Source organism: Aegilops tauschii, chromosome 6, assembly GCF_002575655.3.
Source record: "Aegilops tauschii subsp. strangulata cultivar AL8/78 chromosome 6, Aet v6.0, whole genome shotgun sequence".
Taxonomy (NCBI): domain Eukaryota; kingdom Viridiplantae; phylum Streptophyta; class Magnoliopsida; order Poales; family Poaceae; genus Aegilops; species Aegilops tauschii.
This window is the reverse complement of record NC_053040.3, coordinates 418,084,494-418,156,582: the sequence shown is the minus strand read 5'-3', so window position 1 is coordinate 418,156,582 and position 72,089 is coordinate 418,084,494. Positions and strand designations below refer to the sequence as shown.

The 72,089-nt window shown below is 47.4% G+C and overlaps 1 long non-coding RNA gene across 1 annotated transcript; it reads left to right on the top strand.

Annotated features, from left to right (window-relative positions):
• Positions 1-20,268: 20,268 nt before the first annotated feature.
• Positions 20,269-21,931, top strand: LOC109737513 (uncharacterized). The gene is made up of 4 exons (XR_012188041.1): positions 20,269-20,983; positions 21,056-21,314; positions 21,414-21,581; positions 21,676-21,931. It is a non-coding gene; the product is annotated as an uncharacterized lncRNA (long non-coding RNA).
• Positions 21,932-72,089: the final 50,158 nt, after the last annotated feature.

Sequence of the window (72,089 nt, the reverse complement as noted above, 5' to 3'; positions counted from 1 at the left end):
TAATGGAGCATGGTATAGTTGGTACTCCGGGATCTCCTAGTTTCTTTGGTATTCCACCTTTAAAAGTATAATTGGCAAGCATGGTGGAAATTTCAGCTTCCGGTATCTTTCTTTTATTTGTAAGAGTATCTTTCATATACTTAGCATAAGGATTCATTTTAAGCATATCAGTCAAACGCATACGCAAAAAGATAGGTCTAATCATTTCAGCAAAGCGCTCAAAATCCTCATCATCCTTTTTCTTGGATGGTTTAGGAGGAAACGACATGGGTTTCTGAACCCATGGTTCTCTTTCTTTACCGTGCTTCCTAGCAACGAAGTCTCTCTTATCATAACGTTGATTCTTTGATTGTGGGTTACCAAGATCAATAGCAGGTTCAATTTCTACATCATTGTTATTGCTAGGTTGAGCATGCATGTTCATTACCAGATTGTGTTTCAGCATCAGAAATAGAAATATCATTGGGATTCTCAGGTGTGTCAACAACAGGTTCACTAGAAGCATGCAAAGTCCTATCATTTTTTTCTTCTTCTTAGAAGGACTAGGTGCATCAACATTAGTTCTCTGAGAATCTTTCTCAACTCTCTTAGTGTGTCCCTCAGGATACAAAGCTCCTGAGTCATTCTACCCCCTCTAGTCATAACTCTAACAGTATTACCATTTTTCTTATTATTTAATTCATTGAGCAAATCATCTTGTGCTTTAAGCACTTGTTCTACCTGAGTGGTAACCATAGAAGCATGTTTAATAATAAGTTTAAGGTCACCTTTAACTCTAGACATATAATCACTCAAGTGTTCAGTCATATAAGCATTATGTTTCAATTGTCTACCAACATAAGCATTGAAGTTTTCTTATTTAACAATAAAATTATCAAACTCATCCAAGCATTGGCTAGCAGACTTATTACAAGGAATATCACCTTCATCAAATCTATAGAGAGAATTTACCTTTACTACCTATGTCTGGTTATTAAGACCATGTATTTCTTCAATGGGTGGTAAATTCTTAACATCTTCAGCTTTAATACCCTTTTCTTTCATAGATTTCTTTGCCTCTTACATATCTTTAGGACTGAGAAATAGAATACCCCTTTTCTTCGGAGTTGGCTTAGGAGTTGGTTCAGGAAGTGTCCAATCATTATCATTACTCAATATATTATTCAATAGCAATTCAGCTTGCTCAACAATTCTTTCCCTGAAAATACAACCAGCACAACTATCCAGGTGGTCTCTGTAAGCATCGGTTAGTCCATTATAAAAGATATCAAGTATTTCATTTTTCTTGAGGGGATGACCAGGCAAAGCATTAAGTAATCGGAGAAGCCCCCCCCCCAAGCTTGTGGGAGACTCTCTTCTTCAATTTGCACAAAATTATATATTTCCCTTAAGGCAGCTTGTTTCTTATGAGCGGGAAAATATTTAGTAGAGAAGTAATAAATCATATCCTGGGGACTATGCACACAACCAGGACCAAAATAATTAAACCATGTTTTACCATCACCCTTTAATGAGAACGAAAATAACTTAAGGATATAGTAGTAACGAATTTTTTCCTCTTGAGTGAATAGGGTGGCTATATCATTCAATTTAGTAAGATGTGCCACAACAGTTTCAGATTCATAGCCATAAAAAGGATCAAATTCAACCAAAGTAATTAACTCGGGATCGACAAAGAAATCATAATCCTTATTAGAAATACAGATAGGTGAAGTAGCAAAAGCAGGGTCATATTTCATTCTAGCATTCAAAGACTTTTCTTTCAGCTTAGCTAACAGTTTCTTAAGATCATATCTACATTTGCAAGCAAAAAGGTCTCTAGCAGTTTCTTCATCCATAACATAACCCTCAGGAACATCAGGCAATTCATATCTAGGGGGAGAATCTTCATCATCACTTTCATCAATATTATCTGTTTCAATAATTTCATTCTCTCTTACCCTAGCAAGTTGTTCATCAAGAAATTCACCTAATGGCACAGTATTATCAGGCATAGAAGTAGTTTCATCATAAGCATCATGCATAGCAGAAGTGGCATCATCAATAACATGGGACATATCAGAATCAATAACAGGTGTAGGTATCGCAAATTTACTCATAACAGAAGGTGAATCAAGTGTAGAGCTAGATGGCAGTTCCTTACCTCCCCTCGTAGTTGAGGAAAAAATCTTGGTTTTTTCATCTTTCAAGTTCCTCATAGTGATCAACAGATATAAATCCCAAGTGACTCAAAGAATAGAGCTATGCTCCCGGGCAACAGCGCTAGAAAATAGTCTTGATAACCCACAAGTATAGGGGATCGCAATAGTTTTCGGGGGTAGAGTATTCAACCCAAATTTATTGATTCGACACAAGGGGAGCCAAAGAATATTCTCAAGTATTAGCAGTTGAGTTGACAATTCAACCACACCTGAAAGACTTAATATCTGCAGCAAAATATTTAGTGGCAAAGTAGTATGGAAGTAACGGTAACGGTGGCAAAAGTAACAGTAGTAGTTTTTGTAGCAATCGTAACAGTGGCAACGGAAAAGTAACTAAGCAAAGATCACTATGTGAAAAGCTCGTAGGCAATGGATCAATGATGGATAATTATGTCGGATGCGATTCCTCATGTAATAGTTATAACATAGGGTGACACAGAACTAGCTCCAGTTCATCAATGTAATGTAGGCATGTATTCCGAATATAGTCATACGTGCTTATGGAAAAGAACTTGCATGTCATCTTTTGTCCTACCCTCCCGTGGCAGCGGGGTCCTATTGGAAACTAAGGGATATTAAGGCCTCCTTTTAATAGAGTACCGGACCAAAGCATTAACACTTAGTGAATACATGAACTCCTCATACTACGGTCATCACCGGGAGTGGTCCCGATTTTTGTCACTTCGGGGTTGCCGGATCATAACACATAGTAGGTGACTATTGACTTGCAAGATAGGATCAAGAACTCGCATATATTCATGAAAAAATAATAGGTTCAGATATGAAATCATGGCACTTGGGCCCTAGTGACAAGCATTAAGCATAGCAAAGTCATAGCAAAAATCAATCTTAGAACATAATGGATACTAGGGATCAAACCCTAATAAAAGTAACTCGATTACATGGTAAATCTCATCCAACCCATCACCGTCCAGCAAGCCTACGATGGGATTACTCACGCATGGTGGTGAGCATCATGAAATTGGTGATGGAGGATGGTTGATGATGACGATGGCGATGGATTCCCCTCTCCGGAGCCCTGAACGGACTCCAGATCAGCCCTCCAGAGGATTAGGGCTTGACGACGGCTCTGTATCGTAAAACGCGATGAATCCTTCTCTCTGATTTTTTCTTCCTGAAAGTGAATATATGGAGTTGGGGTTGAGGTCGGTGGAGTCCCAGGGGGCCCACGAGGCAGGAGGGCGCCCTGCACCCTCGTGGACAGGGTGTGGGCCCCCTGATGCTGATTCTTTCGCCAGTATTTCTCATTAATTCCAAAACATGTCTCCGTGGATTTTCAGGTCATTCCGAGAACTTTTATTTCTGCACAAAAATAACACCATGGCAATTCTGCTGAAAACAGCGTCAGTCCGGGTTAGTTCCATTCAAATCATGCAAGTTAGAGTCCAAAACAAGGGCAAAAGTGTATGGAAAAGTAGATACGTTGGAGACGTATCAGCAAGCTATGCCCTTAATCAGCCTCAAACCAGAGCGAAGGCGAGATTGATTTTAGTTGGAGTCTCACACAAACTCGTGACGGAGAAGATCTTGGTCGGGAGGAATTTTCCAAACCCGCCACCATGGGTGTTACCCTCGGTGACCAGAGCTAGCTTTTTTTATGGTATCACCAAGCTTTATTACTCAAGAAGTTATACATGATGTTGCACCTACTGAGATAGAAGAAATCACTACAAAAAAACACATCCGTGATATTTTGGGCCGAACAAAAAAATTATGTCATGCTTATGACACTTCTATGACGATAATTTTGACAAAACCCGGTATCATCATAGATGTGGTGGGCTCCTACTTCTATGACAAAAATCATGACAGAAAATGGGCTTTCGTCCTGGGGGGCCGGAGACACAGCTGCATAACATTGTTTGGGCCGTCCATGACAGAAAAAACTATGGTAGAAGCGAGGGCGAGGAAAATATCGGGGAGTTCCCGGTTACGGTGGGTGGTCGGGGCCGAGCGATGCACGTTTCTCTCGTACACGTACGCGCATGGGTGCGAGGCGTTGGGCTCTAACTGAACCCGAGCGAGGCATTCGCCTACTGAACCCGAGCGATTGCACTGCAGGCTACGCGTTACTGAACCCGAGCGATTGATCGATGGCTGTTAACTGAAAGCGATCGAGCGATTCCTTCGCTACTGATGCTAACTGAAGCCGATCGAACCCTGCTGCCTCCTTCCCTTGATGAACAGTGAGCGTTGTTGGGGGGTTTGGATGAACAGTTCCTGATGGGGAGTTGGATGAACAGGACCCCATGGTAGTAGAGGCCGTTGCCGCTGGATGAACAAGACCCCGATCGAGCCGGTTGGGGGTGGATGAACAGGACCCCGTGGAGGGCTAGATGAAGAGGACCCCATGGAGGGTTGGTTTAACGGTAGCTGGTGGAGGGCTGGATGAACAGTAGCCTATGGAGGGGTGGTTGAACAGGACCCCGTGGAGAGGGCTGGTTGAACAGTAGCTGGTGGAGGCTGGATGAACAGGAGCCCGTGGATGAACAGTCATAGGTGGAGGCTGGAGGAGGTCGACGGTGGATGAACAGTAGCCCGTGGAGGCTGGAGGAGGTCGACGATGGAGATGAACAGTATCCCGTGGAGTCCTGTTTTGCCGTACGCCACACCCATCCCGATGAATAGGACCCCCGTTTCAACCGTAGTGCTCCAACACAAGTCCGTTTCCTCCGTTTTGCGGTACGCCGCACCCCTCCCGATCAACAAGACCCCATTTCGACCGTAGGAGGTCCAAGAGAAGTCCGTTTCCTCTGTTTTGCGGTACGCCAGACCCCTCCAGATGAACAGGATCCTGTTTCGACCGTGGCCGGTCGAACACAAGGCCGTTTCCTCCGTTCTGTGATACGCCAGGCCTCGTTTCAATCGGTTGTTCCGTCCAAGCCGGTTGGCTCCCGATGAACACGATGTATTCCGTTCCTTCCCGATGAACACGACGCATTCCGTTGCCTCCCCATGAACACGACATAGTTTCTCCGTTCTGACCCAGCCGGTTGGCTTCCGATGAACAGGATTAGTCATTGTACGCGTTAGAGACCCCGCACGTTTGTACGTACGTAGCCGTATTTACTACATTGCAGTGTGGTCATACGTACATGTACACGATATAGACGGGACTGCGTGACATGCTATGTCGGCGCCTCTACTTCAACATGTGCCGCTCCTTACTCGGCCACGGTACGTCGCTGCAGAGACACAGATCGACCGCTATGTACGTACACGTTCGCGGCCGGGCAGATAACGCTACCTTCGATTTAACCTGGTGGGTTCCAGCTGTCAGGCGGTAAGAAGGCAGTTCCTTCCGTGCGAAGATAAAGCCGGTGGGTCCCAGCTATCAGGGGGGAAACGTTTTTTTGTGAAATACAAAGGCCCTTCCGGTAGGTCCGAGGTGTCAGGAGGAGGAATCATTATTTTGCGCATAATAAGGAGGCACTTCCTTGCGTGCGGCCATGGACCCAGCTGTCAGCCTCTCCACTTACAGTCCTCTTCTGATGGCTGTCATTCGTTGACCGCGTTGACGATGTCGTTCCGCCCGAGAGCACCAAGGTGGTGGACGACGGCGCGACCTAGGAAGGGAACGACCCAGAGCCGGGGAATACGCAGCAGTGGATGCCCACGCAGAAGGGAGTACGAGGGTTGACTGCTTTGGCTGCGGTTTGAGGCTGCCGTCTCCGGAGAATAACAGGGGGTGTGGGTGAGTAGAGGGAAGGCCTGGCCAATAGTAGTATGGTCGGGCGGTGAGGCCTGCGCGGCAGCACAGCCGGCCACGGGAGGCTAGAGCAGGCAGTACGGCGGGTGCAGGTTTGGGCGGCTGGAGCAACAAGACGAGAGGTTGAAGACGCAGCTTGGCCGTTGGATTAACATCGAACGGTCAGTGCAGCTAGAATCGTTTATTGACTAAGTTGACAAAGCCCTACGTGCGCGTTAACTTAGTAGGCCCACAAGTCAGCCTACAATTCTGGTGGGTCCCAGCTAGCAGGGGAAATCAATTTTTTTCGTGTAATAAGGTGGCACTTCCTTGCGTGCGAAGATGTTTTCTCGTTTTTTTATTTCTTCTTTTTTGAGTTAGAATAAAAAGAAAACAATTTAGGATCTTTGGTACAATCTATATTTTCACGAAAAGGATCATAATAATGCTGGTGGGCCTCAGCTATCACAGAGAGGAAACTTTTTATTTCCACGTAATAAAGGAAGCACTTCCTTGCATTGGAAGATGTAGCTAGTGGGTCAACCTGTCAGGGTGAGAAATTATTTGTTTTCGCATAATAGGGGGGCACTTGCTGCTTGCGGCTATGGGCCATGTGCGTCCCTACTGTCAGCCAATCCACGTACATGCCTCATCTGAGCCCCCCTGATCCAATGGCTGGATGGCCGCCAGTTATGTCGTGTCTTGTTGTGGGCAAGGCACTGGATCTCTGTCCCTGATGGCTCTCGTTTGTTGACAAAGTTGACCACGCCGCGCCGAGAGAACCAACACAGTGAACGATGGTGAGTATTACGAAGGGAACGACCCGGAGCCAGCAAAGACACAGAAGTGGATGCCCATGCGAAGGGGAGTACGAGGGTTCACTGGTTCGGCTGCGGTGTGAGGCTGTCGTCGCCAGTGAAGAAAATGAGATGTTGGTGAGTAGAGGAATGGCCTGGACGGCGTTTGTGACTAAAGTGGGCCGGTGAAGCCTGCGCGGCAGCATAGCCAGCCACGGGAGGCGGTAGCAGGCGGTACCGCCGGTGTGGGTTTGGGCGGCTGAAGCAAGAATATCCAAGATTGAAGAAGCACTACAGCCGTTGGATGGACATCCAACGGCCATTGCTGCTAGAATCGTGTCTTGACTATAAGTTTACAAAGCCTTCCGTACGCCTTAGTAGGCCCACAAGCCTTCCGTACGCGTCACTGCCTATAATTCTCAAAAAAATAGTAGGCCCACAAGTGAGCATCACATTTGTGGCAGAGAACATATAGCCCATTTGCGATTTGTAACAGTGTACAACCCATTTACAGTCTGTTAAAATTACTGGCCATTTTCTAGCCAGGATAACGATTAATAATTTAAACCAACCTCTCAAAACAGAATTCAACCAAAAATCCCACATTTTGATGGGATTCGAAAAAAATTATCCCAAAATTTCGACTCAAATTAAATATAATTTCAAAATGATATTGTATTAGGTAAAAATCTAAAAAAATACTGCGCGCGCAATAAGTAATGAAATGAAAATTTCCAAATTCAAACAATAATATTTTTGAAACTAATTACCTGCTTGGTGTGTTTTTGTAATTTATAGCCCAATTTTTATAATTACATCCCATTTATTATTTTTAAAGCCCATTTTCTTGTTAGGGCTAATAGGAAAGATTTACAGCTCAGCGGGGCGGAGAATAACAAATCGACCTGGGTTGGGTATTCCGCAAAAAAGGTATAGTTGGGCTAGCCATTTTCACCTTGAAAAAAATAATATCTCGGCTGGATATTTGGCCGACATAAAATATTAGCCTGGGCTAGACGGGACACAGCCCGCCTAGTTGATACCCTGCTCCTCTGAACAACAACAAAAACATCGCTCAAGAAAAACTCTGCTTACACCTAAAAAACAAATACTGCTCGAGTTGTTGGGTCCCAACTGTCGGCCGCTCCTTGTGCAATTCTCTCCTTTATTGACTATATAGGTTGACGACGGTGTGGGGCCGTGATGTCAGGAAACCAGGAGGAAGCAAAAAAATATAGTTGTGTATAATAAGAAGGAACTTGCGTACGTACGGCTATGGCCCTAGTGGGTCCCTACTGTCATCCAGTCAAAAGAAAGTCATCTCATGAATCCTCATGTTCGTTGACCATGTTGACAATGCTCGGCGCCACGTGATAACCCACAAGTATAGGGGATCAATTGTAGCCTCTTTCGATAAGTAAGAGTGTCGAACCCAACAAGGAGCTAAAGGTAGAACAAATATTTCCTCAAGTTCTATCGACCACCGATACAACTCTACGCACACTTGACGTTCGCTTTACCGAAAACAAGTATGAAACTAGAAGTACTTTGTAGGTGCTTTTGAATAGGTTTGCAAGAAAGTAAAGAGCACGTAAATAAAGACTAGGGGCTGTTTAGATAAAGACACAACTAAATTAGTTTTAGTAGAGAGCTTTTTGTCATGAGAAAGTTATTTGTCCCTAGGCAATCGATAACTAGACCGGTAATCATTATTGCAATTTTATTTGAGGGAGAGGCATAAGCTAACATACTTTCTCTACTTGGATCATATGCACTTATGATTGGAACTCTAGAAAGCATCCGCAACTACTAAAGATCATTAAGGTAAAACCCAACCATAGCATTAAAGTATCAAGTCCCCTTTATCCCATACGCAAACAACCTACTTACTCGAGTCTGTGCTTCTGTCACTCACGCCACCCACCATAAGCAAATCATGAACATATTGCAAACCCTACAGCGGGAATCCCTCACGCTTGCGCGACACGGAGAGCACCATAGGACAACACCAATAATAGAACATGCAACTCAAACCAATCTTGATCATCAAATAGCCCATAGGACAAAACGGATCTACTCAAACATCATAGGATAGCCATACATCATTGGGAAATAATATATAGCGTTGAGCACCATGTTTAAGTAGAGATTACAGCGGGTAAGAGAGAGGTTACACCGCTGCATAGAGGGGGGGAGATTTGGTGATGATGGCGGTGAAGTTGTTGGTGAAGATTGCGGTGATGATGATGGCCACGACAGCGTTCTGGTGCCACCGGAAGAGAAGGGGAGAGGGGGGCCCTTCGTCTTCTTCTTCCTTGACCTCCTCCCTAGATGGGAGAAGGGTTTCCCCTCTGGTCCTTGGCCTCCATGGCGTGAGAGGGGCGAGAGCCCCTCCGAGATTGGATCTGTCTCTCTGTTTCTGCGTTCTGTTCTCCTGCCCTTTCACCGTTTTGTGTATATATGGAGATCCGTAACTCCGATTGGACTGAAACCTTCGCTGTGATTTTTTTACCAAAAAATAGCTTTCTTGCAGTCGAAGAAGGGCATCAACCGCCTTACGGATGGCCCTCGAGGGTCAGGGGCGCGCCCAGGGGGGTAGGCGCGCCCCCTGCCTCGTGGCCACCTCGGGCACCGTCTCGCGTTAATTATTCTTCCGGAATTTTCCAAATATTCCAAAAATAGGCTCCGTCCGTTTTTATCCCGTTTGGATTCCGTTTGATATGGATATTCTGCGAAACATAAAACATGCAACAAACATGAACTGGCACTGGGCACTGGATCAATATGTTAGTACCAAAAATAGTATAAAAAGTTGCCAAAAGTATATGAAAGTTGAATAATATTGCCATGGAACAATAAAAAATTATAGATACGACGGAGATGTATCAGCATCCCCAAGCTTAATTCCTGCTCGTCCTCGAGTAGGTAAATGATAAAAAAGATAATTTTTGATGTGGAATGCTACCTAGCATAATCTTGATCATGTATCTAATCATGGCATGAATATTAAGACACGAGTGATTCAAAGCAATAGTCTATCATTTGACATGAAAACAATAATACTTCAAGTCTACTAATAAAGCAATCATGTCTTTTCAAAATAACATGGCCAAAGAAAGTTATCCCTACAAAATCATACAGTCTGGCTATGCTCCATCTTCACCACACAAAATATTCACATCATGCACAACCCCGATGACAAGCCAAGCAATTGTTTCATACTTTTTACGTTCTCAAACTTTTTCAACTTTCACGCAATACATGAGCGTGAGCCATGGACATAGCACTATAGGTGAAATAGAATATGATGATGGGGGTTATGTGGAGAAGACAAAAAAGGAGAAACTCTCACATTGACGCGGCTAATCAACGGGCTATGGAGATGCCCATCAATTGATGTCAATGTGAGGAGTAGGGATTGCCATGCAATGGATGCACTAGAGCTATAAGTATATGAAAGTTCAAACTGAAACTAAATGGGTGTGCATCCAACTTGCTTGCTCATGAAGACCTAGGGCATTTGAGGAAGCCCTTCGTTGGAATATACAAGCCAAGTTCTATAATGAAAATTCCCACTAGTATATGAAAGTGATAACTCAAGAGACTCTCTATAAGAAGAACATGGTGCTACTTTGAAGCACAAGTGTGGTAAAAGGATAGTAACATTGCCCCTTCTCTCTTTTTCTCTCATTTTTTTGTTTTTTTTTGTTTTTTTGGGCTTCTTTGGCCTCTTTTTTTTGGGCTTCTTTGGCCTCTTTTATTTTTTTGTAAAGTCCGGAGTCTCATCCCGACTTGTGGGGGAATCATAGTCTCCATCATCCTTTCCTCACTGGGGCAATGCTCTAATAATGATGATCATCACACTTTTATTTACTTACAACTCAATATTACAACTCGATATCTAGAACAAAGATATGACTCTATATGAATGCCTCCGGCGGTGTACCGGGATGTGCAATGATCTAGCGTAGCAATGACATCAAAAAACGGAAAAGCCATGAAAACATCATGCTAGCTATCTTACGATCATGCAAAGCAATATGACAATAAATGCTCAAGTCATGTATATGATGATGATGGAAGTTGCATGGCAATATATCTCGGAATGGCTATGGAAATGCCATAATAGGTAGGTATGGTGGCTGTTTTGAGGAAGATATAAGGAGGTTTATGTGTGATAGAGCGTATCGTATCACGGGGTTTGGATGCACTGGCGAAGTTTGCACCAACTCTCGAGGTGAGAAAGGGCAATGCACGGTACCGAAGAGGCTAGCAATGATGGAAGGGTGAGAGTGCGTATAATCCATGGACTCAACATTAGTCATAAAGAACTCACATACTTATTGCAAAAATCTATTAGTCATCGAAACAAAGTACTACGCGCATGCTCCTAGGGGGATAGATTGGTAGGAAAAGACCATCGCTCATCCCCGACCGCCACTCATAAGGAAGACAATCAATAAATACCTCATGCTCCAACTTCGTTACATAACGGTTCACCATACGTGCATGCTACGGGAATCACAAACCTCAACACAAGTATTTCTACAATCCACAACCACCCATTAGCATGACTCTAATATCACCATCTTTATATCGCAAAACTATTGCAAGGAATCAAACATATCATATTCAGTGATCTACAAGTTTATGTAGGATTTTATGACTAACCATGTGAATGACCAGTTCCTGTCATCTCTCTAAATAGATATAAGTGAAGCAAGAGAGTTTAATTCTTTCTACAAATGATATTCCCACGCTCTAACAATTATAAGCGAAGCAAAAGAGCATTCTACAAATGGCGGTTGTCTATGTAAAGAGAAACAGACAATCCAAACTTCATATGATATAAGTGAAGCACATGAAGCATTCTATAACGCCATACTCTAAAGATATAAGTGAAGTGCAATGAGCATTCTATAAATCAACCAAGGACTACCTCATACCAGCATGGTGCATAAAATAAAAATGAAAACTAAATGCAAAAGACGCTCCAAGATTTGCACATATCACATGAACGAAACAAATCCGAAAACATACCGATACTTGTTGAAGAAAGAGGGGATGCCTTCCGGGGCATCCCCATGCTTAGACGCTTGAGTCTCCTTGAATATTTACTTGGGGTGCCTCGGGCATCCCCAAGATTGAGCTCTTGCCTCTCTTCCTTCTTCTCACATCGAGACCTTCTCGATTATCGAACACTTCATCCACACAAAACTTCAACAGAAAACTCGGTAAGATCCGTTAGTATAATAAAGCAAAGCACTACTCTAAGTACTGTTGCAAACCAATTCATATTTTGTTTTGGCATTGTGTCTACTGTAATATAGCTTTTTCATGGCTTAATCCACTGATATAAATTGTTAGTTTCATCAAAACAAGCAAACTATGCCTCAAAAACAGAACAGTCTGTAATAATCTGAACATTCACCATACTTCTGCTACTTTAAACATTCTGCCAAAATTAGGAAAAATAAAAAATTTGTATAGAAATACAGTGCAAAAAGAATCAGAACCATTTGACGTTCCAGTAAAAAATTAAAAATCACGCACTACTGCCAAAGTTTCTGTCCTACACCGTACAAACCAACAAGTATTGTAAACATCCTAAAGGCAAACCTTGGCACATTATTTTTATAATACAATGGAATTGTACAAGGGGATAATTATTTTTGTTGAAAAGTTTCTGTAATCAAGATTCACAAAGTTGTCGTGAGCATGAACAAAGTTCAAGGAGCTCTCCCACTTCAACAATGCTTGTCTTTCTCACTTTCACTTTCCTTTTTGAAAAGTTTTGGGTTCCCCTCTTTATTTTTGTTGTTTTAAAACTATATTAAAGCACTCAACAGAAATAAATGACTCTCTAAAACTTCCGGGTTGTCTCCCTGGCAGCGCTTTCTTTAAAGCCATTAAGCTAGGCATATAGTGCTCAAGTAGTGAATCCACCCAGATCCCAAGGTATATCAAAGCCAATTTTAATTAGCAATGATTTGTAATTTAGTAGTGAGCACAAAGCAACATATATCATGTAATGATGAAGTCTAACTCTCTTCCTATGCATCGGCATGTCATAAAAGAACAATTCATGCGCACCTAGTAAAGGCCAATGCATAGTATAAGCAGTTTCTTGCAATTTTATCATATTGGAAACATAGAGAGGTGGAGATATAGTTCCTCTCTCATAATAATTGCAAGTAGGAGCAGCAAGCACATGCATATTATATCTATTAAAATCATCATGTGTAGTAGTAAGAGGCAACCCATCAATATAATCCTTAATAAGCACAAACTTCTCCGATATAGTGTAGTCGGGAGAATTCAAAAAGATAATAGGACTATCATGCGTGTGTGCAATAGCAACAATTTCATGTTTAACATAAGGAACTATAGCAAGTTCATCTCCATAAGCACAATTCATATTGGCATCTTGGCCACAAGCATAGCAAGCATCATCAAAAAGGGACATTTCAAAAGAATCAAAGGGATCATAACAGTCATCATAACGATCATCCTTCGGTAAGCACGAAGGGGAATTAAACAATGTATGAGTTGAAGAGTTACTCTCATTAGAAGGTGGGCACGGGTGATCAATCCGCTCTTCCTTCTTTTGTTCTTCGCTCTCCTCCTCATCTTTTTCATCCAATGAGCTCACAGTTTCATATATTTCTTCTTCCATAGATTCCTGCAAAATATTAGTCTCTTCTTGGACAGCGGAGACTTTCTCAATAAGTGCATTAATATCGGAATTGTATTCATAATTCTCATAGCAATATTTGAGGATAGCTAAATTTTCAGATCTATAACCAGCATCATCAAAATCTTCAAACTCTTTAAACATAGATTCAATTTCATAAGCACCCATAAAAGCTACAAATTCTTCTATTTGTTCCACATCATAGTAATCATATATACCATTAGCGTAAGAAGCTAAGGTTTTATTATCATTAAATTTGCATGAAAAGGGAAGGTGTGGAGCCTTCATCCTAGAGCAACAAGTATAATCATAACTCAAGCATAGTTGCCTAGCATACCACTTCAATATATGAATTTGATCCCATAATAGTTTCCCTTCTTGTGTCAAGCGGTAACCCTAAAGTATTCACGTTGATCCAAAGTTACTCCCATTACATAATTGAATGGGGTTTTCTCAGGATTATTAAAGTAGTACGTAATATCTTTCACATAACCAACATCGAGGGTTTTAGGAGGTTCCCCATCTCCATGAGTAGAAAGTACACCTAATTTTTTTGGTATTTCGTGTTTCATATCCATTACTAAAGATAAAGAACAACTAAGAACAGCAAATAAAAATTACTTAGTGATAAAGCAAACAAGCACACACGAGAATATTCACCCCACGCTATTGCTCCCCGGCAACGGCGCCAGAAAAAGGTCTTGATAACCCACAAGTATAGGGGATCAATTGTAGCCTCTTTCGATAAGTAAGAGTGTCGAACCCAACGAGGAGCTAAAGGTGGAACAAATATTCCCTCAAGTTCTATCGACCACCGATACAACTCTACGCACACTTGACGTTCGCTTTACCGAAAACAAGTATGAAACTAGAAGTACTTTGTAGGTGCTTTTGAATAGGTTTGCAAGAAAGCAAAGAGAACGTAAATAAAGACTAGGGGCTGTTTAGATAAAGACACAACTAAATTAGTTTTAGTAGAGAGCTTTTTGTCACGAGAAAGTTATTTGTCCCTAGGCAATCGATAACTAGACCGGTAATTATCATTCCAATTTTATTTGAGGGAGAGGCATAAGCTAACATACTTTCTCTACTTGGATCATATGCACTTATGATTGGAACTCTAGCAAGCATCCGCTACTACTAAAGATCATTAAGGTAAAACCCAACCATAGCATTAAAGTATCAAGTCCCTTTATCCCATACGCAAACAACCTACTTACTCGAGTCTGTGCTTCTTTCACTCACGCCACCCACCATAAGCAAATCATGAACATATTGCAAACCCTACAGCGGGAATCCCTCACGCTTGCACGACACGGAGAGCACCATAGGACAGCACCAATAATAAAACATGCAACTCAAACCAATCTTGATCATCAAATAGCCCATAGGACAAAACGGATCTACTCAAACATCATAGGATAGCCATACATCATTGGGAAATAATATATAGCGTTGAGCACCATGTTTAAGTAGAGATTACAGCGGGTAAGAGAGAGGTTACACCGCTGCATAGAGGGGGGGAGATTTGGTGATGATGGCGGTGAAGTTGTTGGTGAAGATTGCGGTGATGATGATGGCCACGGCAGCATTCCGGTGCCATCGGAAGAGAAGGGGAGAGGGGGCCCCTTCGTCTTCTTCTTCCTTGACCTCCTCCCTAGATGGGAAAGGGTTTCCCCTCTGGTCCTTGGCCTCCATGGCGTGGGAGGGGTGAGAGCCCCTCCGAGATTGGACCTGTCTCTCTGTCTCTCTCTGTTTCTGCGTTCTGTTCTCCTGCCCTTTCACCATTTCGTGTATATATGGAGATCCGTAACTCCGATTGGACTGAAACCTTCGCCGTGATTTTTTTAACCAAAAATTAGCTTTCTTGCGGTCGAAGAAGGGCATCAACCGCCTTACGGGTGGCCCACGAGGGTCAGGGCGCGCCCCCTGCCTCGTGGCCACCTCGGGCACCGTCTCGCGTTAATTATTCTTCCGGAATTTTCCAAATATTCCAAAAATAAGCTCCGTCCGTTTTATCCCGTTTGGATTCCATTTGATATGTATATTATGCGAAACATAAAACATGCAACAAACATGAACTGGCACTGGGCACTGGATCAATATGTTAGTCCCAATAGTATAAAAAGTTGCCAAAAGTATATGAAAGTTGAATAATATTGGCATGGAACAATAAAAAATTATAGATACGACGGAGACGTATCACCACGGCAAGCACAACAACTCTAAGGATGACGGAGAGGGCCTCGCGGGCCCTACAGATGGTCTGATACAGTGCTCGCTCCTCATTCAGGAAACCAGGATCATCGGACACCCATGAGCACCTTCGAGAGACCGAGACGGCATGAAACGGTAAGGCCGCGCTTGGGAGCTCTGGTTTATTTCACAGCTGTATTAAGATACAAGTGTAATTTACTCGTCATCGGAAACAACGCGTAAAATACAGGCGTAATGAAACCGAGGGCCCGAGGTCTATAACAAAAACCAGCGTGTTACGCGTGTAATTTGAGAGACCAGTGTATATTTTACTAGTCGAAATCGACCAACCAAGCGCTTCGCCCGAGACCATCTGCTTTTATTTAGAAGCGTTAGTTTTACAAGCGGTTTTGGTTGGAAAACGACGATCCAATCACGGCCTAAGATGATGAGTTGGTCGGAAGATCATATGGTTTCACCTCTAACCTACCCGAGTTGTCGTATAGGCTATGAATGAAACATATGACAATGAACTTCTTAAGCACAGAAACAACATAAGAGGATGATCTTCTTAACATGCAAATCACAAGCATTAGATCAACATGCAAAACAATATGAAGCATTAGTCTCAGGAGGCATGGTGAACAGCTCGTGATGCCGCATGCCACAGCATTCCAAGCTCAACTTTGCAATCAAACTCACAAGGCCTGGCATTACATAGACAACATCCAGAACAAACTCTTAAAATACCTTACATAAGTCAACATTCATGTGACTATGCATCTCAGCAGAGTAAATATTTACTTCTGAACTGAAGACAGGAATAGGAAAAAACGATCGACGTTGCTCACATCAAAGGGCGTCCCACTCAAAAATATCAAATGCATGTCTTCTGGCTAACATCGATGAGCAAAATTTGACAAGGTTTTACGATTCCAATATATTAAACTAATGTCTTCTTGCTAACATCAATAATTAAACTTTGACAAGCCAAAATATGTAATGCCTATGATTGTGGAACAGGCAGGGTTTGTCATCAGTTTGTCATCTGATAGTCCGGTGGCTCAAGGTGATAACGAATGATTAGAGAACCATTCGATGTATTGTGCATGATGAACTATTATGGAGGACACGGACCATCTGAACATTTTATGCAGTTCCACTAAAATCAAGCTGAGCATCTCTGTGGATTTTGTATTTATATGCTGCAAGAAAACAAAGACACATCAGCACACACATGAATATTGGCCCAAGTGTCAACCCACCAATCGGTGGACTAACAAACTGAAAGTACGGTAAACAGATTACCATACCCAGATGCCCCATCATTGTTGCTTAGAATGACATTGACAGACTTGGAGTCATGTCCTGGCTTCTTGTACTTGTTTGGGCACTTTTTGCCTAGTGCACTCCACGTGTTGTAGAGTTGCCTATGCTCTCTGCAGACTAGTCATGTCACCAGCGTCTACTAATACTCTATAAAGCTTCTCGATCATTCCTTCTGTAATGTAGCGCAAACTGTGACTGCTTCTTTCTGCAAAGTGGTAAGACCAACTGGACCCACTAATGCAGCAGTTTGCCTTAGACACATTGGCTCCTTTTGTGCAGTTCAACTAAAATCAAAGTCGGAATAAAAACAAGCTTTAATTTTGATATCCCTGTAAGCAACAATAGGTATAAGGGAAGCAATTACTGAGAAATAACGGTTGATGACTTGTACTCCCAGAAGAAAAACATCTACTGATCTACCTTATCTTAATGGGAAACAAAGCAGGAGAGTAGCAATTCTCAATCAGTGTGATTCATTCATATTAACTGAGACATTATCTTAACAATGCCTTGTTTCAACGTGTATAAAGAACGACAAAGCAGAAAAGTACCATTCCTAAAATAATGCGACTGATTCATTTTAACAGAGACATTATCTTAACAATACCTTGGTTAAACATGTAGAAAGAACTACAACGCGGGATAGTACCATTTGTAAAACATTTTAACTGATATATAATAACAAAGACATTATCTGAACAATACATTTCTTAAACATGTACTCATGCCGATCCCTAATAGAAATGGTACTCCCGCCGATCCCTAACAAGTGTTGCAGTTTTGAACTAAAATTCAGTAGTTAATTCTGAGGAAAGTCGGTACTAACCTTTCGAGACCAAGATTCGAAACAACTCGTGAGGAAGACCTGAAAGAGATCTCAACACTATATGGAAATCCGGTCTCCTTTTGTGCAGTTCCACCAAAATTAAGCGAAGAAAAATCTCGCAATAGCAACAAGTTGAATAGATATCCCTATTTTAACACAGGCAAAAAAGGAATCAATTACTGGCCAATAAAGGAGGATGAAACATGCGGCAACAAAAATGGCAATTCCGCCAATCCCTAACAAGTGTTGCAGTTTTGAACTATGATTCAGTAGTTAATTATGAGAGTGGTATTGCTTAATTTTACCAGCGGCATTAGAGTGGGCGCAACAACAGCATGTGCTTCCATCTACTTATAAAGGGGGTGATGCAGAGTTTTGTTGTAACAAAGAAACAAGCATCATGTATGGGTTGGAACAATTTTTGCTCACTTAATGGTAAAAGACAGCAGATCAATTGCTTCAATTCAACATTTATCCAAAACAGTACCAATACAAGTAACACAACATCTCAAAGCACCTGCAGCATCATGTGGATGAAAGTCGGTACTGACCTTTCTTGACCAAGATTTGAAACAACTCGCAAGGAGGACTTGAAACATATCCCAACACATATATGAAAATCCGATCTCCTTTTGTGGAGTTCCACCAAAATTAAGCAAAGTCGCCGGTGTGACATTCAAGTTGAACTGCACAAAACACTCTTAAAACATAAGTGTTTCATGTAGCGAAGCAAAATGTCGCAATAGCAACAAGTTGAATAGATATCCCTGTTTTAACAGAGGCAAAAAAGGAATCAATTACTGGCCAATAAAGGAGGATGAAACATGTGGCCACAAAAATGGTAATCCCGCCAATCCCTAACAAGTGTTGCAGTTTTGAACTAAGATTCAGTAGTTAATTCTGAGAGTGGCATTGCTTAATTTTACCAGCGGCATTAGATTAACAAAAAACATAAATAGTTCCAGGGAGAGTGGGCGCAACAAGAACATGTGCTTTCATCTACTTATAAAGGGGGTGATGCAGAGTTTGTTGTAACAAAGCAACAAGCATCATGTCTGGATTGGTCCCATTTTTGTTCACTACTTAATGGGAAAAGACAGTAATACAATAGCTTCAATTCAACATTTATTTAAACCAGTACCAATACAAGTAGCACAACATCTCAAAGCACAGTGCACAATCATGTGGATGAAGGCCTGTACTGACCTTTCATGAGCCGACCAAGATAAAATACGAATCTACCAACACGAATAGGAAATCCAATCTCGTTTTGTGCAGTTGCACTGAAATCAAGCAAAGTCGCTGGTGTGACATTTAAGTTCGCTATAGCAACAAGTTGAATAGATATCCCTGTTTTAACAGAGGAAAAAAGGAAACAATTACTGGCCAATAAAGGAGGATGAAACAAACGGTGACAAAAAAAGCATCTAACTTATCTTGATGGAAAACAAAGTAGGACAGTAGCATTCCTAAAACGATTGTATTGATTCATATAACAGAGACATTCTCTTAAAACTACATTCGTTAAAAATGTAATTTACTTTTAATAGTGGTATTGCTTCAATTTTCCAGCAGCATTCTTAGATTAACAACAGCAAAATAGTTGTATGGGACATGGGACATGCTAGCACCATGTGCATCCACACGTATAAATGGGTGATGCAGAGTATGTAGCCAAGCAGCATATCTGCGTTGGTCCCATATTTGTTCTCTTTGAACCTTTTTCCTATGTGAGGGCAGCAAATCTAGTCCTACACAAACTACCTGACCCCCCAGTTTCTTTCCTTTTTCAACAAAGAGATCGGTTCCTTACAGATGTGTGTACTGGGTTACCCCTTTTTCCCTTTTCGACCAACAAAGCGGCCGGATAGCCAGTCTATACTACTTTCCCTCCCTCCTTTCCTCATTGAACCACGTCCTAGATTCATGCTCCACCCAACCGCACCCTTCTTTCCTCTTTGAACCAAGACCTAGATTCGACTACAGAAACGAAAAAGATCCGCATGCAGCTAGAGCACTGACGGTTTCAAAGAAACTTATACCTTAGGGTCGTCGGGATATGGCAAGGCGTGCGGCGGGAGGCCGGATCTGCCCACACTACGTACGACAGCGAGGAAGAAGGGGTCGGTGGCCCTCCCGCACAGGCGCTGGGTGAAAGAGAACAGCGCAGCCGGCAGTGGATTACCTCCCTCGCCGAAGACGATAGAGTGAACACTGCACCTCCTCCCCTTCCCGGTGCGACGGGATCCGGACGCCTCCTTCACCAGCTGTGAGGGGGGAGAGAGAGACAGAGGCCAACGCAGTTTTGTTTAGATCTAGTGAAGAGGGTGAGAGACTATGAATATAGCAAACCCTAGCAAAGGAACTGAGCCTCCAGCGTGTATATATATTATGATAACACCCTTAAGAGTCTTATTCTACAAACAAATCTCTTATTCTGCTAACACTTCATCACTGTCCGGCGTACAGAAAAACAAAAACGAACTTCCCCCACCCCTATCCAACCTTCTTCTCTCTCCTCCCAACTCCCGCACCACCCCGATCCCCAGTTCCCTCACCTTCTTCTCTCTCCCACTCACGCCTCGCACCGCATCGCACCGACCCCCTAATCCTCCTCACCCTCTTTCACCGTCGATGCCAGCCGCCAGCTCTGTGCAGACCGGCCACCCGCCACCGACCGGCCTCCCCCTCGCGCACCTACCCCCCCTAACATCCCGCAGCGCCCCGCCCCACCGCGCCCCGACTCCCTCCCTGACCCGCCGTCGCCCTCGACGCCAGCCAGCATGGCCGCCTCCTTCCCCCACCGCCCCAGCCCCGGATCCGGCGAGGATCCACCAGGTGGTGCCTCACCTTCACCGTCGGGATGTCTCTGGATCTTACGGGAGGGGATCCGCGCGCGCCCATCCTCTTACCCCCCCATTCTCCCGCTTTGATTCCGGCGTGGATCCGTGACTTCTCCGCCCCCCAGGTGGACTCAAGGTCGAGCCCCGTCCTGCGACGCCCCGCTGCCGTGGCGAGACCCATCCGGCCGCCGCAACGCTGCCCCACCTCCTCCCCTTCTTCGCCCAGATCCAAAAGGGCACATGGTGCAGCCCCCGTCTCCTCTGCCCTGGATCCATGGAGCCCGTTGTGTCACGAGAGGCCCCCTCTCCTCTGTCGCAAGCTCGGGCCAACCATTACTCAGCCACACGCCGGTGCCTTCCTCCTCCAAGGACCCGATGCCGGCGCCAGGTACATCCTTCCTTTCTCGATTTTACTTACTTCCCCTCGCCCCCTGACCTCTGATGCAAGTTCCGGCCACAGGAGGCACCGGCGCGCGAGGGGCAGTAGTGTGCCTGTGCTCAACCTCCACAAAAACGCAAGATACCAGCGATCCCAGGAGCGCGCGATGATGTTCAACGGCGGCTAGGACGCCCATGCAGTTCAGAAAGGGATAAGTTGTTTTTTTGTTGGATTTTGGATGGAGATCTGATGCCTCGTGCGGTCCAACTGTAGTGCGCATCGCCGGTGAGGCTGCAGCTCGTGCAGTGCAGATCAGTGCGGCGTGCGGTTTCCGTGTGCAGTGCGTTTTGCTTTTTTGCTTTTCCTTTTGGATTTTGGATGTGCAGAACAGTTGCAGCTCATTTTGATTTTTTTGAAGCTCACTAATTTTGTTTTGCAGTTCACCCATCCTCCTACCCGCCTCTCCTAGCCGCCAGTGTGTGGGACGACGCTGGATGGGGGCCGGCGCATCCGTGCGGGCGTGCAGTTTGCCGGCGTGGCACGTGTGGTACACTGGTTCCGGTTATGCTGTTCACCGGCGTACTCCCCTATCCAACAGAGAGTGACAGTTCCGTTTCGCGATGATGTCTTTGTTTGCAGTTCTCTAGATGTGTGTTGCAGTGCACTGAATAAAAGGTTTTGTATGGACATGTTTGCTACAGTTTGTCACTCGGACGGGGATCTCACATGCAGTACACTTGGGTGGCGTTGGGATTCCAGGATTTGCAGAAAAATGTGGTTCGAGTGGGCGGGCGGGCGTGCAGCTCACTAGGCTCTACCTCGCAGCTCGTTTGGCTCTGGCTGGGTCAATGGAACTGGACCCAGAACCTAGGAATTTGATTCCATTTTTGTTTGAGGAGTTTTTATGTAAACTTGGACAATAAATTTGTGTAACTATAAAAAAGAACATTGCAGTTCTCTCGACTCCACCGTGCAGTACGGTTGACTTGTTTGAAAAGTTTGACGGTTTTCTTTAGATGCAGTCCATTGGTGCACTGCTTGCGGCTCGCGCGGTTCATGTGTGAAGTTTTGTATGTATTCTTTTATTTGTAGAAAAGGTGTCTGGTTCATTTTGTGGTGGTTGGTGCTTCACTTTATGAAAAAAGAGAAAAAAGTAATTCCCATCAGAAACAAAAACATCAGAGGCACCACTTGGTAAACAGAAAAGTCTCGTATGTAAATTTATTATTAAGCTCACTTTGTAATCTCATGCGGCTCACCTCTCGATAGTTTTGTGGTCCACTTACGCCCGATGTGAAGCTCACTTTATAATCTCATGCGGCTCACCTCTCGATAGTTTTGCGATCCACTTATGCCCGATGTGAAGCTTACTTTGTAATCTCATGCGGCTCACCTCTCGATAGTTTTGCGGTCCACTTACGCCAGACGTGAAGCTCACTTCGTAATCTCATGCGGCCCACCTCTTGATAGTTTTGCAGTCCACTTACGCCCGATGTGAAGCTCACTTCGTAATCTCATGCGGCTCACCTCTCGATAGTTTGCGGTCCACTTACGCCCGATGTGAAGTGCACTCCCACTTCCTCGTCCGTTAAACGTACGCTTGAGAAAAGGAATGATGCAGTTTGCTTGTCCGTCTAATGCAGTGCGGTTTCACTCTGAAGCAGTGCGGTTTTCTGTCGGATGAAGTTCACTCATCGATTTAAGTGTCGCGAAAAACAGAGTGTCCTCATTTCGGTAATTTAAAGAATGCTTTTAAACCGTAAGGAATTAGAGAGATTGTTATACATGAAAAAGTTGCGTCTCGACAATATCTTTCCAACGGCATATAATTTGAATCATTTCGACCAGCGGTTTGTAAAAATTTCTCGAAAAACGGCCACTGCCTCTCGTAGTCAGCCGCACGATTTTCAAAATTAACTAAAAACTATAAGGAATCTCAAAACCATTTCTAGATATGAAAGTTGCGCCTTGTCCATAGCTTTCCAATGACGTATTACACGCCTCGTTTCGACAAACGTTTCAAAAACTAGAGCCAAAACAGTACCGAAAATTGTAAAAAATTTGAAAAACATAATTCCGCGATTTAGTAAATTTGAAACTGCTCTTAAACCGTAACGAATTAGAGAAAATAATAAATATGAAAAAGATGCGCCTCGACGGTATCTTTCCAACGGCGTATCATTTGCTTTATTCCGATGAGCGGTTTAGAAAAAATCATGAAAATACGCTTGCTGCCACTCGTCATCCGCCGCACCGTTTTTGAAAATGCTATTAAACCGCGAGGAATCTCGGAAAGTGTTCAACATGGCGAAGTTGCGCCTAATCCATAGCTTTCCAACGGTATATTATATGCCTCGTTCCGATAAACGGTTAAAAAATTAAAGCGAAAACAGTATCGAAAAAACACTGCATGCAGTTTTTTCCGACACGAAGTTCACTAGTCTGTATTGCAGTGCATTTGCTATAGAAAGTGCAGTGCTCTCGTGTTGAGCGTGCAGTGCGGCAGTGTTATCAGAATAACTATTCTGCTAATATAAGCAGAATAGACCGGCTATATATATATATATAGGTAAATTATATATATATATATATATATATATATATATATATATATATATATATATATATATATATAGGTAAATTATCTGGGACACCTAGGTGCTCAGGCACCTTGCTTGTTTCAGGTAGGTATCGCTGCACAATGATTGTTTGATTTCTTTCCTAGCTATTCTTCATGCAAGGCTTTCCATTCTTACATTTTGTTTCCATTTTTAAATATTAGGCATGGAAGACTTGCCATACAATAAATCGTATTATTGTTTATTTTTTCTGACCTACTATGGGTATCTAATACACGTATTTTTGTCTCCTAACTATCTAATACGGGTATCAAATACTTACTAACGAAATTATGCACATAAGCGGGTATTATATACCCAATAAATTATTTTCTGAACTACTATGTTCTTTTTTTGTTTCCTAACAATTCAATATGAGTATCTAATACGCGGGTATGTATATAATAAATTATTCTATGTTCTAGCTAGTAACGAAATTATATACATACGCGGGTATGCATATACCTACTAACAAAATTATATACATACGTGGGTATGCATATACCTACTAAAAAAATTATTTACATACGTGGGTATGCATATACCAAGTAACGAAATTATGTATGTATGTGGTTACCATGCAAAAAAGTATATGTACGAGTATGTATATACCCAATTATGTGGTGTGTATGTCTATGCCTAATACTGAAATTACGTAAAATACACGAGTATTTACATACCTAGTGACTTATTCTACGAAACAATAAGTGCTAATTTTTATTCAATATGGTATTTTAATCTCCTTCCTTTTTTATGAGGTGACATGCATGCATGGGATGGTTAAAGAATTAAAGCCTGCCAAATTAACTAGTAATTAAGGCATTTACATTTGTTGCCAAATCAGTCGCTGAACACGATCCAACGACGGATAGGCAAGTTGCCTGGGCACCTAGGTGTCCCAAACTGTCGTCCTAGGCGAGAGTCTGGAGAGTGCAAACCCTAGCAAACAAGTGCTGAGGCTCGAGCTTATATAGTACTACATATATACTGTAGTACGGACTGAGCTCCAGTGACTTAACTGCACTGCCTTTGGTTGTATGACAGGTGGGCCAGCCACATTTTGGGCCCACCTGTCATACACCCAAAGGCAGGTGCACTAAGTCAATGAAGCTGCGTCCATATAGCGCTCGTGTATACTACCAATATATAGTGGAGTGGTTGTCTTATTCTCTCCATAACAATCATTTTAAATTGTGTAAGTACGAAACGAAACTCTTTATTTAACGTACCAGTGAATAAAACTACTACTTCGGATGAACTAACGATCCATGCATTCTGGTCGCACTTCCTGTCCTTCACGTGAGGTACACTACCATCCCTTAAGTGAACAACCACACATGCGCCAAATTATCATAAACATGTGAGAGTGTGTACAAATAAAGAATTTTAATTTCAATTATCGAAAAGGTTTGAGGGTATGTACAGTTTGCCCTCTCTCAATAATTATGGTTTGTTGTGTTCGGCCTAAACTTGGTCAAACTTTACAAAGTTTGACTTTAGTCAAATCTAATATCCAGAGTAAATATAAATGGAGGGCTACTACGTCCATCCGGGTTTTTAGTCCACACCATTTTTTAAAATCAAAGTTAATAGCTGGACAAATAAAATTACAGGAGAGCTGAAGACAAAGTTGTGAGAAGGCTTAGAAATCAATACAAAACTTATGCTCTTAGTACCAACGTCGATCCTTCTTCGAGGAAACATTTGGTTCATAGCCAATTGTGTGATAAAATTGCACCAACGTGAAAGACGACTGCATCTCCAATGCAACCAAGGTGAACTCATGAAGGATATCATCTTTGTGGGTAACAAGAAAATAGCTGTGACGCCCCCGTTTTGACCGTACACTAATCATGCACGCAAATGTGTACGATCAAGATCAGGGACTCACGGGAAGATATCACAACACAACTCTAAAACATAAATATGTCATACAAGCATCATAATACAAGCCAGGGGCCTCGAGGGCTCGAATACAAGTGCTCGATCACAGACGAGTCAGCGGAAGCAACAATATCTGAGTACATACATAAGTTAAACAAGTTTGCCTTAAGAAGGCTAGCACAAACTGGGATACAGATCGAACGAGGCGCAGGCCTCCTGCCTGGGATCCTCCTAACTACTCATGGTCATCGTCAGCGGGCTGCACGTAGTAGTAGGCACCTCCAGTGTTGTAGGTGTCGTCGTCGACGGTGGCGTCTGGCTCCTGGACTCCAACATCTGGTTGCAACAACCAGATAGAAAGGAAAGGGGGAAAAGAGGGAGAGAAGCAACCGTGAGTACTCATCCAAAGTACTCGCAAGCAAGGAGCTACACTACATATGCATGGGTATATGTGTAAAGGGGCATATCAGTGGACTGAACTGCAGAATGCCAGAATAAGAGGGGGATAGCTAGTCCTGTCGAAGACTACGCTTCTGGCCATATTCATCTTGCAGCATGTAGAAGAGAGTAGATTGAAGTCCTCCAAGTAGCATCGCATAGCATAATCCTACCCGGTGATCCCCTCCTCGTCGCCCTGTTAGAGAGCGATCACCGGGTTGTATCTGGCACTTGGAAGGGTGTATTTTATTCAGTATCCGGTTCTAGTTGTCATAAGGTCAAGGTACAACTCCGGGTCGTCCTTTTACCGAGGGACACGGCTATTCGAATAGATAAACTTCCCTGCAGGGGTGCACCACATAACCCAACACGCTCGATCCCATTTGGCCGGACACACTTTTCTGGGTCATGCCCGGCCTCGTAAGATCAACACGTCGCAGCCCCACCTAGGCTCAACAGAGAGGTCAGCACGCCGGTCTAAACCCTATGCGCGCAGGGGTCTGGGCCCATCGCCCTATGCACACCTGCACGTTGCGTACGCGGCCGGAAGCAGACCTAGCCCCCTTAATACAAGCGCGAGCTTACGGTCCAATGCGGCGCGCGCCACTCAGTCGCTGACGTCAAAAAGAGCTTCGGCTGATACCACGACGCCGGGATACCCATAACTACTCCCGCGTAGATGGTTAGTGCGTATAGACCAAATGGCCAGACTCAGATCAAATACCAAGAACTCGTTAAGCGTGTTATGTCGAAGTAACCGCGGACGCCGTCCAGGGCCAGGCCCACCTCTCACCTAGGCGGTCTCAACCTGCCCTGTCGCTCCGCCACAAAGATCCACTTGCGGGTACTCCTACGAGCCGACCCGACTTTAGTCATCACATGTGTCATGTATATAGTATATAAGTATATACCCGTGATCACCGCCCAAGTGATCACGGCCCGATAGTATAGCACAGCAGACGGACAAGAATGTAGGGCCACTGATGGAAAATTAGCATCCTATACTAAGCATGTAGGATTGCAGGTAAAGGTAACAATAGTAGAAGCAAGGACAGGCTATGCATCAGGATAGGATTAACGGAAAGCAGTAACAGGCTATACTACTCTAATGCAAGCAGTATAGATAAGAATAGGCGATATCTGGTGATCAAGGGGGGGGGCTTGCCTGGTTGCTCTGGCAAGTAGGAGGGGTCGTCAACTCTGTATTCGAACTGGTCAGCAGCAGCGTCGGTCTCGTAGTCTACCGGAGAGAAGAGGGGGTAAGAAACAGTAAATACAATGCAAACATAAGCATGACGATGCGTGACATGACAATGAGCGGTGCTAGGTGTGTCCTAACGCGACAGTAGGTGGTACCGGCGAAGGGGGGGAACATCCGGGAAAGTATTCCCGTTGTTTCGCGTTTTCGGACAGACGGACCGGAGAGGGAAAGTTGCGAGTTCGATAGGTTAGGGATGTGTGGTGGACGAACGGGCTGCGTATCCGGATTCGTCTCGTCGTTCTGAGCAACTTTCATGTACAAAGTATTTCCATCCGAGTTACGGATTAAAAGATATGGTTTTCAAAAGAAATTATTAATTTCTGGAATTTAATTAATTATTTAATTTAATTCGAAATTTGGATTTATGACATCTGTTATGGGCTGTTAGCTAATTAACTACTGTTTAGTTAAATTAGTTAACTAATTAGATTAATTTAAACAGAATTAATTTAGTTAATTAATTAATTAAATTTATTTTTATTATTTGTTTTATTTATTTATTAATTTTTATTAATTAATTTATTATTTTTATTATTTTTATTTTTATTTTTATTTTTTTAAATCATTTTTTTATTTTCGTTCTCTGGGCGCGGGGGCCCACCTGTCTGTGGCCCAAGGGGGTTCGGGCCCAGGGGCAGTGGCTCAGGGGGGTGAGGCCCCACCTGGCAGTGGCCCAGGGGGCCAAAGCGGGGGCGCGGGTGGCCGGTGCGGGCGAAGGGGTGCTCGCATGCCCGAGGCAACCAGGGGAGGAGGCGCGGCCGCGGTGGCTGCCGTAGCAGGGCGGCGCGACGAGGCCAGGCGAGACGGCGCGGGTAGAGCCGCAGCAGGGCCACGACGACGCGTGGTGTGTGCGGCGGGGCGGCGAGGTAGTTGCATAGGGGCGGTGTCCGGCGCGGGGGTCTGCGGAGGTGAGGTAAACGACGGCGATGAGCACGGCCGTGGCGCGACGGTGCGGTGGTGCGGGCGGACCCGGCGACGAGCAGCGACGGCGCGCGCGTGGCAAGAGCAGAGGGGCGCGGTCACGCGCGGGCGCGGCCATGGCAGAGAGAGGGGGGAGCTCACAGAGGAGGAGTAGGGCACGGGCAGCGGGCTCGGGGAAGCTCGGGGTGGCCGGCGATGGAGAGGCGAGGAGGCGACGCCGACGAGGTGGCGAAGGCGCTGGGGTCCGGCGACCGCGAGCGGCGAATCCGGGGCAGCGCCAGGGGGAAGCAGAGGGGCGGCCCCGCACGAGGCGCGAACGGCGCGGCGTCGGGGGCGAGCGGGGCGACGGGGGGCGAGCGGGGCGACGGGGGGGGGGGGGGGGGCGAGCGGGGCGACGTCGGGGGCGAGCCCGATCCGATCTGGATCGGGGGAGGGAGGGGGAGAGTGGGGGGGGTGTCGGTGGAGTGGGTGGGGGTGAGGGGATAAGGTGGGGTGGGTGGCCGGCTGGGCCTGGGGGTTGGCCCAGTTGGGCCACGGCCCAGGGGTGGTTTCTCCTTTTTTTTGCTGTCTCTTTTGCATTTTCTTTCTTTTATTTATTTTCTTTTCTGTTTTATTTCAATTTAAATTATTTAGGCATTTTATAAAGATGTGTTTACTACACCATATTTACTTATGCAAAATATGGCATCTCCCGAACATTTTGGTTTTAAATTTTGAAAAACTTTTATTGTCGACATTAATTTAAATTTGAATTTTGAAACGGTTTGACCTAACGGTAGATTAGCAACAGTAACTATGGTGACGTGGCACCATTAGCGTGGGATTACTGTAGCTTGATTATCCGGGCGTTACAATAGCACTGATGGAAGACAACTTGTTTTTCATTGAAAATCGATCAGCTTCACCAGTCGATGCAACCATGAGGCGCAACCATGAGCGTCGATAGGTCATCGTGGTGATGCATCATCCATTTGGCATCAAGTTTGGGTGAGGCACCTATGAAGTTCGACAAATCCTCATTGTGGTCTGTTTCTTCTCAGTAATCAAGCTCGAGGAAGGAAGAACCACGTGGCAGAGGACAGTGAGGTGGAACAACAATGGCCATCCAATTTTGTGCAGTTCCACTAAAATTGAGGAAGACATGCCCGGGTATGGAGATACGCATCGCTATTTGCAAAAATATAAAGAAGGGATATGGTGTTGTTACTTTGTTTTGGCAGTGGTACAAGATTAACAGCGACATCTCAATTGTCAATAAGAATTAATGAAAAGTACACCAACAAACAGAAGCATCATGATTATCTTGATGGGAACTAAACCAGCATACCCGAGAAAAAAACATTTCTTCATTTAACCAGTGATAGTATTAGATTAGCAGCAGCAATAGGAGCATATGGACAATGACCGCACAACCACCATGTATTTTTTGTCAAAACGACATGTATACCTCCACCGAGGCATAAACCAGGACAACTTTTCGAGTGGCATTTCCTCTATAATAGTAGGTGATGTTGGACCAGCCGACAAACCCTAGCTATTGTACATGGGGAGCTGGGGAGTAGTCGCATAGAAGAAAACCCGCATGCAGCGACCTGAGGAGCTGGACCAGTACAAGAAGTTATACCTCAGGTGGGCGAGATGTCGCTTAGGCGGGCGGGCGGGATCTGCCCACATGACGGCAGCGAACAAGGGCGCGGAGGACCTTCGTTCGCGCCAGCGCCGGCTCTGAGAGGACGGTGCGCATCGGCTTCCTCCATCGCCGACGGCGACAACGTCAACACTGCACCTCTTCACCTCCCGCAGCGGACGGGATTCGGCCGGATTTGTGACCACCGGTGAGGAGATAGATAGAGTGGACACTGTCATCTTGTTTTGATATGGAGAGGGTGAGAGAGCGAGACACGAGAAACCCTATCAAACAAGAGGCTATATATACAATGGAGTAAAAAAATCTCTACATAGCAGTGGTTTTAAATAGAATACGCGCGTTCCCGGAAAAAAGAAATGAAAACTGGCGAACAATTTTTTAACGTACCAAGAAAGAAAACTCGATCAAAAACACGCCCCCGCTTCCAGGTCGCGAGAGTCGTCGCGCACACACACATAGACATAGACATGCATATCTGTGTTTACGTAAAATTCCATCTCCATCTCCAATCATATTTGTCCAACTGGCATATTATTTACGTTGTTAATTATATACGCATCAATATTAACGTACAACATCTCTTGTTTGCGGGCATCCGGACCGCTGCCACGCCCGCTCCTGACCAACCCGAACCCTCTTCATCACCCGCGCGTGCTTCCCGCCTGAAACGGTTAGTGCCGCATTCATGCCCGGCGAGACCGGACGCGACCTCTCACTGGCGCCGGCATTGAAACGGCGCACCGGTCGAGAGAGCATCGCCCGTGCCGCTTCCCGGTGCACGCGACTGCTCCATGTTCAAAGGTCGCAATAGCCGGCCACAACATGCATGTAAAAAGTTCTTGGGAGTCCGTGCTACAGCTAGCTGTCCTCCCCCAACTCGTCAATCTCTTCCAGTAGTGCTAGTACTCCATGGCGCGATCCATCGACAAGCAGGCGGGACAGTTATCGTATACCCGGTTTGCGGTGAGTGGCATGTCGAGCGACCGTGTGGGGTGGAGCCGTGGAGGAGGGTGAGACACGAATGCGACATACGTGATTTAAATGTTGGTTTTGCTCGATGGCGCGATCCATCGAAATGAAACATTGGTTTCTCTCTGTTTCCATTTTTTCTCCGGAAAAACATAAACTTTCCACTCCATTTTCATTCCTACTACAAGGTTGCCCCGTTACAACATTCCATCAAATACAAAGGAAAACTAGCACGCATGCTGATGCATCTCAATGATTCACAGATCATAGCCAATATATACTTCACAACTAAAGACAAAAGTTGTGAGAGCGTGTACAAAAGAAAAACTACTGATGGGGTCACTACGACTTAAACCCTAAACCCTAAACAGGATTTAATTTCCTGGCTAGGTAGAACCTGTCGAACGAAAGACGGCTGGCACCCTCGGATCATACGATGCTTTTGTGCAGTTCCACTAAAATTGAGGTGAGCATCCGTGATGGCAAAGATATTGAAGAAGTGTGATTAGAATAATAGTAGTGGCACTAGTTCATGATGTTGGGGAACGTAGTAATTTAAAAAAAAATTCCTACGCACACGCAAGATCATGGTGATGCATAGCAACGAGAGGGGAGAGTGTTGTCCACGTACCCTCGTAGACCGAAAGCGGAAGCGTTAACACAACGCGGTTGATGTAGTCGTATGTCTTCACGATCCGACCGATCAAGTACCGAACGCACGGCACCTCCGAGTTCTGCACACGTTCAGCTCGATGACGTCCCTCGAACTCCGATCCAGCCGAGTGTTGAGGGAGAGTTTCGTCAGCACGACGGCGTGGTGACGATGATGATGTTCTACCGACGCAGGGCTTCGCCTAAGCTCCGCTATGATATTATCAAGGTGTAATATGGTGGCGGGGGGCACCGCACACGGCTAAAAGATCGTTGATCAATTGTGTGTCTAGAGGTGCCCCCCTGCCCCCGTATATAAAGGAGCAAGGGGGAGGCCGCCGGCCAAGGAGGAGGGCGCGCCAAGGGGGGAGTCCTACTCCCACCGGGAGTAGGACTCCTCCTTTCCTTGTTGGAATAGGAGAAGGGAAGGGAGAAGGAGAAAGAAGGAAGGGGGCGCCCCCCTCCCTAGTCCAATTCGGACTAGTCCATGGGGAGGGGTGCGGCCACCCTTTGGGGCCTTTCTCTTCTTTCCCGTATGGCCCATTAAGGCCCAATACGAATTCCCGTAACTCTCCGGTACTCCGAAAAATACCCGAATCACTCGGAACCTTTCCGAAGTCCGAATATAGTCGTCCAATATATCGATTTTTACGTCTCGGCCATTTCGAGACTCCTTGTCATGTCCCCGATCTCATCCGGGACTCCGAACTCCTTCGGTACATCAAAACACATAAACTCATAATATAACCGTCATCATAACGTTAAGCGTGCGGACCCTACGGGTTCGAGAACTATGTAGACATGACCGAGACACCTCTCCAGTCAATAACCAATAGCGGAACCTGGATGCTCATATTGGCTCTCACATATTCTACGAAGATCTTTATCAGTCAGACCGCATAACAACATACGTTGTTCCCTTTGTCATCGGTATGTTACTTGCCCGAGATTCGATCGTCGGTATCTCGATACCTAGTTCAATCTCGTTACCGGCAAGTCTCTTTACTCGTTCCGTAATACATCATCTCGCAACAAACTCATTAGTTGCAATGCTTGCAAGGCTTAAGTGATGTGCATTACCGAGAGGGCCCAGAGATACCTCTCCGACAATCGGAGTGACAAATCCTAATCTCGAAATACGCCAACCCAACAAGTACCTTCGGAGACACCTGTAGAGCACCTTTATAATCACCCAGTTACGTTGTGACGTTTGGTAGCACACAAAGTGTTCCTCCGATAAACGGGAGTTGCATAATCTCATAGTCATAGGAACATGTATAAGTCATGAAGAAAGCAATAGCAACATACTAAACGATCGAGTGCTAAGCTAACGGAATGGGTCAAGTCAATCACATCATTCTCCTAATGATGTGATCCCGTTAATCAAATGACAACTCATGTCTATGGCTAGGAAACATAACCATCTTTGATCAACGATCTAGTCAAGTAGAGGCATACTAGTGACACTCTGTTTGTCTATGTATTCACACATGTATCAAGTTTCTAGTTAATACAATTCTAGCATGAATAATAAACATTTATCATGATATAAGGAAATAAATAATAACTTTATTATTGCCTCTAGGGCATATTTCCTTCACATGAGACATAAACTCATCACAAATATAAACCGGTAGAGGTAGAGAAAGATCAACATGGAGATGGAGCTACGTGGGGAGCTGCGGCACTGGAGCAAGCCGGCTCCAAAAGGAAGATGTACCTAGGATGTCGGGTTGTAGGTAGAAGGGCGGTTGGGACGCGGCATCAGCCCATACCGCGGGGACCCCCGATTGGGACGCACCGACTGTGGGTTTTCTCCCTCGCCGATGTCGACCGCGACTACGCAGAACATCGTTCCCTTCCCCCAGCGGCGGGATCAGGCCGGATATGTGACCCGCGGTGTGGTCACCATTATTCTATGCTTGTGAAGAGAGCAACCCAAGCAAGCAGGCTTGTAGCTTAGGCTCCTGCTAGTGTATATATAGTGGTTTTCTTTTTCTGTCCATATCGACCATTTTATATTGCGTACGTGTCATTGAAGAGTGAAATGATGGTTGCTTCTTCCGACTAACTTACTGTGTGATTTGACTGCTCCTTAGTGGCCCCTACACGTACTCCCCCTACGTGTATGACCGTTCCTGAGTCTCACTTGTACTTATCGCTATTTTATTGCATGACACATAGACAGGATGCGCATAAAGGAATTTTGTTACTACATGTTGTTACGTAGTACTACTAGTACCTACTCCCTCCTTCCGGTTCTTCACTAACTAGTACTCCCTCCATCCTGGCTTATTGGTCCCCTTTGTACTCAATTCATGGGCTCGTTTTCCTCAAGAAATTTTCTTTACCAAGGTATTAATATCACGAATGCATGCGTGAACAACGAATGATTAAACCTTGCATGCAACGTTTTGACAAAGCATTGACTTATGAACATGTGAAGGTGAGGGACTACAACCTCGTGCATGCATGCAACAGTCACACGTACACATGGACGCAAAAACGCGCGCGACGCCCTAATGCATGCATGTCCGAGCACAAGACGGAACACACACGGTCACGCTCAAGTGCTCAACCTACACGTGCATGCACACACATACTCAGCCAGGGTGAGCTAGTGACCGTATAAACACCGGAAAATGTCTATATTGAGCGAAATGAGCGTATTATGAAGTCCACTGACCGTATTTTTACAAATATACAGTGACAGACAGTGTATTTATCTCGTTTGAAATTAAGCCATATTAACCGGAAAGGAGGCAGTATGGACTAGCATTACTTTGTTATGTCCCGTCAACTTGCCGAACGAGGAGAAGCTTGCAGGACGGGAGAATCTTGCATGCGGCGCCTCGCAGGACAAGGAGAAACTTTTGACTAATGCAAGCTCTCCCTCACTCAGGCGGTGGACGTGCAACAGTTAATTCGGTGTCAGATTGCCACAAGCATGCACTATACTAGTACTATTATTGTTCGACTTCCCGAAGAGGCGACAGCCAAGCGCAAACTTTACTAGTACTAGTACTACTACTGTAGAGGTATGTATTACTACTAGGAACCAGATGGAGGAGCGTCTGCACTCTTATTTTATTTTAAAATGTGATAAAGCAATCTTCAACACATTTGATTCTCTTCAAGGGTTCTCGCATGTGATAATGGAAGTTGATTGCCTGGAACACTCGCCACAATTCTCGCTTAATTCTTTCTCATATCCCGTTACAAATAGGAGCGCTCGGTAATATTTTCTCTTTTTTTGTTATTCAGCATGTAAACAGGTCCGCAAACCTTGTGGCGCATCTTTGTGCGAACCGTGCTTGCTGCACTTTGAGTGTGGCCGAGAGCTGGCTTGATGAAACACCTCGCTTCCTTCTTCTTTTTTGCGGGGTACCTCGCTTCCTAGTGACCAGTCTCTTGGTTGATCGTCCTAAGAATGCTTATATATGAATAAAGCTCTCTCATTTACCCGCAGAAATGATTAAGCCATATTAACCGGAAAGGAGGGAGTATGGACTAGCACTACTTTTTGGTGTGTCCCGTCAACTCGCAGAACGAGGAGAAGCTTGCAGGACAAGGTGAAGCTCGCTTATGCCTTTTGACTAATGCAACCTACCCTCGCTCAGGCGGTGGACATGCAACAGTTCATTCGATGTCAGATTGCCAAAGGCATACACTGTTGTACCCAACATGTGGAGTACCATCATTGTTCGACTTCATGAAGAGGCGAAGATCCAAGCGCAAGGTTTAGTAGTACGTGTAGTACTACTACTAGAACCGCATGGTGGAGCGTCTGTACTCTTATTTTATTTTAATCTCTGATAAAGTACACATTTATTCGGGAGAAGGGTGGAAAACGGCAACCCAATAGTAGTATTAAAAAACATCGAACATGTAATGATGATATCGATCAACCATGCTCGAATATATCTTGGCCTCCGTGCGAGCCCGTCTATGTGTTCTCGCTCCTCGTCTCTCTCAAGGAACGGCGGGTTGGCCATTTTGCCGTCAGTTGAGATCGGCTTGCTCACACTCTGGTCCCACATGTCAGCGATATGCCAAGAGGAAGTGCATTGACCGACTGGCCATATGCGTACTTGGTTTTGCACCTTCATACTACTCCTCCCTCCGTCACAGTTTACAGGGTGCGCTTCATTCTGATGCATTTCTCTCCATGCATTTCCAGCACCAGGGAGACTTTAGACGCGTTTGGTTTAATGCTCAAATAATTAGGGCGTGGTAACCGCAATCAAGTCCACAATTTTCTCTCGATGTACTATGGAGTGGAGTAAGTGCATGCATGTGTGTACCCGGGGTGGAAGCACTACATGCATGTGTGTTCACATTATTTCCTCTAGTAATAGACGCCGTGCTATAACTACCAATGCTATTTTTCAGGCCGATCGCTAGTTGCCTTGGTCCCAGAGATTGTTTTTTTAAGCACGCTCTATAAACAGTGACGGATGGAGTAGTATGAGCGGATTCAAAGAAGAGTGTATTGATGGATGCTTCTTCCGAGCAACTTACAGTGGGAAAGGTGGGGCTTATGATTTGACTACTCATTACTCACTATTAGTGCGGCGCAACGACCGGTCTGAGTCTCCCATGCGGTTGTGCACTACTCCCTCCATTCTTAAATATACTCCGGAGTATTTGTCTTTCTAGAGATTTCAACGAGTGACTACATACGAAGCAAAATGAGTGAATCTACACTCTAAAATATGTCCATTTGAAATTTGTAAAAAGATAAATATTTAGGAGCGGAGGAAGTATAATTTTGTGCATGGCACATGGACCGGATGCTGAAGAGGCTTCTGGCAATGCTATCAAGCTTCCAGCATTTGTTTACATAATTGACATACTATACAAATAATTTTCCAGCGACATGAAATTGTACAACGCTCTGAGCTTTCAGCTTTTGTTTCGTGTGTCTTGCCATCCATGCTCTTTCGGAAACAATAAAAAACTAACTTCCTTGCTAATGCATCTAAATGATTAGCAGATCAGAGCTAATATTTACATCACAACTAAAGACAAAGTTGTGAGAAGGTGTTAAATTAAAATTGATCCATGCTTTCATTGGCAGCAACGTCCCCCCAGCTCTGTCTAAATCAACAAGGCATGTTGGGAAAAAAGTAGCTGTCTGGAGCATGCAACAGTCCGATCATTTTGTGCGGTTCCACTAAAATAGAGCTGAGCATCCCTGTTCCAAAGATATTAAGTGTGATTAAAATAATAGAGGACTGCTGATGAAACAATAAACACACAAATAGAAGCCGGCCACCTTTGCAGTCTCTCTTAATACTAACTAGTTGGAGAAGATTAAGCAAATAGTTGGAGAAGATTAGGCTCGGAGTTGGATGAGGAGGATAGAGCAAAACCAATCTCCCTTTGTGCAGTCGCACTGAAATGTAGAGACGTTGCCCGTGTGACATTTTAGTATAACTGCACAAAACACTCTTAAGAAAAAAAGTGATTTGTGCAGTTCACCAAAAGGTCGAAATAGCAACGAGGTGAAATGGATATCCCTGTTTGCAAAAAAGAGGTAGAAAGGAAACAATTACTGGCCAATAATAGTTGATGACACATACGACGACAAAAAAGAAGCATATTCCTTGTCCTAAGGGAAGATAACAACACGGTTGTGTTTGTCTAAAACGGTGTGAGGACGAGATTGCAATATGGAAAGTATGCCGGACGAGCTACGTTTTGGGCAAAGAACTATGGAAGATCCACATGCAAGATTTTCCACATGCAGCGACGTGGGAAGACGGGCAGTGGAGCAAGGTCGGAGGGGATACCTAGGGGTCGTCAGGATGTAACTAGGTGAGCGGCGGCGGGCGGGATCTGCCCATACTGCGGCAGGGAGCAGGTGGCGTAGGCTTTACCACTCCGGAGCTTGGTCAGAGAGAACGGCGGGTACCGCTGATAGGGACGTGCTGCCTCGGCGCTATCGAACAGAGAAACCATGCACATCCTCCCTTTCTGCCGGCGGATGGGATGCGGCCGGATCAGTGACCAATGGTGAGAGAGAGAGAGAGGCCACCGCCGCCTTGTGTGAGATACTCTGAAGAGAGACAAACCCAGGCAGGCAGGCTCATTGTATATAGTGGAGCGGACTACCTTTTTCTCCATAAAAATCGTTTTATATTCTGTGTACGTGCCATTGAGCGATATAACTTTATTTAAAAATAATGTGCCAACACATCAAGTCGAACTTTGTTTCGTGCATGCGTGGTACACGACCTCCGTAGGTAAACAACCGCTACGGGTACCATTTCGTATAGAAATGAGCTCCACCGTGTACCCGCGCGGGTGTGGCTAGGCACGAAGCGTGAGTATGTGCATCTATTCTCTTCGTGTACGTACACCACCTACGTGGGGTTGTGTGAGAGAGATACAAACGGTAGAGAGATATAGTGTGTGGGTTCGTGAGTGTTTTTGGGGGGGGGGGGGGGTTGAGAAATAGACAAGCAATATATGTGGATGATATTTCAATCAAAAAATGTAACATATGCAATGTGTGTGAAATAGAGTCCTGGATATATCATATATATAGAGGGGGCGATCCACGAGGAGAGAGTGGAGGTATCATCGGCTTGAGGTATCTATAGAATCGAAGAGAGGGATGATGTGTGTGTGTGTGTGCGCGCGCGCGCGATCGATAAAGAGTGCCATCAAATTTGTGTGTGCCCACGTCAAAGATATAGGGTGGCTGGCCTACTGGAACGTGAGAGGGGACTGGTGCAGTTTGTCTCTATGGCGGATACCTACCTACAGCGCTCAACTATCGGTGTGTGGTGGGGGTGGGGGGAGACCTAATTAACTATAGAGGTACAATGGCTGGTATATGTGTGGAGGAGGAGAGAGGCCTACCTTATGTATTGAGGGAGATCGATGGGCATCCATGCTTATGTGTAGGAGAGGTATAAGGTTGGGAGAGAGACAGAGCTAGAGTGTTGGAGGGGTTGGTGGTGGAGTTTCTTCTAACAAATGGTGGGAGAGGCTTGCTAGAGAAATGGAGGGCACGCCTGCAATATCAATAAGAGAGGGGTTGGCTGCCTATCTGTGCACGTGCGTGTGAGAGATGGGTCAGGAGGCATGCACGAATGATGAGGGGGGACGATATGGCTGTGGTAAGCAGACATAACTACATAGGAAGATCAATCGTCTTTTGTCAGAGAAAGAAGAGACATAACTTCTGAGGTACGTCGATCGATGGGTGGGGGGATAGTTAAAGTCGACCTAGGTATATGTAGGGAGATCAATCGGTATACATGCATGTATGTGTTCGAAGCAAATAAGGCCTGGGGAGAAGGATAGAGAGGGAGGGATGCAACTAGGAGGTGGTGCGAGAGGCATACTATATCGAGGGGGAAGGAGTGTGTGAGTACGAGATCGATGAAAAGAGGGGTAGGAGTGAGGCATGGAAGCTGAGAAGAGAAGAGGGTAAGCTTGTGTTTGTGGTAGGCACACTTGGCTAGAGAGGCATATCGATCGATGTGTGCCATAAAGAAGGAGCTGGGGGCCTACACACACCGTGGGTGAACGACCTAAAGTGAAAAGATGAATTTGTGCGATGTAGCTAGAGAATGCTGAGGGAGGGCGAGAGGGATGCGGGCGTGTGCATGCATGAGAGAAAGTTAGCGCTAGCTACAAAGATAAGAGGATTTTGTGAGTGTAAAAGACGAATAGAGATCATAATTCATTATAAAAAGTGAATTCGGACATTTGAAGAATTTATCATAGTGTTTTAAACCGACGCATGCGTGAATATATATAACGGTGATACACATGGTGTGGTTATGAACATGTTATACTACATATAATATATTTTATCTCTACTCTTATAAAAAACAGAGTTGTTGATGATGGTGTGCGTGCCATCCTGCAATATAGGCCGTCCGATTTATATCTGACAGATAGGAAGGAAACTATGGCAGTTTTGAAAAAAGATACCCACACCCCTCTCCATATTTGCAAATAAGGCCTCCCCTCGATCATCTTGATGTTCCGTGGAATGCATGGGCATCTTGCTAGTACTACATATAATATATAGAACATTGATTATAATTTGGGCTAATGTGTGGCTTTTGCAACTCAGGGCTAAATACTTGTCATAATGTAGGGGGCGGGGCACTATACTTTGTGTGATAAACACGGTGTACATATGGAACATGGTTTAGATTATGAATATATAGTTAGTACATCAAATGTACTATTATTTGGAATCAACATCAAGTGTATTCAAAAAATTGAATTCGAGTTCATATAGTACACATAGTTCATATCTATCTCTATAGTAATCATGTGGTGTGTTGTTAAGGTAATACACGAATGATGGTTGAAGTTGGCAACAATCATGATTGTAGATTTTTATTGAAATAGAGAAACGAATTCAAATTCAGTTCGAATTGCAGCGGTAGTATAGATATTTGGAATGCACTAAAATGTTGGTATGAGTAGGTTACATGCATTATACAGCCAGCGAAAAAATTTAATTGGACATAACATGGATTCATAGCTTTGAATAGCATTTGTATAGTAAAACGGGACAAGACTCTCTCTTTGTGTGGTGTGAATAGTTTTATTTTTTTTCGTTTTTTTCATTGAGGGAAGTGCGAATTGATTTGGTATGTACAAGTACAATATTACACGTTAGGCTTGTCCCTAAAATTCAACCCGCGCCTTGTTATATCCCGAAAATTCAGATATCGTTCTCCCAAAACTGGCGCCCTAACTACCCGCGCCTTGCTATCCCGAAATTACAACGCCCGTGAAAACTCCCTCCATCTGCCAAATCCCGACACGTGAAATCCCCCTTCTAACCCTGAGCCGAAAGGGCCGCTAGTTCAAATCGGCGGGGGTACTTTTGTAACACACCCTACATTTTGGACAAGCGCGTCCCTAAGTCATGGTTCCCCCTCCCATCGCCTCCTTTTCTCCATTCGAAATGCCAGGCCGCCATAACCTCTCCACTCCAGCCGCGAAACCCCACCCTCTTCCGTCTGCCACCTCACCGCTGCCCAGCCGGAGCCTCTTACCCAACGACGTCATCCACTGCAACAGCTCGACGTTCCTCATCCACCTCCCCTGATGAGGATCCGTTGTCCATATCGTTGTCCCGCCGGTTCAGCCGCCCCGTCCTCCACCTCCAAGGATCTGCTCCGATGACCGCCTCGTCTATCGCGGCTGCTCCATCCCCACAGCGCCGCCTTAACCTGCTCCACCAGAACTGCAGCAGCCTCACCGACTCCTCGGACGAAGCCGAGGCCTACTCGACGCCACCAAAGAGGTTGTGCACTCATCGCATCGCACCTTCTCCTTAACTCGACCTCCCGACACCGACGGTGCTCCATCCCGCACCCCCATGGAGCGGCTACCTCAAAGCCGGTGCCGCGGGTGACATCCCCACGTCGGCTCTCCCCCAATGCAAGGCCCCTTCGGCGGCGGCATCCATACCAGCCGGATTTGCAGCTGCTGCTCCGGCTCTCGCTCGCTCGCTCACGCTATTGCTGCTCTGGCTCTCGCTCGCGCTGCTGCTACTACTCTCCCTCTCGCTTGTGCTGCTGCTCTGCTCCGATTTAGCTACACTTCAGTCGACTAAATCGACTTTTGGGTTAGTCGATTTTCAGGGGATGGGGGGCTCGCTGGAGTTAAGGAAGAACCACCCGCAGCAGGGAGGGGGGCTCGCCGGAGAGGTACCCCACTATCTATCTTAGGGTTCAGGGTGGGGGCGGTGGTCGCCGGCGGTGGGGGCGCGATGGTGGGGCGGTGGCGTGGGGATCGCCGAAGAAAAAGCTCGGCGCGGGGGGGGGGGGGGGGGGGGGGCTAGAGGGCTGGCCGGGCGGCAGCGGACCGGCGGTGGGGAGTTGTTTCAGGGCGGCGAGGCGGCGCGAGGGCCGGCGGTTCGGTCGGTGGTGGCTGGTGGCTCAGGGGGGTGCAGGTTGAAGATGAACTGCAGGCCCTCCCTAAACTACATGTGAAGTGCCTCTCTGCTACCATTGCGTTCAGTTTCGACAGTAACATTCAGATTCCACAGTAAATTTCAGTTTCGACAATTAAGTTCAGAGTCAACAGTTTTTACCTCATCTATTGTAGTCAGGTGGTTTTTGGTGATGTAAATTTTACGAGCATAATTGGTTTGGTGCCAAAAATAGGCATGCCAATGTTTGGCATTGTGCCAAATATTTGCTACTACTTGGTTGGTTACCGAGTTGTCTTGCCTATCTCACATAAAGTTGCCAATATTTGGCAAGTGTTGGTATTGCATTTGGCAATTCCAACATTCGGCTAGCCAAATATTCACAGCAAACCAATCATGCTCATAAATCTATCACTTTTTGGTAATGTATTTTACATCATCTATAGGAGATGCCATTAGAATCCCACTTGAGATTAACGATGTCTGTATTGTGCTACTTCAGCCTCGACGTCTTACGGCTCACGGAGCTGCTCCTACGACGGAACGATCCATCACAACAGACCAGTGCCCTGGACGCCATCTACAGATTCCTCAAATCTTCCTCCACACCTCCGACAGCCACCTCTGCCTCAAGTTCTTCAGCGACCCACCCAATGATGCTGAGGTCGACATGGCTACGGCAAAGAGGTTGTACACTTGTTGCATCACTTATTACTCTACATTCATGTCGATCCATTAGGGCTATTTTGGTTCGACGGAAAAACATAGCAATAGGAAATTTTCCTATGGCACTCTACTATTCAATTATTCATGCACTTTGTTGAAAGGAATGGAGCAAAACATCCACCTGGACCTACTTTTCAAAATCATATGCATGAAAACAAGATCAAGTGCATTAGTGGCAGAATAACATTCTAACTGTACATGCTTTCATATGGTTTCACTTTATTTTGGCCATGTTTCTTTGCATTCCTCTGCTCCTCCAATTCGTGTGAACCAAACACCCAAGTTGACAGAAATCCGGTGTTCACAAATGCTCTGTTTCCCATGTGCCTTCCTAACCTATTCCGGTGTTTTCCTCCTATCCCTGCATTTTTAGAATCATGCAAGCCAAATGAGCCCTTACAGAATTACTTCAGTTACAGGTAGGTGTCGAAGAAAACTTTGTGTGGTTTGTCCTGCTCCTACCGCGACGTCGTCCACCTCACCTGAGCTGCTCCATCGACAGAAGCATCCACCAAACCAGGCATCACGACTCCTGACCGTCTTTTGCCACCTTAGATCTCCTTCCCTGCCGCCGGCACCCACCGCAACGGCATCACCATCATCGACTCAGCAGATGAACCTGAGGAGTACACGGGTCCACAAGAGAGGTCACACTCTTTTGTTTCTGCTTATGTTATGCATTGCTTAATATTACCTGCTACATTATTGTCTTGTTCACCACTTAGACTCCAAGTCAGGTCCAAATTGATGTTCAAACTTGAGTTCTAAATTAGTTGTGGGGCACATATCGAGGCAGCAATGAATAGTATCTCTGTCTAATATCTGGTTCACCTAGGGTATGCCTATGTTGTTCATCTTGGGTGGGAAACAAATAGTAAAGTAATCATCATATGTTCTTTATTAAATTAAAGCAATCATCATTATTTTTTGATCCATCCACTGGTTGTAACCAGTACTCTAGATTTCTGCATGCTCTCCTTACATAATCTCACTATATTTTTTCTGTACGCATGTCAGATATTGTACACAGTCATGCTGAACATGTAGAGAAAAAGAGAAGAGTTTTGCGCGGCAATACAATGTCATGTAGACATCGCTCCATGGTGGGTTCAATGGAAAACCCTCCCCCTCTCCAGATTGTAATCCAGAGGAAGATATCTGTTCTGAGGCGGATTCAGACGCCGCTGACCACTCCTATTTACCCCCAAGGTGTTTGCTCTAACTTGGCATGATGATGTTAGTCATATCATGCATATGTTGCCTTGCAGTGCCTACTTTCGACATCATATATGTCATCTGCTTAGTTTAGACATGTTCTGTAATGCCACCTGTTTACTTTCAATATCATATATGGGAATTATGCAGTCTCATGTTTTTTAGCCAGCCATAATATATGTGAAATGTGCAATGCCATCCTGTTTAACCAGGCATCATATATTTGAATGATATCTTGCCCATCCTTTTCTTCATTACATATCCATTTGTTGACAATGTTTGTACACTAAACTAATCTTCCCGTGAATCAGCCATTTGAGTGGGTGATGGAAAAATCTGGAGTGAAAACAAGGCCTTCAGAGCAGACAGTGCTACCTGTCGAAGAAGATCTCTTGCGGGCCCCGATAGCTCCTCAGAGATGGATTCAGAGATAGATGACCAGTCCTATTCCCCCAGCGAGGTGTATGCTCTAACTTGGCATGGTTATACTGCTCATATCATGCATATGGTGTCTTACATTGCATAGTTTAGACATCATATACACAATATTCAACAGTATGTTCTTAGTTCAGACATCATATATGTGAATGCCCTCTGCTTAGCATATAATATGTGAATTAAATCATGCGATCCCGATTACTTAGATAACATGTATGTGAATTATGTCATGAGATCCTGTTTAGTTAGTCATCATATCATTGAATTATGTTATGTTATGCTATCCAGTTTAGATAGACATCATATATGTGAAATTATGTCATGCTATCCGTTTTAGTTAAACAATATACATGTCAACTATTTCATGCCCTCTTTTTTCCACACTATCTATTGCATCTGTCTCTCATGCAATTTCTGTACATTCAACTATGTTTCCTGTTTATCAGCCATTTGAATTGGAGCGGGTGATGGCAGTATCTAGAGGAGTAAAAACACGGTCTTCAAATAAAACAGTGCTACCTCTTGGTGGAGATAGCATCGCGGTTGTACATGCACGAGAACCAGCCCTACCACACATAACCCAGACTCTCGCAGATTTTACCCCTACTGTGATGGACAGAGAACCAGCTTCACCCAATCTAACCCCAACCCTAGCAGATAGTAACTCAGTTCCTGTTCACACATCACCATCTCCACCATGGAGCTCCCAAACAAGAGCAGTTAGTAAGGCAGCTCCAGTGCCCAAACCGCCAGTACTACCACGGCGAACCCCAACTCCACTAGTTAGTACACCTATTCCTGTGGAGGAAGCACAACCAACCATTCATAGCTTAGCATCTGTCGCATTTGATGTTGTTAAATCCTATGTGCGTATCTTCCCATCATGGAAATATTATACTGAAGATGAAGGAAAATGCTAGTTGCAGGTGTTTGTCCAGGAGTTATCTGTAAGTAGTGTTATTCATGGCAATTACTTTGCTTTACAGCAAATTTTTCCCATTTTTCTCTATAGAGAAGGATCAATTTGGAAACTCAGGATGAGGTAACTTGTGCTAATACCTCTACTATCTTCAAGAATGCTTGGTGGCAGTATCGGAATTACCTGAAGAAAACGTACTTCACTGGCAAAGAAACTCATCAAATTCCCTTACGTTCTCCTGAGTCACATTTACTGGACGATGACTGGGAACGCCTTGTTCTGTACTGGTTCCGAACCAAGAATGTGGTAAGGTCTACGAGCTCGTTTTATTTTAAGTACTATATGCTTACTGTACTCTGTTCATGTAGAACAAGTGCTTAAACCTGAAGAACAACTGTTCTCATTTAAGATTCCATTGCTATCGTGCATACTGCTTTGCTCTTGTATCACTGTATTTACTCATAAAAACTTATTTTTAAATTGAACGATCCAATGGAAACTCCAATGGCACAACAGGTATGTTTACGCATGTTTCTTTAACAGGTTTGCTCTTATAAATAGCTCCGTTGATTTCAATTTCAATTGTGTATACAGTTGACTTCTCATATCATGCACATTACTAGCATCACAACAGGGCCAATAGTGTTGTTGTACATGTAGACCTGTGCTACCCATCTGAAATCTTGTTATGCCATGTAGTTTCCCATGCTTTGTATTCTTTCAGTGATGCTTTCTCTTGAACTGATATGATTTGAACCGTGTCTCTATTTTGATTTGTCAAGACAATGCAGTGACCATAGGACATAGATATATGTTTGTTTGATGCTTTTATAATGTACTACTTGGCAATAGAAGACTTGGTAGTTTAATCTTGTCCACCTTACGAATGAACTGGTTCACCGAAATGAGTTTCATATACTACATTCTAAACCCGTTATGTGTCTGCTTGTTTCTTCTTTTAGAATGCTGATAGAATATTGGGGAAGAGTGCCTTATTAAGCAATGGTAAAGGAAGTAATGCAGATAAGGTTCAGGATAGTGAGACATCCTTGTTGGTCTCCAACAAAGCTGATAAAATAGCTAAGGAAAACTATCATGAAGACAGTGAGACAACCCCAAAGTCCTGTCTTGGTTTACTGTTCGAGTCACTGGCCACTACCGCTTGCACAAGCTATTCAAACTCACTGTCTGAATTAGTTGGGTTTCTTGAGTCTCAACTACAAGCTGAAAGACATCGATCAGCTGTGCTGCGACAAGAAGCGGAAGGACTGCGGAAGTCCCTAGAGCATTCATATGCATACTTTTTGGTGCAACAGGAAGCGTTGGAGGATTTTAGCGCCAAACAGGACAAAGCTAATAAGCTTGCTAAGCTTATTGCCAGCATGGTGGATACCCAGGATAACGTTTCTTGAGCTCTTCTGAAGATGTTTCAGTTATGGACTTGTTTTGCTGCCGCGTTTATTTGCACTGGTGGCCAATTTCGACAGCCAGTGTATGTAATATGCTGCTTTGTTCCCTATATTTGCACTGGTGGCGAACTTTGATGCTCAGTGGATGTAATATATGTAATAGCTGTAATAGGCTAGCGTTAGTTGCTTGCTTATTTATTTCCTTATTGTCGTGTTTAGTTGTTTGCTTGTAGTCACTGCAGTTCTTTTTCCGTGTTTTTCTAGTGGCCACAATAACCTATTTTTGGTAACTAGGCCACAATAATCATGGCAACACACGGACTGTTGTAACCATGGGCCTCCTGCGGGACGTAGGATCCATGGGCCTTCTACGGGCCGTAGGATCCTTGGGCCTTCTATGGGCCATAGGATCCATGGACTTTTTATGGGCCATATGATCCATGGGCCTTCTACGGGCCGAAGGATCCATTGGTCTTGTACGGGTCGTAGGATCCATGGGCCTTCTACGGGGCGTATAATCATTTCGCCAAACATGGGCCGTACTATTCGTGGACCATAACGGTTCGTTAATAGGCCGTATTTGATAACGCTACGAAAACAACCCAACGGGTTAACGGGCCACAAAGGGGCCGAATGTAACCACGGGCTAAATTTGGCCCACAAACGGAACAGGCCAGTAACGGACCGTAACTAACCGAATTCTAGAAATGAGCCCAAGAATAAATGGGCCCTTAGAAGGCCGAAAGTTAACACGGGCTGGAAACAGCCGACGGAATAATGGGCCGTTAATGGGTATACAGCGATACACTGTTCATTATGGGCCAGTTTCATCTCGGGCCTTTAATGGGCCCAGAGTTACGAAGGGCATCATATGGGCCGAAAGACATCATGGGCCATACATGGATCAGAAGTTACAACAGGCTGGAATCATATTGGACGGCCCACATGAAGCTACTAGGCTTAATTCCGATAGGCCGTAACGGGTCGGGAGTTAGCGGGGCGTAAATGGGCTATATACGAACAGGCCGTTAACAGGCTTTCCGTGGGCCGGCCAGTTACCTTTTGACCAAGTCAAACGGGCCGGCCTTTTCACCGGAATGGGCCTCTGTTGGGCCATGCACGTGTCGACGTATCATTGGCGCCTCCTGTCCAATGAGTGGATGACATCTGTCCCAACGGTGAGCCAACACGTGTTTCCTCTGGCCAATGAGAATTTTACACGTGGAAAATCCCCATTCGTCCGGGCTGTTAACGGGTTACCGGATCCAAAACCGGACCCGATAGCTTACGGCGACCTGTTATGGTGGATGCCACATGTCGGTTACCCTTGACGAAAACACTTCCATGACGCATCATTTATCGTCACGTAAGTGGACACTTCCGTGATGATAATTTTGGTAATGTCATGGAACACTTCTACGACAGCACAGGTATGACTATCTTGATTCTGTCATAAAATCTTCATGGATGTACATGCATGACAGAAAACGTGACCTACTGTGACAAACACGTATCATCACAGAAGTGTATTTTTTTTGTAGTGAATTGATGTCTTCATATAATGGATGAAGGACACGTCTGCTCTTTCTCCCATCGCGCTTGCCATCCAGGTTCCATTTCTCCTCCTCAACGGCCTCGCCTCCCCGCCCATTGGAACACGCACGCGTCTCCCACCATCCTTTTGACGTGGAACCCAGAGATGGCTTACTTTCTTTCTTTGACATGGAACCTCGATAATGACCGAATGTTGTTCCTGGCCAATCTGGCTCGCTCTATAAAAGCTCGGGTAATTTTTGTTTCAGAGATCAAATCTTCCAAAGTTCATTCTGTTGATCTTGTGAATAGATTTGATGTGGCCGGCAGTTTTGTTATTCCTTGTAGAGGGGTTTCGGGGGGCTCTGGCTTACGTGGAATGATGATCTTAAAGTTTCTATTCGTAGTTCTTCTTTACACTTTATCTTAGCGGATGTAGTTCATCTAGCTTCAGGGGCTCACTTCTATTTGGTGCGTATATATGGTGACCCCTACCATAGGCAGACTAGTGAGATTTGGATTCAGATCTCCACTTTTGTGTATGATAACCTAGGCAAGTCCATGATCTGTATGGGCGACCTTGACGATATTTTGTATGATACGGATGGTTGTAATGGTAATGTTAAGTATTAGCATATGTCTTCTTTTCGTGCTATGACAAAAAAGTGTGGCTTGTTTGACATTGGTTTTAGTGGTCCTGCTTACACCTTTCAGATCTCCACTTTTTGTGTATGATAACCTAGGCAAGCCCATGATTTGTATGGGTGACCTTAATGATATTTTGTATGATATGGATGGTTGTAATGGTAATGTTAATTATTATTGTATGTCTTCTTTTCGTGCTATGATAAAAAAATGTGGCTTCTTTGACATTGATTTTAGTGGTCCTGCTTACACTTGGCGTAATAGGCAGCATACTGTTATTACAATTTATAGACGTTTATATTGTTTTTCCTCGTTAATGCGAATTGGTGTTCTCTGTATCCCAACTCTAAGGTTCTTAACTTGCCTATCATCATTAGTGACCATGCTCCCATTCTCATTTCCATAGATGGTAGTTTTGTTAAAGCTAAGCAATCCTTCAAATTTGAAAATTGGTGGTTAATGAAGAAGGATTATAATAGCTTTGCTAAATCTGCCTGGAACAATGTTAGGTCTGCCTCTTTTGTTGCAAAAACGACATCTTTGGCAGGATCTTTGAAAAAATGGTGTAGGAAGAAGAAACCCTTCCAACAAGAATTGAAAGAGTTGGAGTTAAGCATTAATCAAATCCGAATGCTTCCTTGGAACTAGCAAGATCATGATCTGGAGCAACAACTAACCCTCAGGTACGAGCACATTCTCACACAACTTAATAGCTTTTATAAGCAAAGAAGCAAGAAGGGTTGGGCTAACGATGGTGATCGTAATACCAAATTCTTTCATCAAGCTGTTCTCAAGAGGAGGAAAAGGAATACCATTTGCTTTGTTAAAGTGCTCTGTTAAAGATGAAAATGATGTTCTGCATTTCTAACCCGATCTCATTGCCAACACTTTTGTTAACAATTTCAGATATATCTTTTCGTCTACTAATATTAATTCTAGGAGACCTTTTCTTGCTCCACGGTTGCCTGGGGGCTCTTTAGACCCCACTTATTCAATTCTGGATAAAAGTGAAGTATTGCAGATCTTGAAGGATATGAAGCTAAATACTTTGTGAGGGCCGGATGGTTTCATTGTTGACTTTTATCTAGCTATTTGGGATTGGATAGGAGATGAGGTTACCCAGTTGGTGGCTAATTTTTATAATTTAGGTATATTGCCACCTCATATTGGTGATACTAACACCGCTCTTATTCCAAAAAAAATCGGTTCCCTAGGTTCCCTAGGTTCCCATGGATTATCGTTCCATTAGCCTTTGTAATGTCATTTATAAAATCATTGCCAAATCCTTAGCTAATCGGATCAAGCCTCATCTTCCTGATATTATTGACCTGCTCAACAGGCTTTTATTGAGGGTAGAAGGATTAGTGATAATATTATTATTGCTCAGGAAATTACCCATTCCTTTGCTCTTAAATCTTGGAATCAACTGGCTTTCATGCTTAAAATTGATCTTGCGAAGGCTTTTGATCATTTAGAATGGAGCTTCACAGTTTTAGCTCTTGCTCATAAATGACTGCATGATCTTTTCATAAATTTGATCTATGACTGCATTTCCTCGTCCACTTTCTCTGTGGTAATTAATGGTCAACCTTCTCAAAAATTTGAAAGTGCTAGGGGTATTCATCAAGGTTCTCCTATGTCCCCTTATTTGTTTATTTTGGCCATTAATGAATTGTTTGGTGCCCTTAATGATGCTCTTTCCTTTAATCATTTGTAGGGTATTTCTCTTGGACCAAATTTCCCTCCTATTCATTCTCTCTTGTTTGCAGATGATTTGTTATTTTGTGGGCGAGATTTGGTTCATGAGGCAAATGTTATGGCCCAAATTTTCCATCAGTTCTACTCTATTTCAGGACAAACTCCTAACTGGGCAAAATCTGCAATTATTTTCAGCTCTCATGTTAGTCAGGTTGTAGCTCAAGATATTAAGCAAATTTTTCTTGTTTCTAACATGGATGCTCATTTTTCTCATCTAGGTCACCCTCTTATTCTTCCTGATAAGAATAGATTTGCTGCCTATAATTTTGGTGTAGATAAATTTCTGAACAAGCTGCCAACTTACAAGGCTAACATGCTTTCTCATGCAGCTAGACTTGAGTTGAAAATCCATTTCTCTACTATTCCTGTTTACTATATGGCTAACATTTTGTTCTCTAAGAATTTTAAGCCAAACTCACTGTTATTATTAGGAACTTTTGGTCGACATGTATTAGAGAAAATGATTCCAACAGGGGTTTGTGTCTTCGGGCTTGGAAGGATATTTGCAATTCAAAGCAAGAAGGTGGGCTTGGTATTAGGAATTTGCAAGAGGTTAATGAAGGGCTGATTCTTGCAGCTGCTTGGCGTCTGACTAAAGATCCTTCCTCTCATCTTCATTTGGCGTCTGGCTAAAGATTCAGAATTTCATCACGTTCCAGTGAATTTAAACAATTCTGTTTCTCAAAGCAAAAGTTTATGTTTTTGCACAGAATCAAGTCAACTATCATCCACACTATCCCAAAGGCTTTACTTGGCACTTTATTGAAACAAAAGCTATAAAACATGATTATTACAGTAGCCTAATCATGTGAACACACAAAAAAACAGTAGGTAAAAGTGTTGGGTTGTCTCCCAACAAGCGTTTTTCTTTAATGCCTTTTAGCTAGGCATGATGAGTTCATATGCTCGCATAAAAGGTAAGGATTGAAACATAAAGAGAGCGTCATGAAGCACATGACTAGCACATTTAAGTCTAATCCATTTCCTGTGCATATGGATTTTGTGAGCAAACAACTTATGGGAACAACAATCAACTAGCATAGGAAGGCAAAACAAGCATAACTTTGAAACTTTTCAACACATCGAGAGGAAACTTGATATTATTGCAATTCCTACAAGCATAAGTTCCTCCCTCATAATAATTTTCAGTAGTATCATGAATGAATTCAACAATATAACTATCATATAAAAGCATTCTTTTCATGATCCACAATGATGTCGCTTGAAGCTACGTCCGTATTTCCCCAAAGAGGAAGGGATGATGCAGCACAGCGGCGGTAGGTATTTCCCTCAGATATGAAACCAAGGTTATCGAACCAGTAGGAGAACCAAGCAACACAACGTAAACAGCTCCTGCACACAGATAACAAATCCTCGCAACCCCACGTGTTAAAGGGGTTGTCAATCCCTTCCGGGTACGGCGCCTCAAGATAGGCAAACAGACGTGAGATAAAATTGTAGTATATTGATAGATCGAACACCGAATAAATAAATAAGAATAAATTGCAGCAAGGTATTTTTGTATTTTTTGTTTAATAGATCTGAAAATAAATGCAAAAGAGAAGTATATCGCAAAGGCAAATATACGAGAAAGAGACCCGGGGGCCGTAGGTTTCACTAGTGGCTTCTCTCAAGAAAAATAGCAAACGGTGGGTGAACAAATTACTATTGGGCAATTGATAGAACTTCAAATACTAATGACGATATCCAGGCAATGATCATTACATAGGCATCACGTCCAAGATTAGTAGACTGACTCCTACATGCATCTACTACTATTACTCCACACATCGACCGTTATCCAGCATGCATCTAGTGTATTAAGTTCATGGAAAAACGGAGTAATGCAATAAGAACGATGACATGATGTAGACAAGATCTATCTATGTAGAGATAGACCCCATCGTTTTATCCTTAGTAGCAATGATACATACGTGTCGGTTCCCCTTCTATCACTGGGATCAAGCACCGTAAGATCGAACCCACTACAAAGCACCTCTTCCCATTGCAAGATAAATAGATCAAGTTGGCCAAACAAAGCCCAAATATCGGAGAAGAAACACGAGGCTATAAGCAATCATGCATATAAGAGATCAAAGAAACTCAAATAACTTTCATGGATATAAAAAGATAGATCTGATCATAAACTCAAAGTTCATCGATCCCAACAAAAGCACCGCAAAAGAGTTACATAATATGGATCTCCAAGAGACCATTGCATTAAGAATTCAGAGAGAGAGATGAAGCCAACTAGCTACTAACTACAGACCCGAAGGTCTACAAAGAACTACTCACGCATCATCGGAGAGGCACCACTAGAGGTGGTGAACCCCATCCGAGATGGTGTCTAGATTGGATCTGGTGGTTCTGGACCCTGCCGCGGCTAGATGAATATTTCGTCGACTCCCCTAGGTTTTGGGAATATTGGGGGTATTTATAGAGCAAAGAGGCGGTCCGGGGGCACCCGAGGTGGGCACAACCCACCAGGGCGCGCCTGGGCCTCCTGGCACGCCCTGGTGGGTTGTGCTCTCCTCGGAGCACCCCCCAGCCGCAACCAGGGCCCATTATGTTCCTTCTGGTCCAAAAAAATCTCTGAGAAGTTTCGTTGCGTTTGGACTCCGTCTGATATTGATTTCCTGTGATGTAAAAAATATGCAGAAAACAGCAACTGGCACTTGGCACTATGTCAATAGGTTAGTACCAAAAAATGATATAAAATGACTATAAAATGATTGTAAAAGATCAAAGATTGATAATATAACAGCATGGAACAATCAAAAATTATAGATACGTTGGAGACGTATCACACAAGCATAGAAACTTTATTACTCTCCACATAAGCAAATTTATTCTCATGAATAGTAGTGGGAGAAAACTCAACAAAATTACTATCATGTGATTGAAAATTAAAATCGTGATGACAAGTTTCATGGTTATCATTATTCTTTATAGCATAGTGCTACCTCTTGAGCATGCGTTGGTTTTCCCTTTAAGAGGAAAGGGTGATACAACAAAGTAGCGTAAGTATTTCCCTCAGTTTCTGAGAACCAAGGTATCAATCTAGTAGGAGGCCACACGCAAGTCCCTCATACCTACACAAACAAATAAGAACCTTGCAACCAACGCGATAAAGGGGTTTTCAATCCCTTCATGGCCACTTGCGAAAGTGAGATCTGATAGAGATGATAAGATAATATTTTTGGTATTTTTATGATAAAGATTAAAAGGATTGCAAAATAAATGGCGAAAGAAATAGCTAGTTGACAGGAGATTAATATGATGGAAAATAGACCCGGGGGCCATAGGTTTCACTAGTGGCTTCTCTCAAGATGGCATAAGTATTACGGTGGGTGAACAAATTACTGTCGAGCAATTGATAGAAAAGTGCATAGTTATGAGAATATCTAGGCATGATCATGTATATAGGCATCACGTCCGCGACAAGTAGACCAAAACGATTCTGCATCTACTACTATTACTCCACACATCGACCTCTATCCAGCATGCATCTAGAGTATTAAGTTCGTAAGAACAGAGTAACGCATTAGGCAAGATGACATGATGTAGAGGGATAAACTCAAGCAATATGATATAAACCCCATCTTTTTATCCTCGATGGCAACAATACAATACGTGCCTTGCTGCCCCTGCTGTCACTGGGAAAGGACACCGCAACATTGAACCCAAAGCTAAGCACTTCTCCCATTGTAAGAAAGATCAATCTAGTAGGCCAAACCAAACTGATAATTCGAAGAGACTTGTAAAGATAACAAATCATACATAACAGAATTCAGAGGAGATTCAAATATTGTTCATCGATAATCTTGATCATAAACCCACAATTCATCGGATCTCGACAAACACACCGCAAAAAGAGTTACATCGAATAGATCTTCAAGAAGATCGACGAGAACTTTGTATTGAGATCCAAAGAGAGAGAAGAAGCCATCTAGCTAATAACTATGGACCCGAAGGTCTGAGGTAAACTACTCACACATCATCAGAGAGGCTATGGTGTTGATGTAGAAGCCCTCCATGATCGATTCCTCCTCCGACGGAGCGCCGGAAAAGGCCCCAAGATGGGATCTCACGGGTACAGAAGGTTGCGGCGGTGGAAATAGGGTTTCGTGGTGGTCCTGGATGTTTTCGGGGTATATATAGGAGGAAGAAGTAGGTCGGTGGAGCTGCGAGGGGCCCACGAGGGTGTGGGGTGATACGTCTCCGTCGTATCTATAATTTTTGATTGTTCCATGCCAATATTATTCAACTTTCATATACTTTTTGGCAACTTTTTATACTATTTTTGGGACTAACATATTGATCCAGTGCCCAGTGCCAGTTCCTGTTTGTTGCATGTTTTATGTTTCGCAGAATATCCATATCAAACAGAATCCAAACGGGATAAAAACGGCGGAACTTATTTTTGGAATATTTGGAAAATTCCGGAAGAAAAATCCACACGAGACGGTGCCCGAGGTGGCCACGAGGCAGGGGGGCGCCCCTGCCCCCCCGGGCGCGCCCCTGACCCTCGTAGGCCACCCGTAAGGCGGTTGATGCCCTTCTTCGGCCGCAAGAAAGCTATTTTTTGGTAAAAAATCACGGCGAAGGTTTCAGTCCAATCGGAGTTACGGATCTCCATATATATACGAAACGGTAAAAGGGCAGCAGACCAGAACGCAGAAACAGAGAGAGACAGAGAGATAGATCCAATCTCGGAGGGGCTCTCACCCCTCCCATGCCATGGGAGCCAAGGACCAGAGGGGAAACCCTTCTCCCATCTAGGGAGGAGATCAAGGAAGAAGAAGAAGAAGGGGGGCCCTCTCCCCCTTGCTTCCGGTGGCGCCGGAGTGCCACCGGGGGCCATCATCATCACCGCAATCTTCACCAACAACTTCACCGCCATCATCACCAACTCTTCCCCCCTTTATGCAGCGGTGTAACCTCTCTCTTACCCGCTGTAATCTCTACTTAAACATGGTGCTCAACGCTATATATTATTTCCCAATGATGTATGGCTATCCTATGATGTTTGAGTAGATCCGTTTTGTCCTATGGGTTATTTGATGATCAAGATTGGTTTGAGTTGCATGTTTTATTACTGGTGCTGTCCTATGGTGCTCTCCGTGTCGCGCAAGCGTGAGGGATTCCCGCTGTAGGGTTTGCAATATGTTCATGATTTGCTTATCGTGGGTGGCGTGAGTGACAGAAGCACAGACCTGAATAAGTAGGTTGTTTGCGTATGGGATAAAGAGGACTTGATGCTTTAATGCTATGGTTGGGTTTTACCTTAATGATCTTTAGTAGTTGCGGATGCTTGCTAGAGTTCCAATCATAAGTGCATATGATCCAAGTAGAGAAAGTATGTTAGCTTATGCCTCTCCCTCAAATAAAATTGCAATAATGATTACCGGTCTAGTTATCGATTGCCTAGGGACAAATAACTTTCTCGTAACAAAAAGCTCCCTACTAAAACTAATTTAGTTGTGTCTTTATCTAAACAGCTCCTATTTTTATTTAAGCTCTCTTTATTTTCTTGCAAACCTATCCAACAACACCTACAAAGTACTTCTAGTTTCATACTTGTTCTAGGTAAAGCGAACGTCAAGCGTGCGTAGAGTTGTATCGGTGGTTGATAGAACTTGAGGGAATATTTGTTCTGCCTTTAGCTCCTCGTTGGGTTCGACACTCTTACTTATCGAAAGAGGCTATAATTGATCCCCTATACTTGTGGGTTATCAAGACCTTTTTCTGGCGCCATTGCCGGGGAGCAATAGCGTGGGGTGAATATTCTCGTGTGTGCTTGTTTGCTTTATCACTAAGTAATTTTTATTTGCTGTTCTTAGTTGTTCTTTATATTTAGTTATGGATATGGAACACGAAATACCAAAAAAATTAGGTGTACTTGCTACTCATGGAGATGAGGAACCTCCTAAAACCCTCGATGCTCGTTATGTGACAGATATTATGTACTACTTTAATAATCCTGAGAAAACCTAATTCAATTATGTAATGGGAGTAACGTTGGATCAACGTGAATACTTTAGGGATTACCGCTTGACACAAAAAGGGAAACTATTATGGGATCAAATTCATATATTGAAGTGTTATGCTAGGCAACTATGCTTGAGTTATGATTATACTTGTTGCTCTAGGATGAAGGCTCCACACCTTCCCTTTTCATGCAAATTTAATGATAATAAAACCTTAGCTTCTTATGCTAATGGTATATATGATTACTATTATGTGGAGCAAATAGAAGAATTTGTTGCTTTTATGGGTGCTTATGAAATTGAATCTATGTTTAAAGAGTTTGAAGATTTTGATGATGCTGCTTATAGACCTGAAAATTTAGCTATCCTCAAATATTGCTATGAGAATTATGAATACAATTCCGATATTAATGCACTCATTGAGAAAGTCTCCGCTGTCCAAGAAGAGACTAATATTTTGCAGGAATCTATGGAAGAAGAAATTGATGAAACTGTGAGCTCATTGGATGAAAAAGATGAGGAGGAGAGCGAAGAACAAAAGGAGGAAGAGCGGATTAGCTACCCGTGCCCACCTTCTAATGAGAGTAAATCTTCAACTCATACATTGTTTAATTTCCCTTCGTGCTTACCGAAGGATGGTTGCTATGATGATTGTTATGATCCCATTGATTCTCTTGAAATATCCCTTTTTGATGATGCTTGCTATGCTTGTGGCCAAGATGCCAATATGAATTATGCTTATGGAGATGAACTTGTTATAGTTCCTTATGTTAAACATGAAATTGTTGCTATTGCACCCACACATGACAGTCCTATTATCTATTTGAATTCTCCAAACTACACTATATCGGAGAAGTTTGCACTTATTAAGGATTACATTGATGGGTTGCCTTTTACCGTTGCACATGATGATTTTGATAGATATAATATGATGTGCTTTCTGCTCCTACTTGCAATTATTATGAGAGAGGAACTATATCTCCACCTCTCCATGTTTCCCACACGATAAAATTGCAAGAAACTGTTTATCCTATGCATTGGCCTTTACTATGTGTGCATGAATTGTTCTTTTATGACATGCCGATGCATAGGAAGAGAGTTAGACTTAGTCATTACATGATATATGTTACTTTGTGCTCACTACTAAATTACAAATCATTGCAAATTAAAATTGGCTTTGATATACCTTGGGATCCGGGTGGATTCACTACTTGAGCACTATATGCCTAGCTTAATGGCTTTAAAGAAAGCGCTGCCAGGGAGACAACCCGGAAGTTTTAGAGAGTCATTTATTTCTGTTGAGTGCTTTCATATAGTTTAAAAACAAAAAAATAAAGAGGGGAACCCAAAACTTTTCAAAAAGGAAAGTGAAAGTGAAAGTGAGAGAGACAAGCATTGTTGAAGTGGGAGAGCTCCTTGAACTTAGTTCATGCTCACGACAACTTTGTGAATCTTGATTACAGAAACTTTTCAACAAAAATAATTATCCCTGTCGTGGTGGGCGCCCGGCAGATGCCAAGGGATGGCTAAAGAGAGGAGGAGGCTCGAGGGCGCTGGTGGGCTCTAGAGGCGAGGTTGGCATGAGCGGGCGCGGGACGCTGGACATACCCAGTTCGGGGCTCTCCGGAGAGATAATACCCCTAGTCCTGCCGAGTATAGTTGGATGATCGATGGTACAATGTTGCTCGTGGAGCTGTATGGAGGAGGAAGGAAGCTGGCCAAGGCTTGGGCTGCTCCTTCTCTCCGGTGCTGCTGTTTTGTGGCTAGTCCTCCTGCTTCGCCCCCGAATGATCGTGGGCTCCCGGGGGTTTTATAGTCCAACCCCTCGGGGGTACAATGGTAATGTTATAAGTCGGTGGGTCCGTGTTGTCGATGTCCGGGATCCCGGGCTGCGCCCCGCTGAGGGCTTGTGGTTCGCCGGGTTCCCCTAGGTGCGGGCCCTGCAAGCCTAGGGGGACTGTGCGCCGTCTTGTTGATCGTCAGGGCGTGGCCGAGTCGAGTCACATATAGTGCTCTCCGTCAGGTTGCCGCTTGCTGTCGTCAGCGGTGAGGGTGGGGGCACTGTTGCCACGCCGACCCTGGTCAGCGGGTAGGTGAGGGGCATTGTTGCCACATTCCTGCTGACCAGAGGCATGGGCGGGGCAATGTTGCCCAGGTCATCGTTGATTGAAGTCTCATCCCCATCATACGGCCTGGATGGGACTGGAGTTGACCCGCGGCTGGATTGCGTAGCACACCATGGGTGGCGCTGGCTTTGTGAGGAGGCTTTGGTCGTGCCGTGTTCGGCTTGTCTTGCGCCAGTTGTTGGGGCCAAGTCGACGTGTCTTGCCAGGTCGGCTAGTCTGGCCGGCTTGCGGGGTTTGGCCGGGTCGAGCGACCCGGCCTAGCGCGCGCCAGTATTGAGGGGAGGTGCCAGCCCCGTTGTTTTTGAAGAGGATCCGGGTTCCGTTGCCTGCCCTGGGTCCATCCCCCCGACAGTAGTCCCCGAAGATGTGAAGGTCCGTCGTCTTCGGATGAGTGGGCCTTAAGCAAGGTGGATTCTGCGAGCGCCGGGTCCGGCAACACCCACTCTGTGCCGGTTTTCTCGGAAACCGGATCGCGGCGTCTCGGTCGTGGCGGGGACCGAGAAGTCCGCCGAATCTTGGGGCAATCCCTCGGGCTTTGCACGGGCGCCACATGGTGCCCGGAAGTCGGAGGGGCCTGACAGGCCACGCGCATGACGGGACCGGGCGACGGGCTGGGGCCCACCGCCGCGCGCCCTCGGCCCAAGCGCGCGGATTTATTGCGGCGTCCGGGGGCCGGTTGCTCTTCCCCGGGCAGTTACTGTGAAGGAAATATGCCCTAGAAGCAATAATAAAGTTATTATTTATTTCCTTATATCATGATAAATGTTTATTATTCATGCTAGAATTGTATTAACCGGAAACATGATACATGTGTGAATACATAGACAAACAGAGTGTCACTAGTATGCCTCTACTTGACTAGCTCGTTGATCGAAGATGGTTATGTTTCCTAGCCATAGACAAAGAGTTGTCATTTGATTAACGGGATCACATCATTAGGAGAATGATGTGATTGACTTGACCCATTCCGTTAGCTTAGCACTTGATCGTTTAGTATGTTGCTATTGCTTTCTTCATGACTTATACATGTTCCTATGACTATGAGATTATGCAACTCCCATATACCGGAGGAACACTTTGTGTGCTACCAAATGTCACAACGTAACTGGGTGATTATAAAGGTGCTCTACAGGTGTCTCCGAAGGTAGTTGTTGGGTTGGCGTATTTCGAGATTAGGATTTGTCACTCCGATTGCCGGAGAGGTATCTCTGGGCCCACTCGGTAATGCACATCACTATAAGCCTTGCAAGCATTGCAACTAATGAGTTAGTTGCGGGATGATGTATTACGGAACGAGTAAAGAGACTTGCCGGTAACTAGATTGAACTAGGTATTGAGATACCTACGATCGAATCTCGGGCAAGTAACATACCGATGACAAAGGGAACAACATATGTTGTTATGCGGTCTGACCGATAAAGATCTTCGTAGAATATGTAGGAGCCAATATGGGCATCCAGGTCCCGCTGTTGGTTATTGACAAGAGAGGTGTCTCGGTCATGTCTACATAGTTCTCGAACCCGTAGGGTCCGCACGCTTAACGTTCGTTGACGATATAGTACTATGAGTTATGTATGTTGGTGACCGAATGTTGTTTGGAGTTTTGGATGAGATCACGGATATGACGAGGAACTCCGAAATGGTCCGGAAGTAAAGATTGATATGTGGATAGTAGTGTTTGATCTCCGGAAAGGTTCCGGAATCCATCGGAAGGGGTTCCGAATGTTTCCCGAAATGTTTGGGCACGAGAACACTTTATCTGGGCCAAAGGGGAAAGCCCACGAGGTTTTTGGAAAGCGCAAAAGGAAGTTTTGCAGAGTCTAGGGGCCAGACGCCAGGGTCCCTGGCGTCTGGGTCCAGACGTTAGGAACCCTGGCGTCTGGCCCTGGAGTCCGAGAAGGACTCTTGCCTTTCGGGTGAAACCGACTTTGTGGAGGCTTTTACTCCAAGTTTCGACCCCAAGGCTCAACATATAAATAGAGGGGTAGGGCTAGCACCCAAGACACATCAAGAAACACCAAGCTGTGTGCCGGCAACCCCGTCTCCTCTAGTTTATCCTCCGTCATAGTTTTCGTAGTGCTTAGGCGAAGCCCTGCGAAGATTGTTCTTCACCAACACCGTCACCACGCCGTCGTGCTGCCGGAACTCATCTACTACTTCGCCCCTCTTGCTGGATCGAGAAGGCGAGGACGTCACCGAGCCGAACGTGTGCAGAACTCGGAGGTTCCGTGCTTTCGGTACTTGGATCGGTTGGATCGTGAAGACGTACGACTACATCAACCGCGTTGATATAACGCTTCCGCTTACGGTCTACGAGGGTATGTAGACAACACTCTCCCCTCTCGTTGCTATGCATCACCATGATCTTGCGTGTGCGTAGGAAATTTTTGAAATTACCACGTTCCCCAACATACTGCGCGTGTACGTGCGCACTTATTGCGGGGTAGTGGAACGGGCGCATGCAGACGATCCCACTTCCCCACGTTCAAACCGAGGGTTATAAATCGGGGGGCAGGGGGGCGGCGGACATTATTCTCGCTCGCGCCCTCTTGTCCCTTTGCTCTCGCTTCGCTCTTTGCAACTGACGCACTGCGGCGCCCGCTGCTCCGAGCAGAACTCCTTCGCCGTCCATCTTCCTTCTTCTTCCTTCGATCATGTCGCTGCCATCGGGCTCCTGGATGGGCTCGAACGTCACCTACGAGGACATCACCCAGCTCCGGGCGACGCGGTGCCTGCCGCGGGAGACGGACGTCGGCGTCCGCCTGCTGGGGGAGACGGACGTCGGTGTTTGCCTGCTGCGCGGTGAGCAGAGGCCTCGGCCCGAGGGGCAGGAGCGCGTGGTCTTCCTCACACACTTCGAGCGCGGGTTCGGGCTGCCGGTGAGCACCTTCTTTCGCGTGTTCCTTGAGTTCTTCGGGCTCCATCCGCATCATCTTGGCGCCGACGCCATCGTCCAGCTCTCCGGCTTCATCACCCTCTGCGAGGGGTACCTGGGGGTCGAGCCTACGATCGACGTCTGGGCGCGCTTCTTCTCCTTGAAGCAGCAGGGCCCGTCGGCCGGGGAGTTCGCCGATTGCGGCGCCGCTGTCATCTCGAAGCGGTCGGGGGCGGATTTCCCCAAGATCCCGCTGGAGGATTCTGCCAAGAGGTGGCAGAAATCCTTATTCTACGTCCGCAACCTTGGCGCGGATCGCATCAACCTTCCGGCCTTCGCCATCGCACCGCCGCGGGCGAAGACGAACTGGGGCTACTCGCCCAAGCGCCCGTCATAGGAGATCATTAATCTCTGCGAGCGGGTGACGGTGATGAGGACGTAGGAGGGGCTCACCGGCACCGACATCCTTGCCGCGTTCATCATGCGTCGGGTCGTTCCGCTTCAGGGGTGCTCCTGCCTCATCGGCGAAATGGTCGGCCTTCAAGACCCCAACCGCATGGGGTCGACGCGGCTGTCCGCGGAGCAGGTCGCGCGCGGCGTGAACGGCATCTCCAAGGCCAACCTTGGGGAGGACTGGCGGTTCGGCAAGGCGCCGTACAGCCAGTCGAACCCGGCACCGCAGGTGAGTGTCTGGTCTTCTTACTTTGCTGCCGTGCACCTTCTCATCCATCCTGACGCGACACGGGGGTACTTCTGAACGCGATTCGGCATCCTTACACCCGGGCCCCGTCGCAAGTGGAGCCGGTGGCGCCAGAGGAGCCCGTGGCTCATGGCAGGGAGGAGGAGGCCGAGTCCGACACCGGCGCTGGGCGTGGCGTGGCTAAGTCTCGTGTTTTTCTTCATGTGTCTTTAATTGCTAACCGCGGCACGGAACGGTCGGTGCTGACGCCAGTTGTCGGTGTAGTGGCGTTGGGCGGGGGAGGCGGCGACACGGGCGGAGCCGGGTCCTCGCATGGGGCGGCGCCGGGCCGCCCGCATGGGAAAGATAGCGTCGCGCCGTGACCCCGGGCCCCGAAGCGCACGGCGGACCCGGCCGGGGCCGGGAGGCCGGCCAAGAGGAAGCGCGGCAGCGGGCACGGGAGGCCAACCCCGGTCCCGATCTTGGCAGGGTAAGCTTCATCTCTCGGTTGCGCTCAGATTTTTCCTTGAGCTAGTCATGTTTCTTTTCTGCTCATTCTGTCTTCTTCTCCAGGTCGCCAATCGTGCTGGCGAGGGCGGCGGCGGAAGCCGCGACTGCCGAAGGGGCCGTGTTCCGCAGGAGCCGGTCCGACCTTGCCGACCAGGCCGAGGTGGAGGGACGGGCCGACTCGGACCTCGGCCTGGATCCGAACGACGTCGAAGCCTTGGCCTGGTGGCACAGGAACCGGGCCGAGGCGGAGCTGGAGGCGGCGTCGGTCCGGGCTTGGACCAACGCGGCGGCGGCATGGGCGCGACCCGGCACGGAGCCGGTCTGGCGCGAGATGCCGGAGGGCACGGTGGTGGCGGCGACGGTCTTTGAGCCATCATCGGTGAGGGAGCGCGGCCATGGAGGCCGGGCTGAGGTGTTGATCCCTGACCGGGGGGTCGTGGAGGTGGAGGATGACACCCCGCCGCGGGCCGACGTGGCCGAGCGAGCGGGGGATTGATGGTGGTAGAGGCGGCGTCGTCTTGGAAGAGACGCTGCGGGTGGCGGCGTCGGAGGCGCCGCCGGTTTTGGAGGAGGCACCGCGGGCGGCGGTGCCGGAGGTCACCCCGGCAGCTGGGCCGGAGACGGCGACACAGGGCATCCCGGCGTCCGGGTCAGAGACGGCGACGCAGGGCGTCTCGGAGGAGGTGCTGGCCGCGTCGCGAGCGGCCAGCGGGGAGCACACCTTGGTGCCCCGGCAGGGAGAGCGCCGAGCTGCCGTGCCGCAGCCGGCGCGGAGCGGGGGCGCCGTTGTCTTCGGGCCTCAGACCCAGGAGGAGGCGGCGCTGGACGCCGTCAGTCGCCGCCTGCGAGGCCGGACGGAACGGCTCGAGGCCTTCGCCCAGGCCGAGGTGGAGCGGTCGCGCGACCTGGAGCGCGCCGTTCTGGTAAGTCTTCTTGCAATTTTTCTTCTTTGTGGGGGCGCGTCAGCGCACCCACTGGGTGTAGCCCCCGAGGTTCGGGCCAACTACGCAGTAGTTGGGTCGAATCTTTAGAGTGTTGGCCTTATTCTGATTTCTGCTTTCTTCAGCATCTCGACGCCTTCCGGGTCGCCGCCTACAATCGTCTCCTGGGCAAGCACCGGGAGCTCGTGGAGCGGCTTGCCGCCAAGGAGGAGGAGCTCCGCGTCGCCGCAGGTATTCTTGTGCTCTTTTCTAGTGGGGGCGCGCTAGCGCACCCACTGGGTGTAGCCCCCGAGATTCGGGCCAACTGTGTAACAGTTGGGCCAAATCTTAAGTCTTGCTTTTTTCTTCTGCTGAGTCCTTTTTCGCAGCCGAGGTGCTGTCCTGACGGGCTCGTCTGCCCCGGGCCGGTCATCACTACGACCGGCTCGTTGCCGACATCGTCCGTCTTGGCGTCGAGGCGGCCCAAGCGAGGGCGGAGGCGGCCGCGGCTCGGCGGTCTCTCGACGAGGCCAACCGGCTGCATGAGCAGCTGGCGGGTCACAAGAGCCGCCTCGAGGCTGAGGTGGAGCTCCTTAAGGCGGAAGCCGCCAAGGTGGCAGAGGCGCAACATGCCCTAGTGGAGGCGGACCAGCAACGCGGCCAGCTGGCCGACGACAAGGGCCGGCTCCAGGCCGAGGTGGATCGCCTGCGGGGGCAGGTCACCACGGCTGAGGGGGCCCGTCAGGACGAGGCCCTTCACCGCAAGGCGGCCAAGAAGGCGGCCGAAGACAAGGATGCCGAGCTGAAGGCGGCCCTTGCCAAGGCGGCCGATCTGGAGAAGGCGCTCGGAGCGTGGCCGTGCCATCGAGCGGGAGCGGCGTGGTACGTTGCTTGAGGCGCAGTACCTGGAAGAGTCCTTCTCCGGTAAGTGCTTTTTCTTGTCATTCGCCGGGTCGGGATTCGGCCTTTCTTCCTTGTTGTTCTTCTTCTAACTCGCTTCTTCCTTTGCGGCAGGGGCCTTCCTAGAGACGCAGTGGCTGGCGGAGGAAGCCGTCCGCTATCAGTGCGACCCGACCGGCATCGTTGGGTCCGGGACGGATCCGCGGGTGGCCTGGAACTTCCCGGAGATCATCGCCGCCGCTGAGGCCCGCCTGCAGGTCCTGGGGACGCAGTTGGGGCAGCTGTCCCAGGCCGGCACCGCAATGACGGCGGCCCTATGGCCGGACTCCGTCCAACCGAGCAGCTTCTCGCCCCTGGCGTGTTGGTTGGAGATGGGGCCGGACCGGCTTAGCGAGTGGCGCGTCTCCTCCGCTCGTGCCGGTGGTGAGATGGCGCTCCGGTTCGCGCTGTCCTGGCATCCGGACCTGCAGCTGGACGCGTTGATGGGCCAGCGGGCCGGTTCGGAGCAGCTCTTGCAGGAGCAAGCTGGCCCGATCGCCTCCCGGGCCAGCTACATCGCTGAGTTCGCCTTCCACGACGAGTTCCATCCGGAGCGAACGGAAGACAGCGGGGCCGTGGATGGCGACGACTACGGCTTGCTCCTCCATGATCCGGAGGGGAGCTCAGAGGAGACGGGCGTCTACCGCGACGCAGATGCTGAGGAGGGCACCGGCACCTCGCCGGACCCGGAGGCCGCGAGGGGAGAGCCGTCGATGTCGCGACGCGATGCTAGAGATGCCTGAGACACTTTGTTGTAAAACTTGTTAAATAGCAGGTCCACCCACCCACTGGGGGTTTTAGGGTGTAATGAACTCGGGCCGTGGGCCTTTTCTTAAATACATGTGTAGATGTCGTGGGTGCTTTTGCTTTTTTGCCTTCCGTTTTCTGGACCGATTTCATGCGCTTTTCCTTTCTCAAACCTGCCCCCCGCGAGTCAGACGGCCGAGGCTCCGGTCCGTGACAAGGAGTTCGGTTCTTTGAGAGGAGCGCACAGGACTTGGGTCCCTCGAAACGTTGAGCGCGAGCGAAACACCCATTGGGCCGGCTGGCGGCAATCCGGCAAAGCCGGTTGGCGAGCGGCCGGTCGTGCGGCTGTTCATTTGATGAACGGTGGGCCGGGTTGATCGACCCGACAACCTTTGGCTTAGTGTATGAAGCGTAAAGGAGCTTTGGCCTGTTGTGCTTGCCAGCCGACAGCCAAAGCTGGATCTGTGGCTTTAGGGCGAAGTGGGGGACCGCGACATCCTAACTTTATCAGGAATCACCAAGTAAGGCGGCGGGGTAGCGACCAAGCCGGCCAGCCCCCGAGCCCCCGGGTCGAGCAAGTCGGACCGGTGGCTGGGTTCAGTGGTATAGTGATGCAAGAAAATAGGGACGCAATAAATTGGTCGACAAAAGGCAGCCCCCGAGTCTCGTTCGGGGACCCATAGTTTCATGCGTTTACAAAAGGCGATGGTACATACGCTCGTGCAGCTAACTGTAAAACGGGTGGAGGAGTTCCGCATTCCACGGCCGGGTCGTTTCTTCACCGGCGGTGTCCTTCTTGCGCTTCCTTGACTTGCGTGCGTCGGTGAGGTAGTAGGCGTTGCGGTCGCGCAAGGCCCTGCTCACGATGAATGGGCCCTCCCATGGAGGGGACAACTTGTGCTGGCCTGCCTTCTCTTGGACGAGTCGGAGGACGAGGTCGCCCTCGCGGAACGCGAGGGGCTTGATCTTCTTGCTGTGGTAGTGCCTCAGGCCTTGCTGGTAGATGGCCGAGCGACTGAGCGCCAGGAGGCGTGCTTCTTCGAGCAGGTCGATGCCATCTTCGCGGGCTTCTCTGGCTTCGGCTTTGGTTTACATCGCGACGCGCGGCGAGTCGAACTCGACGTCGGTCGGGATGACGGCTTCGGCTCCGTAGACGAGGAAGAACGGGGTGAACTCGGTCGACCGATTCGGCGTGGTGCGTAGACTCTAGAGAACGGCTGGCAACTCGTCAAGCCAGCTGCCGGGTGAGCGGATGAGCGGCTCGACGAGTCTCGGCTTGACGCCGGACAGGATGAGTCCATTGGCCCGCTCGACCTACCCGTTGGACTGCGGATGCGCAACGGAGGCCAGGTCGAGGCGGATGCCAGAGACGGAGCAGTATTGCTCGAGCGCGCTCTTGGCGAAGTTGGTGCCGTTGTCGGTGATGATGCTGTTCGGCATGCCGTAGCGCATCGTTATGTCCTTGATGAACCGGACGGCTGTTGGCCCGTCCAGTTTCTTGATTGGTCTTGCCTCGATCCACTTGGTGAATTTTTCCACTGCCACCAGCAAGTGCGTCACGCCGCCTCGGGCGGTTTTGAAGGGTCCCACCATGTCGAGTCCCCAGACCGTGAAGGGCCAGGAGATCGGTATGGTGCGGAGTGCTGACGCCGGCTGGTGGCTGCGTTTGCTGAAGCGCTGGCATCCCTCACACTTGAGGACGAGTGACTCGGCGTGTTGGAGGGCCGTGGGCCAGTAGAAGCCGTGGCAGAACGCCTTGGCCACCAGGGATCGTGATGCGGCGTGGTGCCCACACTCGCTTTGATGTATGTCGATGAGGATGTCGACGCCCCGCTCCTGCTCGACGCAGCGCTTGAACACGCTGGTGGAGCTGCGCTTGACGAGCTCGTTGTTGATGATGTTGTAGGCGGACGCCCGGCGCTGCACTTGCCGAGCTTTGGTCTCGTCCATGGGGAGAACCCCGTTCTCCAAAAATCTGATATTGGGAGGGCCCAAGATGGAGCCGTCACCACGGCGAAGACGGCCACCAGGGTGGGTTCCGAGTCGGCAGCCCCCGAGCCGGGTTGAGCAGCCCCCGGGTCGGGGATGGCGACGGCCGGGTCCGGGACGATGGTGGCCGGGTCGAACTAGGCAGCCCCCGGGCCGGGTTCAGCAGTCCCCGGGCCGGGTTGAGGTGCGGCCGGGTCGTCTGGAACGTGGATGGACTCGGAGTCCGGCGACGGCTTGACGGACGGCTTGCGCAGGTTCTCGAGGGAGACGTCGGACGGGATGGCTTGTCGTGACGAGGCGATCTTGGCGAGCGTGTCGGCTGCTTCGTTCTCTGCGCATGGGATGTGGAGGAACTCGCAGCCCTCGAAGGATCCGGACAGCTTCTGGATGAGGAAGCGGTAGCTTGCCATGTTGGAGTCGCGGGCGTCCCATTCGCCAGAGCATTGTTGCACCACCAGGTCCGAGTCGCCGTAGCACAGGATGCGCCGGATGCCGAGTTCCTTGGCAAGCCGGAGGCCGTGCACAAGGGCTTCGTACTCGGCGACGTTGTTGGAGGCGGCGAAGTGGATCTGGAGCGCGTAGCGTAGCCGGTCGCCCTTCGGGGACGACAGTACGATGCCGGCCCCCAAGCCGAGTCGCATCTTGGACCCGTCGAAGTGCATGCGCCAATGCGTCGAGTCGGGAGGCGGTGGCAAGTACTGGGTCTCGGTCCAGTCGACGAGGAAGTCGGCCAGGGCTTGAGACTTGATCGCGGTGCGGGGCTCGTAGAGGATGGTGTGGCCGGCTAGCTGGATCGCCCATTTGGCAACCCGGCCAGAGGCATCCCGGCACCCGATGATTTCTCCGATAGGCGCGTGCTGACCACGGTGACGACGTGCTCTTGGAAATACTGCTTCAGCTTCTTTGGCGGTGAAGTACACGCCGTAACACATCTTCTGGTAGTGCGGGTAGTTCTGCTTGGAGATGGAGAGCACCTCGCTCAGGTAGTAGACTGGGCGCTGGACGGCTTGGATTTTGCCCTTCTCTGGTCGCTCGACCACCAGCACCATGTTGACCGCCCGCGAGGTCGCGGCTATGTAGAGCAACAGCGACTCCTTGTCGGTCGGCGCGGCCAGGACTGGTGCGGTGGAGAGCATGCGCTTGAGGTCTTGGAAGGCCTCGTCTGCCTTGCCGTTCCATTCGAACGGGCTCGTCTTCTTCATCAGCTGGTACAGGGGTAGCACCCTCTCGCCCAGCCGGCTTAGAAACCGGCTGACCGAGGCCAAGCATCCGGTAAACTTCTGGACATCGCGCAGCCGAGCCGGCTTGCGCATGCGCTCGATGGCCTTGATCTTTTCCAGGTTTGCCTCAATGCCGCATTCCGAGACGAGGAAGCCGAGTAGCTTTCCGGCCGGGACGCCGAAGACGCATTTTTCCGGGTTAAGCTTGACCTTGTATTCGCGGAGGTTGGCGAAGGTTTCCTTTAAATCGTCGAGGAGCGTGAGGTGCTGCTTGGTCTTCACCATGATGTCGTCCATGTATACGTGGATATTGTGGCCGAGTTGCGGCAGCAGGCATTTCTGCATGCAGCGCTGGAAGGTGGCGCCGGCGTTCTTCAAGCTGAATGACATGGTGATGTAGCAATACGCCCCAAAGGGCGTGATGAAGGACGTCTTCAGGGCGTCGGCCGGGTCCAGCTTGATCTGGTGGTAGCCGGAGTAAGCGTCCAGGAAGGACATGAGCTCACACCCGGCGGTCGAGTCGATGACTTGGTTGATCCGCGGGAGGGCGAACGAATCCTTGGGACAGGCCTTATTGAGGCTGGTGTAGTCGATACACATGCGCCAGCTCTTTTTCTTCTTCAGGACGAGGACTGGATTGGCCAGCCACTCGGGGTGAAACACTTCCATTATGAAGCCGGCCGCCAAAAGCTTGGCGACCTCTTCACCAATGGTTCTTCTCTTCTCTTCGGAAAATCGTCGTAGGGGTTGACGGACAGGCTTGGCGTCCTTGCGGACGTGAAGTTTGTGCTCGGCGTACTTCCTCGGGATACCCGGCATGTCCTTGGGGGTCCATGCGAAGATATCCCGATTCTCACGGAGGAAGTCGACGAGCTCGCCTTCCTATTTGCTGTCGAGGCGGGCGCCTATGACAACGTACTTGCTGCAGCTGGGGTCTTCTGGGTTGAGCTTCACTTTCTTGGTCTCCTTGGAGGGCTTGAAGGCAGCCTCGTCGGCCGGGTCCTGGGTCGGGATTGACGCGGTGGAGGCCTCGCCTGCCAGGGCGACGATCCGGTCGAGCTTGCGCCGCTCCTCGGCAATGACCAGCGACTCAGCCAACTTGGCGCCGTCTTGGGCGCACTCCAGGGACTTGCGGTAATCGCCGGCGACAGTGATGAGGCCCTTGGGACCCGGCATATTCATCTTCAGGTACGCGTAGTGGGGAACCGCCATGAACTTGGCGAGCGAGGGCCGGCCCAGCAACGCGTGATATGCGCTGGACAGGTCCATCACCTCGAACCAGATCGGTTAGCGCCAGAAGTGGATGCTGTCACCGAACAGGACATCTAGCCGGACCCGGCCAATGGGAGAGTAGGAGAGGCTGGGTACGATGCCGTGGAAGATCATTCGGGTTGGCTCCAGGTCCTTGGCCTTGAGGCCGAGCTTGGTCATCGTGTCGCGGTAGAGGATGTTGATGCTGCTGCCGCCGTCGATGAGGACTCGGGAGAACTTGCATGTGCGCCGCGCGACGATGGTGGGGTTGAGGACGAGGGTGTAACCACTCGGGCTCGGCATGACTGCCGGGTGATCCTCCCGGGTCCAGGTGATCGAGCGATCCGACCAATGCATGAACTCCAGCTTGGCCGGGACGACGGTGTTCACCTCCTGCCGAAGGAGGCGCTCGCTGCGCTTGTCGTCGCCGAGGCTGGTGAAGACGACGTAGGCCGCGCTTTGGTCCGGGTAGGCGTCGTCACGCATCACGCCGCCAGCTGGAGGCGGCGGTGGAGGCGGCTGTCCCGCGCTTGGAGCCGGAGCCGGAGGGGGCGAGACGTCGCCCCTCATTATGCGCTTGGTGATGGCGCACTGCCGAAGCGTGTGCGTGGAGGGTCTTGCGCCGCTGTGGTTCTTGCAGGGGGCGTCGAGCATCTGCTCGAAGCTCATGGCGGGTTGCCATGCCGTCTTGCCGGTTTGCCGGCGCTTCGCCGCCGGGTCCGCCGCGGGCTCGGTGGCCGCGACGAGCCGGTTGTCGTGACGCGGCGCCGGCTGGTCGGCCTTGTGCTTGTTGTTCTGGTGATGCTGCTGCCGGCTGCTTTCGCCGGCCGGCTTCGGAGGGGGAACCGGCTTCGCCTTGCCGGCTTCATCCAGCGCCACCTGGATCTTCATGGCGGAGTCGGCATTGGCGTACTTGTCCGCCGTCACCATGAGCGCGGCCATGGTGGCCGGCTCGGAGCGTAAGAGCTCGTGCTTGAGGAGGGTGCCGTCTCGGCACCCGCTGACGAAGTACTGGATCGCCTGGACTTCATGGACGCCCTCACAGCTGTTCTGGAGCTCGGTCCAGCGTGCGAGGTACTCGCGACCGGTCTCCGTAGGCCCTTGCACGCAAGTGGCGAGCTGGCTAGGGTGGCCGGGTCGCTTGTAGGTCCCCGTGAAGTTGCGGACGAAGGCTTCCTCGAAATCCACCCACGTGTTGATGCTGCCCACCGGCAGGCTGTTCAACCACGTGCGGGCCGACCCTTGGAGCATGAGCGGTGCGTAGCGCACGGCGAGACGACGATTGGCACCGGTGATGCCAATGGCCGTGGTGTAGTCGGTGAGTCAGTCTTCTGGCTTCACCGTCCCGTTGTACTTGGGGGTGTCACGGGGGAGCATGAATCCTTTGGGGAAGGGCTCCTCCCGGATGCGCGGGCCGAAGCACGCTGGCCCGATAGCGCCGCTCTCCTCCACCGCTAGGGAGCGAGCGAGCTGATCGAGGCGGTGACGAGCGTCGGTGTCGTCGATGGCGCGCGGGCCGAGTCGACTTGCGGCCAGGCCACGGGGGGGGGGGGGTCGGTTGGAGCCGGACGCCGGCCATGCTGGCCGGGTCCGCGCTGGGTCTCTAGGACGGGCTCGTCGCCCAATCCGCCGGCGGCTGTGGCGGCCGGATCGCGCCGAGCCCGGGCTTGGCCGAAGTGCGCCTCGCCGGGTGGCGAGGAAGCGGTGTGCAGAAGTTCGCCGGGCCCGCCCAGGCGGGCGGAGCCGGATCCCGCCGGCTTGGCGAGCTGGTTGAGGCGGTCCTGCTGGGTGTTGGCGGCTTGGAGGAGTTCATGCATTCGCCCGATGCGCTCTTTCAGCTCTTCGCCCGATGCGCTCTCTCGCCCCTCCCACGCCATGGGAGCCAAGGACCAGAGGGGAAACCCTTCTCCCATCTAGGGAGGAGGTCAAGGAAGAAGAAGAAGAAGGGGGGCCCTCTCCCCCTTGCTTCCGGTGGCGCCGGAGTGCCACCGAGGGCCATCATCTTCACCGCAATCTTCACCAACAACTTCACCGCCATCATCACCAACTCTTCCCCCCTCTATGCAGCGGTGTAACCTCTCTCTTACCCGCTGTAATCTCTACTTAAACATGGTGCTCAACGCTATATATTATTTCCCAATGATGTATGGCTATCCTATGATGTTTGAGTAGATCCGTTTTGTCCTATGGGTTATTTGATGATCAAGATTGGTTTGAGTTGCATGTTTTATTATTGGTGCTGTCCTATGGTGCTCTCCGTGTCGCGCAAGCGTGAGGGATTCCCGCTGTAGGGTTTGCAATATGTTCATGATTTGCTTATGGTGGGTGGCGTGAGTGACAGGAGCACAGACCTGAGTAAGTAGGTTGTTTGCGTATGGGATAAAGAGGACTTGATGCTTTAATGCTATGGTTGGGTTTTACCTTAATGATCTTTAGTAGTTGCGGATGCTTACTAGAGTTCCAATCATAAGTGCATATGATCCAAGTAGAGAAAGTATGTTAGCTTATGCCTCTCCCTCAAATAAAATTGCAATAATGATTACCGGTCTAGTTATCGATTGCCTAGGGACAAATAACTTTCTCGCAACAAAAAGCTCCCTACTAAAACTAATTTAGTTGTGTCTTTATCTAAACAGCCCCTAGTTTTTATTTAAGCTCTCTTTATTTTCTTGCAAACCTATCCAACAACACCTACAAAGTACTTCTAGTTTCATACTTGTTCGAGGTAAAGCGAACGTCAGCGTGCGTAGAGTTGTATTGGTGGTCGATAGAACTTGAGGGAATATTTGTTCTGCCTTTAGCTCCTCGTTGGGTTCAACACTCTTACTTATAGAAAGAGGCTACAATTGATCCCCTATACTTGTGGGTTATCAGGGGGCGCGCCCACGGGGGGCAGGCGCGCCTCCCTGCCTCATGG